Genomic DNA, 72,089 nt, shown 5'->3' with positions numbered 1-72,089 from the left:
CCAACTGAGCGCACATATTGTGCCTCTTCTCGAATTTTAAAGCCATCAGTTTTGCAAGATAAAAAAAATATGTCAGTACACAAAATTGCAGAACTAATAATCAAAGATGAGTAGATGATTTTAGTGTCTTCAATAACCTGTTCAGTAGTAATATGCGTACCTGCAAAAACAAGTAAACAGTTAGTCCGTAAATCAATTGAAAACCCTAATTCCGAAATCGGTGTGACGATTATCGAATAACGATGTCTTACCGAATTCGAAACAGAGCTAATGGCTGTATTCGAAGTAAAATCGAGCAAGTATTAGAGTAATCGAGCAAGTGGAAGATAACACGAGCAAGAGGGTTTTTGTGGTTAGATTTAAGAGAGGAAGAAATATGTGAAAAAGTTTCTAAGTCCCCCTTTTATACCTAATGTTTGGGTGGTACAGTACATCGATTTGTTGTCTAGCACACGAAAGTTGTCAATTAATTTCAAATTTAATGTACCTCCCTTGCTCGAGCATACAGCCAAGGCAACAGCTGTCTTCCACTGTACTCGAGTACATAGTACAACCCTTTCTTGTTGTACTTGGAATCTGATTCCTTGAGCACTAGTATATTTTAGGCAATGTGCTCGAATAGACTTATGCTCGATGCCTTAGAGATGGTTGATCATAACTCGCTCGAGTACTGAGTCATACTCGAGGGTTAGTGTGCTCGACCTTAACAAAATCTTAAATATATAAGCCTGAGTCACACCTGTAAGCTAACCCTACTCGAAGATGCATCATGCTCGAGATACTTAGAAATTTATCATGACAATATCCTTTGCTCGAGATGCATTCTTAAGTGTTAGAACCTTTGCTCGACTAACTTAGATTGCAAAATCTCAATGTGCTCGATGTACCCTTATTCTCAAAAGCCTTAGCATATTAAATCATTCCTATGCCTATACTCGAACGCGCAACCTAAGTGTTCAGCACACAAATTTGCTCGAACTACTTAACACAGTGATCCATTTCCTTAAGCTCGAACGGTAATTCTGAAACACCTAACATACTTCTATGCTCAAAAACTTATGTCTTACAATACATCATGCAATCATTCTCGAAACACATAATCATCCATTTTCACATAGTAGTGGGTGCTCGTAAGTAAGATGCATGCTCGAAACACTTGATAGCAAATTTTCATGTCATTAGCATGCTCGAAGGTAAGATGCATGCTCAAAACACTTGATAATTCATACAAGTCACATAAGATGCTTGACACAATATTATCATGCTTAGTAAGAAAAGTTCTTCTGCTCGAATTAAAAATTGATCATTTCAATTTGATGAGCTGACCTAAACAGATTGTTTAAGGTGAAATAAGAGATCAAAATCCAGTTCAAAATAAAAGTCATTTTAAGGCATTTGGAAAGATCTCAATCATGGGATCAGATTATCTAATTACTGTCACACCATTTCATTTTCAGCCTTATTATGACTTAAGTCAGGTTGACACTAGGTGGAAGCACTTAACATGATTCTTATAACTTTCGTGATATGCTTAAGATTCAATTAAGATCTTGAGTTGGAATGGTTACACTTTGGACTTCAGGTTGTTCCTTATCTCTTCTCAAAGCTTATTTAGCTTTCTCGAATCACCCCAATTTGACTTCAACCCCCTGATGCCTTGGTCAAAATATTTATTTATTTGAGCAGTCATATTTATATATAATTATATATATTCGACTTCAAGGTTGAAGGTTGGACTTACATGCCTTACATTCAGAGTGTTTAGGACTTATTTGAATGCCCCACTCCTGTAGTTCCCTTGGTGCCCCTTAAAGTCAGGATATTTTATTTATGCTTAATAAAATTTTGAAGCAGTATTCTAATTATATTAATATTATTTTTTTTTAATATTTTTTCTTTATGCTTCATTTAGCATTGATAGACTTTCAGCTGCATATAACTCTTTTGACGCTCATATATTTTATAAATTTTGATTTTGAGAGACCATGACAACAACGGGCTCGTGTATGATTGGGTAATCACCTTTCTGCCTATCATTCGGAGAGATGTGTAAGGAAACAAACCTTGGTCTTCGGATGAATCACCACATCAAACTTTGCAAAATTCATTAGGTTTGTATCACATCAGTCACTACACTCATGAGAAGATACCATACGAATTGTCAATTTGCTGAACAGAAATCGTTTAAGCTTTCAATCTATGGGTTAGGAGATTATACATTATACTATCATTTCCCATTTTAGGTTGGATTCATTTTCCACAGAAAACAATTTCTAGCTTCTTTTAAGCTGGGAACTTGGATAATATTATCATTTATCTTATTAAATATCACCGAAAACAGTGTTGCTTAGTCAAAAAATTTTACCATTTTAAAAACCATTTCCTTTTGAAAGTTCAACTGAAAAACATTGATTTTCAAAAACAGTGTTGTCATTTAAGCATGTTTAGCAAGCACACACTATCACAGTATCAAAACATATTCATCAGACAATAGAAATCATTCAGATAATCACATGAGTCTGTCGAGCATGCTCAGAAGTTCATTGAGCATACTCGAAAGTCAGTCAAGCAAACTTAACATTGATTATTTCAGTGCATGTGCTCGAAGGACCTAGCTGAGTGCTCGAGCAGTATACTTGTGCTTGAAATACTTCAAAAGTTTTCCACAGCACATGTCTATGCCCGACCCCAAGTAACACATCATTTGTGCTTGAGTTACTTGAGAAACCTCAAGTATGGTTTGTTTGTGCTCGAAGAGCATTAAACACACCATGAAACACAGAAGTATGCTCGAAATACTTGAAAAAGTTTTCAAGACAAAATTTTATGCTCGAGAAGCAGAGCTATGACATCTGTGCTCGAATGACTTAGAATAGTCTTACAGGAGCCTTTGCTTGTGCTCGAAGAGCAACAAGCACAATATCAAGCACAAATTCATGCTCGAAGTACTTAAAATCATAAAATTACATCATGCAAGCACAAATCAAAGTACTAAAAGCTGTAAATAGCAGTTTTAACAAAATTTCCACACAAAGACAGTCACACACATGATTCATGCAATTTGAGTAATCATTCAAGCATAGAAATTTATCATGCAAACATTCAAAGTGAGTAACATAAATAATCAATAAGCACCTCACTTAAGCACACATCCTAAATCAAACTTTATCAGCATTTATCATTCCTAGGCATTTTAATAGAAAATGAAACCTGGTTTTATCTAAAGGTCTGGTGAACAAATCAGCCAAATTATCATATGTGTCTACCCTTTTAATTTCTATTAAACCTTTTTCTTGACAGTCCCTAATGAAATGATGTCTAATTTCAATGTGCTTAGTCTTAGAATGTTGGACTGGATTCTTAACAATAAACATAGCAGCAGTATTATCAATTAAAATAGGTGGAAGTAAGAAATTCAGACCATAATCCAGCAGTTGATTTTGAATCCACAGAACCTGTGCACAGCAAGCAGAGGCAACAATATACTCAGCTTCAGCAGTAGAGATTGACACTGTAGTTTGCTTCTTGCATTGCCAAGATACCAGCCTGTTCCCTAGAAACTGGCATCCTCCAGAGGTTGATTTTCTACTCATGTTGCAACCATCATAGTCACTATCTGTGAAGGCCATCAAGTCAAAGGAAGGGTTCTTTGGATACCAAATCCCCAAATCTGGTTTTCCCTTTAGATATCTGAAGATCCTCTTAACCGCTAGCATATGTGAGACCTTGGGGTTAGCTTGGAATCTGGCACAGACACACACAGCAAACATAATATCTGACCTAGATGTTGTAAGATACATCAGTGATCCTATCTTGGCCCTATACTCATGCTGGTCCACCTGTAAGACCCCGAATCCCGGGAATCCTACAGTTGGTAATCACATCCACAATTTCACAAAAATTTAAAACCAAACGATTCGTTTTTATTTAAAAACAAGTTCAGAGTAAATAATAGCAGAAAAAGTGTAATTATTTAAAGAAAATCCCAAACATGGGTACAAGTGTCCAAAAATCAAATATAAATATAATATCCGTTTTATTGGAAATCCTCGACCAGAAATGCCTTCAACCTTCCGAGTAGTCCCCAGCACGTCCAAGCGATAACCTCCAATCCTTAACCTGAAAATCAATCTAACATATACACAAAGTCGGCTAGAGCTGAGTGAGTTTAAGTTTTCATAAACGACATTCATTAAAAATTTAAATTCCATGAGTATGGAATGTAGGGGAAAATCATGAGTTCATAAAATCATAAATAGCTTTTCTTAACCAAATCGTAAGTAAATAAAACATTAAACATCTTTTCACGCAGCACGGGCCTCCTCACCCCGGGTCTTCCCGAGTAATATATTTGACCCAGCCGCGGTTTAACAAAACTGTTAAAATCATGCAACATGAGCCTCCTCACCCTGGGTCATCCCCAAGTAATATATTTGACTCGGTCACAGTTTAATAAAACAAAATCACGCAACACGAGCCTCCTCACCCCGGGTCATCCCCAAGTAATATATTTGACTTGGTCGCGGTTTAACATACCAAACACGTGATACAGGCCTCCTCACCCCGGGTCTTCCCCAAGTAATATATTTGACCCGACCACGGTTTATAGAACGGCAGGCCTCCTCACCCGGGTCTTCCCCAAGTAATATATTTGACACAGCCACGTCATAAACATGCAACACGGGCCTCCTCACCCCGGGTCTTCCCCAAGTAATATATTTGACCCGGTCACAGTTTACCATCACATACACATTCACATACAAACATCTGATTCAAACATCCAACCAACAATATCACCACATACAATCCATAAATAATGGATAATCTAGGCATTCAATACTAAGCCTAATAGCAACCTCGAGGCTTAGAGCCCAAGTAATATGCATTAACCGTAAGGGATATATGACCCTATAACGAGTCTAAAATATCCTAAGGCATAATTATAATTTACACATGTCTTCTTAAGGCACAACCACAAACAAGATCATACAATACCAACCCGATAGTTTAAACGAATAAAATCGGTTAAAATCATAATAAGGTGTGTATGCTAGCCCAAAACGTAAAAAAGATTAAAAAGGGCATCATGAACTCACCTAACACAAGACGCAGATTCACCACGAGCTAGAGAATCTCTAAGAAATCCCAAAACTCAAACACCTGTCGGTTTACATTCAATCAATACTAATGACATCAAGATGACTCGTTTATCCTACGAGATGTTCTAACATGGTTCGAGTTACCTAAACCCTCTACCTCATCAAACTTACTCACAACAGTCCCCGAAGTCTCACATTCACCAATTCGGCCCTTAGGTACTCCCGGGAATAAAGAATTCCCAAATTACCCCCGGAAGCACTAGTTGATACTAATACGCGCGTTTAAGAGACGATTAGGCCATTAACATCCAACTCAGCCCCGTGTGGACCCAACATGATAAAATCATAGCCAACAAGTCCACACGACGCTACACGAGTCAAATGGGTCGGTAACTCGCAAGTACAACGCACCAACTACTCAATAAACGCAATTGCGCGTTGTACCGACCTGTTGGAGTAACCGACAACCAATTCAGCCCCATAACTTATAAAAATGAATTTTGAACAGCCCGTACATCAAACCAAGTGTCCCCGAGCTGAATTGGTCATTAATCACTTCAACCCTCGCGTTAAACGCACCAAACTACAATTCTAGTCAACCGAACACTAACAATCAAGCTACAACTAGTTGACCAATCTAACGAACACCAATGAACACAATACTTAAGTATGATATACGGGACATACCTAGGAAGATTGAGGTGCAAAAACTCACTTCAAACAGCCCTGACAAGAACACAATTGAACATCCACCGGTTAAGCCTAAAACGAACTTATCGATAAATAACGAGTAAAACGTGTAGATTTTAGCATGCGAAGATGCATTTAATTACACAAGATAACCTTTGAAATAAATAATTAACTTTTTACCAGACTTTAATAAATGTATTAGGTTTACAAAAATATTTTTATTATATTTTTCTATTGGACACAAAAATTATAAAAATTCCTCCAACACATTGAGCAAGGTACGTGCAGCTATTTCAATGCGCAACAAAATGGTTTTATTTTTATAAAATTTATTGCCAAACCAAATTAAACGATTCCAATTGGGTTTGATTCTTTACTCAAAATATTAAGTTCCAGAAGTGGAACCAACTTATTTGGACTTGTCGAAAAAGGGTTATGACGTCGGGAAGACAGACCAGAATCCGTCATCCCGCATCAGCTTTAACACTCGATCTTATAAAATCATAAAAACCATTCAAATCTCGTCCAAAAATTTCATATTATACCTTTCTGGAAACTAGACTCAAATTAGAACATCATGGAAACAAGAATCGATCAAAAACAATGGATTATCATCGCGTTACAGACCCTACAATAAACGTATACGAATCTGTCAGCAAACTGTTATCATCAAAACTCAACCTTAACGACCAATAAGCGCATTAATATGATCAATTAAGGTGTAAAAGACATGGGGAATCATAAAACCGACCTTGGATTAGACTCGGGATGGCTGGACATGGCCGGAGCTGCACGAAAATCGAGGTGGTGATGGCTGTAAGGCTGCGATCGGCTAGCTAAGGGAGGAAGAAACTAGTTAGGGTTTTGTTATAATAATGTTACGCTTAGGCCCTTTTAACTTGTAAAACGTGATGTCTTGCGCCAAAGGTTAGATAACACGGCTTTCGGGCATAGTTAGGAGGTCTCTTAAGGACGCCAACTCGGTCTCGGTTAAAAATACAAAATCTACAAGGCTTGATTCTTCTTTAACGAAAATTACAAAATTTAACGGGCGTTACACCACCAGATCCCCCTTTTCATCAGGTACCATTTTCTCATGTGTGTCCATTAGATTGGACACTGTCTTGAAGTCTTGACACTTGAATTTGTTAAGAATCTCTTGTACATATTTGGATTGATTAATGAAGATTCCATCAGCTTTCTATTGCACCTGAAGTCCAAGGAAGAAATTCATTTCCCCCATTGAGCTCATCTTGTACTTGGACTTCATTACTTGCTCAAACTCTTTGCACATTTGTTCATTTGTAGAACCAAAGATAATGTCATCCACGTACACTTGCAGCAGCAGCAACAGCAGCAGATCCTTATTTCTCCTTTTGTAGAATAAAGTCTTGTCAATGGCTCCTCTGCAGAAGCCATTTTCCAACAAATGGTTTGACATCTCATCATACCAGGCTCTTGGTGCTTGATGTAGTCCATAAAGTGCTTTGCTAAGCTTGTAAACCTTGTTTGGATGAATTGGGTCTTCAAATCCAGGAGGTTGATGATATAAACTTCTTCATCAATCTTTCCATTCAAAAATGCAGATTTTACGTCAAGTTGATAGACTTTAATGTTCATTGATGCTGCATATGCAAGAAAGATCCTGATAGCCTCTAGTCTTGCAACTGGAGCAAAGACTTCTTCAAAGTCCACTCCTTCTTCCTGTAAGCATCCTAGAGCCACCAATCTTGCTTTGTTCTTGATCACTATCCCTCTTTCATCTTTCTGTTTCTGAATACCCATTTTGTTCCAATAGCATACTTGCCTCTGGGCTTGTCCACCAAGTCCCATACATGTAAGTCTCTGAATTGGGCTAACTCTTCCTATATAGCTTCTACCCAGCTATTGTCCTTCAAAGCTTGACTAATGTTCTTTGGTTCAACTTGGGATAAGAAGCAGGCATACAGACAGATGTTTGCCTTTTCAAAAGAGCTTCTAGTCACTCTTTCATGCAAGTCTCCTATTATATTTTCTGTAGGGTGATTTCTTTCAACAGAGGTGGTCTACACAACTTGTTGTGCAGACTCTTCTGTCTCCAGATTGGTCATGTTTAACTGAGCAGATTCATTTTCAATTCTCACTTGAGTTTCATCATTTGCTTGAACTTGATTAATCTCTGATGATGATGCTTCATTTGACCCAAATTGTAGAGAGTCAAACAAAGACTAAAACCTATCTTCAAATTGATTTATCCCTTCAGACTGGACCGGTTGTTGACTTTGGATTGGTTCACTCTCTACTTCACTTGGTCCTTCATTAGAGACTTCAATTGCTGCATCTTCTTGTCCATTCATATCAACTTCAGCAGCTTGTTGGTTGCTTCTTTCAAAGTTAAATCCATTTGTTTTAGGAGCAACAGATGACCATAGCTTGTCCAGATCAACTTGTCTTTGTTTTCCCTTATCTTCAAAGCTGGTTGTGTACATGCTGTCATCCATATCTTCATTGTAGATTTTGAAAGATTTGATCATCTTTTCCAAGTCAAAAAGCCATTTGGGTCCTTCAACATTGTTAAAGTGGTTCTCATTGAAAATTATATCTGAAGACTCAATGACCACCATGTGCTCATTCACATAGACTCTGTAAGCCTTTGAATGAGATGAGTAGCCCACAAAAAACAGGCGTGTGAGTTGTGGGAATACTTAGGGGTTCTCTAGCTCGTGGTGATTTTGTGCCTCGTGTCAGATGAGTTCATGATGCCCTTTTTAACTCTTTTTACGTTTTGGGCTTGCATACACACCCTATTAGAATTTTACCCGATTTTACTCGTTTAAAATATCGGGATGTTATTATATAGCCTTATTCGTATTTGGGCATTTATGAAGCTATGTGTGAATTATATTCTATGCCTTAGGATATTTTAGACTCGTTTATGGTCATATAATCCTTAAGGTTATTCATATTACTTATGGTCTAGGCTCGAGGATGCTATTAGGCCCGATAGTAACTACTTGGTTATCCATTATTTATGGATTATACGTGATGATATTGCTTTGTTGGTTGATTGACTTAGATGTTTGTAAGTGTGTATGTGGATGTGTATGTGTTGGTAAACTGTGACCGGGTCAAATATATTACTTGGGGAAGACCAGGGGTGAGGAGGCCCGTGTTGCACGTTTATGTCCCGACGGGTCAAATATATTACTTGGGTCCTTGACTTCGGGTCTCGTGACTTGGGGTGAGGAGGCCCGCTGTTCTGCTAAACCATGGTCGGGTCAAATATATTACTCGGGAAAGACCCAAGGTGAGAAGGCCCGCATCACGTGTTTAGGTTTGTTAAACCGTGACCGAGTCAAATATATTACTTGGGGAAAACCCGAGGTGAGGAGGCTCGTGTTGCGTGAGTTTTGTTTTATTAAATTGTGACCGAGTCAAATATATTACTTGGGGATGACCCGGGGTGAGAAGGCTCGTGCTGCATGATTTTGTTGGTTTTGTCAAACAGCGGGCGGGTCAAATATATTACTCGGGGAAGACCCGGGGTGAGGAAGCCCGTGTTGCGTGTTGACCAAGAGAAAAGTATTTATCTAATTACTTATGATTTTCTCCAAATCTTTTTATATTTATTAAATAAATCCGATTTATGGATGTTACTTATAAAACTTGAACTCACTCAGCTCAAGCTAACTTTGTGTGTATGTTAGATCGATTTTCAGGTTGAGAAGTAGGGAGTTATCGCTTGGACATGCTCGAGACTACTCGAACGGTTGAAGGCATATCTAGTCGGAGAATTAATAATGCAAACTGTTTCTTTTTATTTATTACTATAACTATTTAAATTTTGGCTTTGGGCACTTTTCCCAGTTTTTGGGAATTTTGATATTTATTATTCCGCTGTTTATTACTCTGAACTGGTTTGAATAAAACAAATTGCTTTGGTTTTATATTTTTGAGAATTTTTGGATATGATGACCAACTGTAGGATTCCCGGGATTCGGGGTCTTACAATATGACAAGTTTAGCTTCGATTTCAAGGTGATTTTCTCACACCCCCTTTTAAACGGTTTCATATTTTAGGGGTAGTATATGTATCCTATCAAACCTCAATATTTACGAGTTTGCTTACAAATTAAAATTCATATCATGGACTTGTGTGCTTACTTGCTTATTTGTTATATACGTGGATTTCAAGTGGTTGCCTCAAATAAGTATGATCATACCCTCCCCCCCCCCCCTTTCACTCAGGTCCATTTGTATCGAGTGGAAAAGGAACCTCGTATCCGAGTATGTTGGTAGCCCCAACTGGAAAGGACTTTCATTTGTTCTTTACACTCAGGTCCATTGAATCGAGTGTAAAGAACCCTTATGTGCTCATTTCACAAGTTTCATGGAATTGAATGCTTTTATATATTTATTGTAACGCCCAGAAATTTCGTTAATTGACTTGAGCATTTATAAAGTTTGTTTAAAAGTCGGGGTTACATATTTCTAATTTCGGAGTCTTGTAATACGTTTTAAAAGTCCATTTATCCGCCTATTATGCTCGTTTATTGATCAAATCTTCGTTTAGGATTAAAATCTGGCAATTTATGGTTGACACCGTTAATAAATTCTCCGTTACCTCAAACACTCATTCGTGAATTTCACTTAATTAGGGTTAATTAAGTGTGTCGGTTATTACACAAACATTAGCGTAGCAGTAATTAGAGAATTACCGAATCACGTGTTTCTGACCCCGAACGTTGGTGAAAATATGAAAGAGCATATGTTTATAATATTATCTATGTGAAATTACATGCTATATGATTATGTGTTTAGTTCATAGCTTGTTTCATTAAATTGCGATCGATTACGCGTAACTTGTATGTTTCACCTTTTACAAAGTAATATTTATAATAGAACTATGAGACTTTAGTTTTATGAACTTGTGTTAGTATTTTATTCGTAGTGTTTGTTATAATCCGTTTAAGTATTATAAAATTCGTTTAAAGCCAAAACTGATTCTAGAAGAACTATTCTTGTAATTATGAATTATAATAATATTAAAACAAAAAAATCCCAATCCTAATACCCCCTCCCACCGTGACTTCCTCTTCCCTCTCCCTCCCTCACGACTGCACTCCACACACACACAATTCCATCAATTCAATATGTCCTCTTGCAATTGGTAGTGTTTTTGATTGATTCTCATCATTCCTAATGCTAATTGGTAAGTATTATGTATCAATTCCAAGTTTTGATAAGTTATTTATAAAGCCTAAATGCCAAAGTGCTGTAATGTTTATGATTATTATGTTCATTGGTGAATTAGAACCCTAGAGATGTCATAAACATGTTAGGGTTTGAGTTTTGTTGATAACAGTTTGCTGACAGATTCGTACTCGTTTATTGTTTAGTCTATAACTCGATGATAATTCATTGTTTTTGATCGATTCTTGATTTCATTATATTCTAATTTGAGTCTAGTTTCCAGAAAGGTATAATATATAATCTTTGGATGAGATTTGAATGGTTTTTATGATTTTATAAAAACATGTGTCAAAGCTGATGCGAGGTGACGGATTCTGGTCTGTCTTCTCGACATCATAATTCTTTTTTTGACAAGTCCAAATTGGTTAATTCCACTTCTAAAAGTTCACATTTTGAGTTAATATTACAACCCAATTGGAATCGTTTAATTTGGTTTGGTAATGATTTTTAAACAAATAAAACACTTTTGCTGCGCACTGAAATAGCTGCACGTACCTTTCTGTGTTGGAGAAATTTTTATGTTTTTTGTGTCCACTAGAAAAATATAATAAAAATATTTTTATAAACCTAAAACACTTATGCAAGTCTGGTAAAAATTTTATAATTTAATTCTATGGTTTTCCTATGTAATAAACTACATCTTTGCATGCTAAAATCTACATGTTATACTCATTATTGATCGATACGTTAGTTTTAGGCTTAACCGGTGGCTGTCCAATTGCGTTCTTGTCGGGGCTTTTTAAAGTGAGGTTTTGCTCCGTCGTCTTCCTATGTATGTCATATGTGTTATACTTTAGTATCGTGAGCTATGAAGCTCATTTAATTGATCAATTGTCGATAGATTGAAAACTAGGATTTCGGTTGTCTAGATTTTCAAATGTTGCGTATAGCGCGTTGTTTGAGGGAATTAACAACTAATCCGGATGTTGTAGCCTCGATATGATTTGTTGGTTGTGAAAAACTATTTTTTAAGTTAATGGGGCTGAATTGGTTGTCGGTTGCTCAAACGGGTCGGTACAACGCAAATTCGCGTTTAATTGGTATTTTGTGCATTGTACATGTGAATTACCGACCCATTCAACTTGTGAGGTGTCGTGTGGACTTGTTGGCTGTGATTTTATTAGATTTGGTCCACACGGGGCTGAGTTGGTTGCTAAGTGAACAAACAACTCGTTAACGCGCGTTTTCGATAAAATTAACAACTTTCGGGTGTAGTTTGGAAATCCTTTGTCCCCAGAATTAACGAAGGGTGATTTTGGTAAATACATGGCCTCGGGGGCTGGTGTAATTGAATTTGGTAAGGTTGGGGCTTTAGGTTAATCACATATTGTTATAACGCCTCGTGGGATAAACGAGACCGTATGGTTTAGTTAGTAATCCTTATGTGTAACCCGACAGGCTTGTGATTTGTGGATTTGATTAGAGACTCTCTTGCTCATTGGTATTCACGTGACTCGTGTCAGGTGAGTTCTTACGTTTTGGGCTGGCATACACATCCTATTACAATTTTACCCGATTTTGCTCGTTTAAACTATTTGGATTATATTGTATAGTTTTACTGGGATCGTATATTTCTAGAATTATGTATAAATTTTGTCATATGTCTTAGGATATTTTTAAACCCGTTTACGATCATATATTCCTGAAAATTATATATATTACCTATACTCTAGGCTTGAAGATATTATTAGGCCTTGTATTAATTCGTAGACTATTCATTATTTATAGTTTACATGTGATGATGTTGTTCAGTTGATCGATTTGGCTAAGATTTATATTATTGATAGTCCAAGTTTGAGGACATTATTAGACTCGTTTATAATTATATATATTTCAGAAAACTATATTTATTATTGGTAGTCTATGCTTCGGGACATTATTGGACTCGTATATAATTATATATTTTTGAGAACTATTTATTATTGATAGTCTATATTTGAGGCCATTATCAGACTCGTTTAAAATTACATATTTCTAGAAAACCATATATTATTGATAGCCTATGTTTGAGGATAATAATAGACTCATCTATAATTAAATGTTCCCGATGTTATATACTAAGGGCTATGCTTAATGACGTTATTTAGTTGATTGATTGTAGTCTTATTTGTATTTGTATATTTACGAGACCATGTGTGAATTATATTCTATGCCTTAGGATATTTTATACTCGTCTTAAATTCCTTAAGGTTATACATATTGTTTATGGACTAGGTTCGTGGATGTTATTTGGTCTGGTATTAATTGAATACGTGTAGACCTTCTTATATTAGTTCATATTTTGGACTGATATACATATATATATATATATATGATACTCTATGGCCTATGATTGGTGATATTAATTAGTTCCTAGTGACTAAGAAATAGTTGTGTATGCCTACTGTGTATGGGTATACGGTGCATGGTGATTTTGGCCGGGCCAAACTATACGACTCGGGTTCTTAAATCCCGTGGCGGGTTCTTAAATCCCGTGGGGGGAGGCTCGTGTGGCATAACCATCATTATAATTAGTTCTTTGTGTGCATGGTGATTTTGGCCGGGCCAAACTATACGACTTGGGTTCTTAAATCCCGTGGGGGGGAGGCTCGTATGGCATAATCATCATTATAATTAGTACTTTGTGTGCATGGTGATCTTGGCCGGGCCAAACTATACTACTCGGGTTCTTAAATCCCATGGTGGGTTCTTAAATCCCGTGGGGGGAGGCTCGTGTGGCATAATCATCATTATAATTAGTTCTTTGTGTACATGGTGATATTGGCCAGGCCAAACTATACGACTTGGGTTCTTAAATCCCGTAGCGGGTTCTTAAATCCCATGGGGGGAGGCTCGTGTGGCATTATCATTATTATAACGGGTTCTTAAAATCCCGTATCATGTGCTTAGCTCGTACCGTGTACGGGTCAACTATACTATAAATCCCGTGGCGGGTTCTTAAATCCCGTGGCGGGTTCTTAAATCCCGTGGGGGGAGACTCATACACGTGTTCGACCGTGATTATATTATTTGGCTGTTATACATATATTTACTTATCATTTATCCATTTGCCTATTATTCCACATACTATTTTATACTTATAATCTTGGAATGATTTACACATGTCATTTATTAAAACTTGAACTCACTCAGCTCAAGCTGACTTTGTGTGTATGTTAGTTTTATTTTCAGGTTAAGGACTAGAGATTATCCCTTGAACGTGCTGGACTCTACTAGGACGGTTGAAGGCGCTCCTAGTCGAGATCTTATAAATAAAAAGAATATTTTATTTTATATTTGGTTTTGGGGTTTTACTACTTAACCATTTTCCGCTGCTTATTGTTTGGAACCTTTTTCCCGGTTTTGGGAATTTTGATACTTAGTAAATTCCATTGTTTATTACTCTGAAATGGTTTTAACAAAATGAACTTGCTTTTAGGTTTAAATTTTTGTGAATTTTTGATATGATTACTAAATGTAGGATTCCCGGGATTTGGGGTCTTACATTTATACAAACTGTGAGAATCTCACTAGCTATTTTATACATATGCTACAGGTGTAGAGATACGAGGATGAAGGTTAGAAGACACATAGCATACTTATAGGGTATTCAAAGAACAACTTATCATTTCGTTTATTTATTTGTTCATAACTTGTATTATTTGATAAACTTGTGTTACATGAAGATTTAAATGAAATAATATTGTTATGATCACTTAATAGTGTCACGCGTGTTTGAGCAATCTGTACGTCACACTCAGGCGTTCCGCTTTAGCCGGGGTGTTACATTTACAAACAGTCAAACAGATTTATACTCTATAAGATGAACGGCTTGCTTGTCTTAAAGAGTCAGTCAAATGTTTACATGAGATTACGTGATCTCTAAAAACGCTATAATGCAAAGTAGAAAATAAAAGCAACTCAGGCATATTACACATGTGCCTGGATCTAAACATAACTGTACAGTCACAACCAGTTCTCCAACGGGGCTACGTGGCTCGGAGAACTCTTGAATTGTGTGTGTATGGCAATGGTACAAATCCCGGAAATAAAAGACGTTTGCGCTGAGCAATTATAGAAAACTCTTGTATTACAACAGTAGTTTAAATGCTTTTAGAGTTAAACGTTTCACCAGCATATAGCTGGCGTATTTTCCCCCACATTGCGGGTAATTAAGTTCGGTAAGCACTAGCAAGGACTAGAGTTATCATGAAGATAGAAGCTCGCATTATAAGATGGTTCAGTTTTGATAATGAAATCCATGTATTATGATAAAACAATATTTTGTAAACTAATACTTGAGTATTTAATTCCCGAGTAAATTTTCAATGTAAATTAATATTTTATAACTTAAAGTCTTCCGCTAAAATCAACCCGTAACTCTGATATATTTACAAAGCATATACCAACTGTTGGTCACACTTCTAGGCATTAAGTCGGGTGTGACATGTCCTCACTCCTCACCCACCTTCACCTTCGCCAACTCAACCTATCAAGGGCTAGCGCTGTCCTCGCTTAATCGTTCGCACTTACATACTAATCATCGTTGAGATCATTCTCATCGACGCTAGAAACTGCACCATCATCATCTCAATTAAGTAAATTTTGAAATTTCAATCACAATAAATTCTACAAACTTAAATACTAAAAAAGAACAAAACTTAAATTCCAATTTCATTAAATTTCTATTTATTCTATGAATTTAACACACTTAATTTTTCATCAAAGGCAACATTTTTTAATGTAAAGTAGTCAAAAAGTTGAATTTGATAGGTAAAAAGTAAAAAACCATTGTCTAAAACCGTTGCTAAAGGATTTAGTGTACACTACATATCATTATATCAATATGTATATTTAGTTAAAGTGGAAAATTATGTGCATATATGAAGGGCTTTCATTATTCCATCTTTCCTAATAGGCGGCGGGTGTTGTGGGTCCAACCCCGTGCGTGCGTTTGACCCCGTTATTGCCACACTTGCCCAATATCTTCTTCTCTTTTTTTTTTCTTTTCCATTTTACTTAAAGAAAAAACATATTCATGGAATTAGTCTCACCATAAAAAATATATATATTTTTTTTAACTGTCAACGAGTTCTTCAAATGGTCAAATTCATCACTTTGAAATACGCTGGTCTTTTAATCTGGAGAAAACCTTCACTTAATACCAACACCCGTTAACACTCGTCTAAATGCACAACAGTGCTGCAAGATAAAAATCCATTCAGTTTAAGAATTCAAATAGTGAATGTCACATACTCACTTAGTCTCTCATTATCATTTAGTGTCGCCGAAATTAAATGAGGGGTAGATATCGAACATGAGTCACATAAAAACCAAGTCTCTCTTTTACCATTCCACCACCAGAAATTATAATTTTAATATTAATGAAGCAACCACAATACCCCACTAGCAGGAAAATAAATAAAATAAACTTGTTTTTTATTTTATTATACTAAAAGAAAGTAATTGACATAGAAAGAAGTTGAATCCCCAACTAATCTCTCTCTTATTACTTTCTCTCTCTATATTCTTTTACAACCAGTTGTCTACTCTTGATGAGAGAGAGAAACAAAGCACAGAAAAAGAGAACCTTTGACTAAATTTACGACGACTTCCTCATCCCCAATCTCTCTCTCTCTCTCTAATTACCCCCAAAACCCTCAAAGTTCACCTTCATTTTCCATCAATTCTAACTGGGTTTTCTTTATTTTGCCTAATTGATTGGTGGGTCTGTAAAAATTTCATCTTTTTAGCTGTTTCTTGAAGTGGGTTTTCCGTTTAGGCTTCTGGGTGTTTCAAATTTCTTGATCTGAGTGGCTGGTTGATGACAAATCTGGGTTTCTAGCTCCACCGACCCGGACCCGGTTTTGAGAAATGGATCGGGTGGTTTCAGCTGCTGTTGTTGTGTGGTTCATATTGGTGTTAAAAGTCTCTGGGAATGCTGAAGGTATTTACTTTATTGTTCTTGAATCTTGTTTTGTTGACTTTGATTGACTTGATGATGATATTATTCTTGTTTAACCAGATTTAGTAAATAATGAAATGGATTTGAATGATTGTTGGTTGTTGGTTGTTGGTTATTGATTTCTAGTTCTAATAATAGTAGTGGACCTAATGAGCATATAGTAAAAGTTGTTGGTTATTTGTAAATGGATGATTTTTTTATCTTGTTTTGGAATTAAAGTTTGATGTTTTTAAGATGGGTTTATGATTAGATTTGGTTTATTAAACAGGTGATGCATTGAATGCTTTAAAGACTCAATTAAGTGACCCGAATAATGTTATTCAAAGTTGGGATGCGACGTTGGTGAATCCGTGTACATGGTTTCATGTTACATGCAACAACGAGAACAGTGTTACACGAGTGTAAACTTATATTTCTTGTTTTGGTAAATATTTGTTTTGTTTGAGATGTATATTCAATTATGGTTCTTGTTTTTGGGCTGGTTGTTATACACAGTGATCTTGGAAACGCAAACTTGTCGGGCCAACTCGTTCCACAGCTTGGTCAACTCACTAACTTACAGTATTTGTAAGTTATCATAGTTACTTTGGAATTATGTTACATCCTAATTTGAGGCTTTTATTTCTATTTCAAAATCCTTTATATTGTTCACAAAAAGGTTAAATTTTTACCATTTAATCTACTAAATCTTGAGTAATCAAGAGTGTCCAAGCATTCAAACGTCTTATTGTCCGATGATTACAACTATTTTTGGTGAGCGTGTGATTCCGTACACGTGACGCCACCAATATCCTACTAACCAATGGGATCATGTAAACGCATCCTGTTTTCTGATTATTAAATTTAGCGTCTTCTTTTTTCTATTATGAAATCAAGATTCAGTTTTTCTAAAAACTCATTGTGCAAGATAAAAGCTTGCGATGTCAAGCTTGATAAACGTAAATATATGTTAAATGTGAACTCTGAAAACTTGGAATTATGATGTTTCTTTTTTGTTTTTGTATCATTATTACTCATAAGGTATTTTTGAATTATTTTACAGGGAACTTTACAGTAATAATATTACTGGACATATTCCAAACGAGCTCGGGAACTTAACAAACTTAGTGAGTTTGGATCTTTATCTCAATCGGTTAGACGGTGTGATTCCAGAAACATTGGGCAAGCTTCAAAAGCTTCGTTTTCTGTACGAATTCTTTTAATTTAGTTTTTGTTTTTAAAATTTGTGATCTAACGATTATACTTCGTATTCGTTCTGACCCTTATATGGATAAACGGGCCGATTTGGGATATAGTTTGTCTCAAAATGCTTTCTAAATCAATTTACTTCAAATAGTCTTGTAAATAAACCAAACAAACACGAACATGACATGTTTGTTTTTGTTCCTTTTAACTTTACTAAACAAATGATCTAAACATGGGCAATTAAATGAATATGTTTTCTTGTTCTTGTTCGTTTGGTAAGAACACAAGTGTGTTTATGTTCGTTTGTTCATACTATAAATGTACAGTTCACTAATGTATATGAACGCAAACGAGCAAATGTAACTGAACATAGATGAACAAAATAATTGAGCGAAAACAAATTAAAAGTAAATGAGAACATCAATCTATTTGGCCTAGAAAAATCATAAAACTGGACTAAATTGTAATTGGTAATATTTTAATTTTATAAAACCAGACTTGAATTTATAAGTGAAAACGAGCTAACTTAAACAAACATAAAGTAACGGAAATAAACGCACATAAATGAATGAACGAGACTTTTTTCGTGTTCATTCCTTTATTAAATAAACGAACTTCCCGCCGAACGCCTCACTGATGTTCGGTTCAATTTCAGGCCTAATTTTACAAAGTAGCTAGTATTATATTATGGTTGACTTTTGTTGACCATGTTGGTTATTTGCGAATAGCATGTCATTTTCTGCTGTTTTTGCAAGGACAGTCGTCTCAACAACAACACATTGACGGGAACTATTCCATTTTCGTTAACTACTATAACTTCATTACAAGTTCTGTGAGTATTTCTTTTTTCTTAGCTTTGCACATATATAATATTATTAGAACACTAATATAATTATATTATATTATTAATATATATCATAGTGATCTTTCAAACAACAATTTGAGTGGAGATGTCCCAGTTAATGGTTCCTTCTCTCTTTTCACACCTATCAGGTATGTTTAAACTTCAAATCCATTTTTGTTTTTAGATTCTTTGCGAAATGTGACACCTTATGTTAATTATTAACCTTTTATTTTTATGTCATTCTATTTGTTTTACAGTTTTGTTGGTAATCTGAACCTGCGACCGCCTCCAAATCCTCCTCAACCTCCAACTCCACCAAACTCCCCGTCTCCTTCCGGTATTATTAATTTTCACTTTTTATTTTTTATTTCCAAAGAAAATATAATATTTTCTAAATGCTTTTGTTATTTCAGTCGGCAACAGTGCCACCGGGGCCATTGCCGGAGGAGTCGCTGCTGGTGCCGCACTTCTGTTTGCGGGTCCCGCAATTGCACTTGCTTGGTGGCGACGCCGGAAACCGCAGGATCACTTCTTTGATGTACCGGGTTAGTACAAGACCACTTGGTTACTCCTTTTACAGTTAAATGGGTCAAATCAGTTTAACGGGTTAAACGGATCAAAACGATTTAGATTATTATTGTAATGCTATTCTTTTAGTAATTACTAATAGTTACTATGTTGTTCAATATAAAAAGGACAAAAAAGTGTTTGTGGGTTCAGAATGCGACCCGACCAGGTTTGTTTTGACCCGTTACCAAACTCACCAAAGTCCGGACCTGTCACATTTATATAAAATTGGTTTATTTTGGCAAAAATAATATGTATATGGGTTATTTGGGTCACCTCAAGTTAGTCAACAGGTCAATTTGGGTTTATGAAAATTAGATATTCTCAGCCCTGCTTGCGGTGCACACATATGATGTATATATGTGTGAACCCTCGGGTGGGCAAAAGTGAAATTGTACTAATTTTGACGTTATTTTACTAATCTCGTGAAAATAACGTTAAAAGTGACGGACGGTTAATCAGGCATCATGTAGTGGCGTTGATAGCTGAAAGATAAGGGTACATGCACCGATCAGCCGGTGTCCCGATGATTGAGTGCTATGTGCCTTATGTCCAAGGCTTGATGCAAAACTACTATCGAGCCGGGGGTCTCACCGGAAGCAGCCTCTCTATCCCTATGGGGTAGAGGTAAGGCTGCCTACATCTTACCCTCCTCAGACCCTACCATAGCTTTGCTATTGGTGGGATATACTGAGTACGATGATGATGATGATGATGATGAAAATTAGATATTCTTTTTAAATGGCCCATTGCACGAACAAAAATTAGTCAACGGGTCAAAATGGTTCTTAGCAAAATGAGTTGAGGTGAAAATAGGCCATTTAAAAAAAAAAGAAAAAGGTATCAATTTGGTTGATGACAACCTGCTTTGGCCCAAGCCCTAATGATTTTTTTTAAACGGTCCGTTGCACCAACAAAAATTAATCAATGGGTTAAAGTTTCTTATCAAAATGAGTTGGTTCAAAATGGGCCATTTGAAATTAAAAATATTAGTTTGGTTGATGTCAATCTGTTTTGAGTTTTGACCCAAACTAAATTGATGCTTCCTTTTAAATGGCCTGTTACATGAACAAAAGTTAGCCAACGACTCAATGGGTTGAAACGATGTTTAGCAAAATAAGTTCTGGTCAAAACGAGCCATTATTAAAAGGTGTTAGTTTGGTTGATGGCAACCCGTTTTGTCCCGAACCAGATTGATACTATTTTCAAATGGGCTTTTTTGACCCAAACCTGTTTTTACCCGTTACACAAACCCGCCCTGTTTGCCAAGTTTGCTCATAATTATTTATATATATATTTGCAGCTGAAGAAGATCCGGAAGTCCACTTAGGGCAATTGAAGAGATTTTCTCTTCGGGAACTACAAGTTGCAACCGACAATTTCGGTAATCGACACATTCTTGGACGAGGTGGATTCGGTAAAGTTTATAAAGGGCGTTTGGCGGATGGAACGTTAGTGGCTGTGAAAAGGTTAAAGGAGGAAAGAACTCAAGGTGGAGAATTGCAGTTTCAAACGGAAGTCGAAATGATTAGTATGGCTGTGCACCGAAACCTGCTTCGTTTGAAGGGATTTTGCATGACACCCACCGAGCGGTTGCTTGTTTATCCATATATGGCGAATGGGAGTGTTGCATCATGCTTAAGAGGTGATTTTCAGCTACCATCTTTAAAAACATTAAAATAAAAACTGTTAAAAAGTTGACTGACATTCCTGGAATGTGCCGGCTCCTAAAAAAGACGGTTTACCTTAGATGGTCAAACCTCTGACTTTCTTGAAATGTGTGCCATCTCTTAAAGAAGAGACAGAGACACATAGTTTGACTTAACGTGTCAAACCTTTACTTTCTGATTTCAAAATATGCATAAATCAAAGCCTATAATATCTTACCTGTTTAAATAATTACTGTAGAGAGACCTGAAAACCAGGAGCCACTTGATTGGCCAATACGGAAGCGAATTGCACTCGGGTCTGCACGAGGCCTTGCTTATTTACACGATCATTGTGACCCGAAAATCATTCATCGCGATGTGAAAGCTGCAAATATATTATTAGATGAAGAATTTGAAGCAGTTGTAGGAGATTTTGGGTTGGCTAAACTTATGGATTACAAGGATACTCATGTTACAACTGCTGTTCGCGGTACAATTGGACACATAGCACCCGAATATCTGTCAACTGGGAAATCTTCAGAAAAAACAGACGTTTTTGGATATGGAGTTATGCTTCTGGAGCTCATTACTGGACAACGAGCTTTTGATCTTGCTCGTCTTGCTAATGATGATGATGTCATGTTGCTCGATTGGGTAACAAATTTTATACTTTTTTTGTTAATATTTGCTGCTTTGTTTGTCTATAGCTAAATATTAAGTTTATACAAAAATCACCTTAAAGATTGTGAATCTTAAAACCTCATATGCAAAATCACCTTATAGATTGTGAATTTTTGAGATTTATTTATATGAAAAAAACCCAAGAATTGTGAGTCTTGGAACTTCATAAAAAGGGATTTTTACATATTTCCCCTTCCTAAACTATGTAAATTACATATTTCCTCAAAATACAAGCTTTTAATGCAAAATGTACAATGCTCTTTAAGCATAGTTTGGGGAAATATGTAATTTCAAAGTTTAGGAAGGGGAAATACGTAAATGCCCCTTATAAAAAAAAAAATCTTAAAGATTGTGAGTTTGCAACTTTATACAAAAAAGAACCTCAAAAGATTGTAACTCTTGAAACTTTATACAGGTGAAAGGGCTTTTGAGGGAAAAGAAGCTGGAGACACTGGTGGATGCTGATTTGAAAGGCAATTATATAGAAGCTGAGGTGGAACAACTGATCCAGGTGGCACTTTTGTGCACGCAAGGAACGCCATTGGAGCGACCCAAAATGTCAGAAGTTGTGAGGATGCTTGAAGGTGACGGATTGGCTGAAAGATGGGAAGAATGGCAGAAAGAGGAGATGTTTAGGCAAGAGTTCAACACCACTCATAATCCAAATACTGATTGGATTATTCAAGATTCCACGTATAATCTTCGTCCTGATGAATTGTCGGGGCCCAGATGATCACGTCTTGTTTTTCGCTTTTTCGTGTATTTTTATGGAAATCGGTATTTATGATCATTGTGCATATGAAAATACTTTCGGTTCGTTGTTTTCACCCAAGACTGTGGGGGTGAGTTGTGTAGAGTTTTGGTCTTTGTTGGTTAATTTGTGCTTATAGATTGGCAGGTGGGAGTAAGAGGAGTCGGGTCTGTCAGAACTTTGAATGTTGTTGAAACAGCTATGTATTTTGGTTCGTTATGTAGTAAACCTGATGGACTGAATAATTACACTTTGTTGCTATTTAGGTCTTGTTTGGTCCTTATTTTCGATTAATTCATAACAGGAGATGATTTATATGGTGGATTTTTATGCTGATAAAACACATGAACACTATAAGCTAAAGAACATTTAAACTAAAAACCGATGTAAAGTGCATTAGGCATGCCCCCTTGAATGCAACACGGCACAAAAGTCAGATAGTCTCAAGTGGCCTAAAAGCATATGAACAAGTCGAAAACAGCTAAAAAATTGCAGCATACGTCTTGCTTGTTTCGGGCGTGCGCCTGCTTGTGCGCCGCTAGACGACATGCCCACCCTTTGTTTAGTGTGCTGAGTCTTTAAATGTCATCTTAAAAACAATTTGTGTCCTAACGAGTTTTGATAATAGTATTTGGTATTAAAACATCTCCATGGGTTTTGATAATAGCATTTAGCATTAAAACATCTCCATCGCTGGTGCCCATGGGCTTCCATGGGCCAGCGTGGAAGATCCACAGAAGGATTTGCGTTGGAGGTAGAGATGATCAACAAAACCGGTTCCTGGAACCGAACCGGTGGACCCGAACCGGACCCGAACCGGTTCCTACCCGTTTTTTGTAGGAACCGGACCCTATCTGATTCAACCCGATGATCCCGGTTCTTGCATTTCTGAGTGGGGGCGGGTAGGAACCGGAACCGGTTCCTAACCGTTTTTTTTGGCCGTTTTTTGACCGTTGGGGTCAAAAATAGCCGTTTTTTGACCGGTTACGGTACAGGAACCGGTAAGAACCGGTTAGATAGGTTAGGGGTCCGAGGGTGGGAGAACCGGTTCGGTTCCCTAACCGGTTCGAGCCTGGAACCGGTTTAAAAGGTGGTTTTGAATATAGGAACCGGTTAGGAACCGGTTCCGGTTCCTAGTCCCAAACCGTTTTGAACATCTCTAGTTGGAGGATTATGCCCGTGAGGCAGGGAGGGTCAAATGAGTTGTGGGCGGAGTGAGAGGAGACAGGTTCACGTATACATGCGTCATCATGGAAGATGAGGGATCAATCACAATGGACACATGCCATCCTGAAAGGAAAGTGGGGCGTTCATGAGTCCCGTTGGAGTTCGCCTTACATGAGATAGTAAAAAAAAAACAGTACAGTGATCTCATTCGCCTAGGTGCAATACAAGAAAAGTTGGATGACATCAAAAGAGCAAATCTTTTTCTAAAAAAGTTAAGGTCATAAATGAAGCCGAGTTTATGGTCCAACCCAAATTTAAGCCAGCCCAACCCTCAACATTGACCGGTATAAGATCACTGGTTTTAACTTCTTGTTCAGCCCGTTTAACGAGTTCATTTCACCACCTTTACTCGAACAGCAAACAACCCAGAACATTAGCTAACTCCACACATTTTCACATTAACCATAGACAGACTCCCAATCTTTCAACAGAAAAAAGTCAAACGTCTCTATCAAAGAAAAGTCAAACATCATTATCAAGCATATTGTCTCTACTAGATCACTGAAAAAGAGCAAAAGGACAGCACAAAATAATCTCTTTTCATTTACAACGAATACGCACGTGACACCAAGTCTTCACTTCCTTCCACTGGTTCCAATTCGAGGCTTGCCTTTAACCTCAGATTCCTGTCATGTTAACAAATTTCCATTACCAGATGCAATATATAAAATAATATTCTCTATAAATAAAAAAAAAAACCTTAATTACCTGAGGCAAGTGCAAGTAAATGTAAGTCTTCGCTGTTGTTGGATTGTGATTTTCTGCACCCTTGCTCCAGTCATAGCACGTCTTAACATAACAAATGTCGTTTGTATAATTAAATAATAATTAAACCATTTATCATAACTTAAACTCAAGAGTACAGATGTTATTACATACCGCATAAGCATATATGGAACCATCATTGTTGAAGCTGCTGCAAGGTATCGGTTGATTGCATCTTGACATTGCCTGTACAACCACATTAATAATTAGCATATCTCAAAAAGGTTACAAGATAACGTTTAGCTTTAGAGTACATTATTTAGGTATGTTGGCATTTATAAAATAGTCAAACCTTCAGTCTTTGCTTGCTATCTTTGTCCCAGAAGTTAAAAGCACCATCAGATCCAGCAGTTGCAAATGTGTGGTGAATCTGAAACAGAAACAAAATGTAAGAGTTCATCTAAACCAGCAGATTAGTAGAAAACGAGCTTTTCAAAATGGTATAATATCATATATTCCCACTTCTTAAATTATATGACATTTATGCCCTCCCCTTAACACAAGAGTTTGAAGGAGAAAGATAAGGGTATAATGGTCATATTACAAACTACAAACTGTATTTAATGAAACAAGTAAATATGAAAATGAGTATTATGATATTAGCTTTTTGGTTAGGTAAAGTATAGACTATCCAAGTTTTCAAAAGTATATACGTTGATCCCCTTTCAAATTTTCCAATAGAAAAACGAGATTTTCAATATGATATAATATCATATTACCCAACAAAAAATCAAAATATCAAATATTTCGGTTTACAAGCTTATGACTTATGACATTTATGCCCTTCCCTTATAACGTGCATTAGGATACGAGAGCTTAGAGTATACAAAGATAAGGGTATAAAAATGATATTACAAACTGCATTCAATGAAACAGGTAAATATGAAAATGGTATTTTGATATTAATTATTTTGGTCGGGTAAATATGATATTATGCAAGTTTTCAAAGTTATAAATAAAATCGCTTGTTCAAATTTACCAATAGCAATGAAAATGAAATATCTTACAGGATGAAAGTTAGAATTGACTGAGTATATATCATTTCCTTCTCTGTGACATTTAAAAGTAAAGTTTTTACTTTGTTGTTGCTCATCAAGATGATGCACACCAACTCTCCCTTCAATCGATCCAACCTAGCAACCAAAACTATTCCTCATTAACAAAAAGTATTAATTTCAAAATAACATAATAAGACAATTTGAAAGTAACAACATACCAGAAAACCTTGCTGATCTGGAAATGCAGCAACACACCTAGTTTGATACTTGAGTGGCGAAGTGATTCTCTTAAACTCAGTCTGTTGTCCAATTTCATACAAGTTTAATATCAATTCGATTCACGTTTAATATTAGCTAACAGTACCCGAGGGTTTTGCAGATTGAATACAATAAGGTGGATGAGAGGATTAGGCATGATTTGATAGACCTAAACCTCTCCGAGGACATGGTTGAGGATAGGAATTCGTGGAGAAGTAGAATTAAAGTTAAGGATTTTTAGAGAGAATTGAATACCTTAGGGCTTAGACTTAACTTATTTAGGTCACATACCATAATGGTATTTCCCTTACATATTTTATTATTATTATTATTATTAGCTTTTATATTGCGGTTAAACTGTGACCTTATTATTAATATTATTATAATTAGTAGTAGTTTTTTATATAACTGTTAAACTTTGATTTCCTTTTTTTTGCTTCATACACATGTTCTTAGAGCCGAGGGTCTCTCTGGAAGCCACCTCTTTATTCCTTTGGATAGAGGTACGGTGTGCCTACATCCCACCCTCCCCAGACCCTACCTATAGCTGTGCTGTCGGTGGGATTTTACTGGGTATGATTGATTGATTGATTGATTGATCTGCAGTGCCAACAACCATCAATGGATGTCTAACGGTAAGCGCATAGCATCATTCAGGAAGTTGTTGAGTGTGAACTGGAGTTGATTGCCTCAAATCCCAGTATCTGAAAAACAGGGCATGTTTTATTTACAAAATTAAGTTAAAAAAGTTCCAAATATAATAAGAATTACCAAATTAGAAGTTAATTGCATACCTTAGAGTCTTATCCCAGCTTCCCGAAACCAAAAGATTCATCTCTGGAATCCAAGCAACTTCTTTAACGGGAGCATCATGCATTGCAACAGTTACAGGTTGACCGCCAGACAGTAACGGCCACATCTTCACTTGTTTGTCACAACCGCCTGAGAAAACGGTTGTTCCATCATCCTTCCAAGCTGCACATAAAACCTGCAAGTAATCAACCAAATTGGGAATTTAGAAAACAACAATCATCAGAATGCAATACAAACATGGAAGTTAATGATCCAAATAGTGCACAATTGCGTATCGTTAACGTTATTACCGGCTGATCATGTGGAATTGAAGCCTTTGCCACAGAGCCAACAGTGGTTCCAGTTTTTGTTATCTCCCAACATCTCACCTGCAATTGTTCACTTAGAATCATTATAATCTCGATTAAAGTCGTGTTCAAGAAAACAAATATAACTCGCTTAGTTATCGGGTTGTGTTATGTAACCTAATGCTAAACAGGTTTAGTTATTGTGCTGTGTTTGTGTCTATGACAGCCCAAATCCACACACTTAAATTGAATTATAATTATAGCATCACACAAACCTGACAATCCCAAGAAGTAGCCACAAGGTAATTGGCCTTGGGGCTGAACGACAGGCTCGACACACTATCCGAAGGAGGCGACACGACCTATACACACAATATAACCACTTCAATTCCAAAATTGGTAAAAACACAAGTAACCACATCATTAACAACCGTAATGCGCAATTAATAACGAGCAATAAGCAATTAAATAATATTATTTAATAATAACAATGAATCAATCAATAAAGGAAAGAAACAATGAATGAATAATGTTTGTTTAACCTCGGTTGACTTGTTGGGATTGGTATTGTTAGCCATGCCAAATGCAGACATTGATGACGATGATGATGAAACTGAAGCTCTGTGAAACGAATTGATGAAGAAGAATTGTGTTGTGTTTGTTTGAAAATCAGAAAGAAAGATCGAATTGTTATTATATATAATATGTATATAAAGGGTGTGGAGTTGAGATTCAAAAAGCGTTCTACTCACGCTATACCTTTAAACAGGTCAGGTCGGGTCGGGTCGGGTCCAGATACAGCAGCATGAGGTAGGTTCCAGATACATCAGTCACCGGGTATAATAATAATAATAACTTAAATTTAATTGTTAAATTTTCAGACAACGAGTATGCTGCATAAATATATTTTACACATTTATAATAAAATAACAAATTTAATATGTCCATCTAGAGTTTTAAAACGAATTAGTGAAAACTGAAAACTATACACAAATTATATATTTAAGTCTATAAAAACAAGTCGAAGATTCTCACTTTGCGACCGGTTAAACCTAACGTCTTCGTCGGTTACCTCGTGTGAAACCCTAAAGAATCTAAACTCTCTATCGTGAGCTTCTTTAAACCAGCATGTTGCGGCAAGGACACGACAACTCGGTCGGTATTGGCTCGGTTTGACGGATTTGTTACGGTATCATCAAAGAAAAAAATTGTGGTAAAGGCTGAAAATTCTGTGATCAAAGCATAAAGATAAGTTTTGAAGTTGGTCTTTATAATTTTGATGACAATAGTCTAAAACGCAAAAAGTTGGGTCGCCAAAATATAAAGATAAAAGTAAGTTTGGATGATCAAAGTATAATAGACAAAAAAAAATAAAGTTAGTGACAAACTATAAATGAAAAAAGTTGATGACAAAAGTATAAAAGATAAAGGTAGTAAGGTTAAGGACCTGGCAGCCCTATTTTGGTGTTAAATTTACTTATAAATGTAGTTCTAAATACCAGAGTGAATTAAAACTTTTCGCGGAATATAAAAGCATCAACCATTCATTATAAAACATTCAAATCTGTCTTAAGCATTCAAATTATGTGTGGCGTCGTATTTAACTTGCTTCTCTGGTGGTTTGTATATGCTTCGCTGATTAGTTCGCGTATTGCTTGTTTTTTTGCAAACATACATCATTTGAGTGAACCTAAGACGTATAGAGAGGTTGTGTTTGATCCTCTTTGGCAGAATGCTATGGCTGAAGAGCTTATTACTCTTCATCAGACACACACAAGGGATTTGGTTCTACTCCCATATGGAAAACATACGATTGGTTGTCAATGGGTATACAGGATAAAAAAATCTGATGGGTTTGTTGAGCGATACAAGGCTAGATTTGTTGCAAAAGGATACTCACAAAAGTATGGTATGGATTATAAGGAGACTTTTGCCCATGTGGCAAAGATGAAAACAATTCGTACTATTATTGAAGTTGCATCAATTAGTTCGTGGAATATTTTTCAAATGGATGTCAAAAATGCTTTTCTGAATGGTGATCTTCAAGAGGAGGTTTATACGACTCCGCCTCTGGGTATTACTCACCAGCCAAATGAAGTTTGTTGGCTTCGAAAAGCCTTATATGGTCTCAAACAAGCCTCCCGTGCTTGGTTTGAGAAATTCTCCACCGTGCTCACTTCACTTGGTTTTGTTCTAAGTAATCATGATCCAGTTTTATTTGTTAGATCTACTAGTGCAGGGCGGATTCTTTTGTCCTTATATATTGATGATATGGTTATTACTGGTGATGATCATGATAGTATTGAGTCAATGAAGCGTGATTTGGCTCATCGGTTTGCCATGAAGGATTTGGGCTTGCTACGCTATTTTTTAGGTATTTATGTAGCTCAGTCTATGAAAGGTTATCTCCTTTCCCAGACTAAATATATATCTAATTTTTTTCACCGTGCACGACTCTCTGACAATAGAACTGTAGATACTCCTCTTGAAAACAATACAAGATATTCTGCCAGTGATGGTGTTCCTCTACCAGATCCGAGTATATATCATACCGTTGTGGGAAGTTTGGTTTATCTTACAATTACTCGCCCGGACATAGCTCATGCCGTTCATGTGGTTAGCCAGTTTGTAACCGCTCCAACTTCTATTCACTGGGCATTGTACTGCATATTATGAGATATCTCCGTGGCACTCAATTTCAGAGCCTCTTGTTTCCCTTGACATCCTCTCTCGAGTTGAAAGCCTATAGTGATGCTGCTTGGCAGTGACGAAGCTTGGACTTAGTCACGGGAGTGACCAAAATCATGGACCCAAAATTTTCCAGTTGACGATTCGGTTCGTGTCAGTTATTCGGTTCAGTTTGGTTCGAGTCGGATCAAATAGCCTCCTTCAATTTTGAGTTTTATAAAAACAAACTTTTGCTATTCGACTACTATTTTGTAACTTTTGTTTATAAAAACTGCGAGGTTTTATAAAAAAAAAATCAAACAATGGGGTATTATATATAAAAAGAAATCAGTGATGACCGTTAACCGTTTGGAAAAATACATTGGGGGTGACCGAGCTTAATACCTATAAAAATTTTCAAGAAAAATCGCAAAACTTACACCATTAACCGAAAAAACGGCAGTGACCGGGGCCACCCCCGATCCCCAGAAGCTGCGCCCCAGCTGATTGGGAAGGTGACCGTAATTATCATAAATCCACAATCGGTTTCTTTATTGTTCTTGGTGATTCATAATCTCCGAGAAAAGTAAGAAAAAAGATGTCGTTTCTAGGTCTTCCACTGAAGCTGAGTATCATGTTATGGCTGTGACTACATGTGAGATAAAGTTAAAGAATAATAAAGCAATAAATTTGATTGTTTATTGGATTACATCGAAACAGAAGGCAAGCGGGCAACAAGCTGCGCCGCTACCCCTTTTTAAATCGATATGGGGGTTAGCATTTCTCAGCCTACTCCCCTACATTATGATAATAAAAGTGTTATGCAAATTACAAATAATTCTGTTTTCCATGAGTGGACGAAACACATTGAGATAATTGTCATTTCACTCGTCATCATCTATAGCGTGGGACCATCTCGCTTCCATTTATCCCATCGCCCTTGCAGATTTTTACGAAGGCTCGGTCGACACCTCATTGTTGTTTATTGTGTGACAAACTCTCAATGCATATTATTGTTGCATTGTGAGTTTGAGGGGGGATGTTAGCCTAATAAGTTTGGGCTATTTTATGTTAGGTTTTTATTGGGCTTTTCTATGTTTAGTTGGGTTTATGTGTTGGCTATATATAATCTTTATGTTCTCTTTATAATACTACTTTTGACAATAATAAAACCCTAGCCATCTGTAAATGTGTTTACCGTTCTACAAAATTATTTTTATGACATTCAGTACCCACTAATACATGCTGTTTTAACGTGTGATGGTTTTTTTTGAAGTAGATATATACGTGTTTGAGTAGTGTTTTTAAAAAGTTTCTAGTTGGTTTAACTCATGAGGCAATCTTTAGGCATGTATTTTAAAAGCAACCATACTATGTATAACTCAACTAAAGAAATGGTATTAAATAATTACGGGTGATAACTAAAAGAATATCGGTAAATCGGAAATCTCATTCTCATATTTAGTTGTTCACTCGCGTACCATAGTTGGGTAACGGGTATACTCACGTTTTTGTTTTCTTAAAGGAAAATTGGAAATAAATAATCCCAACTTTTGTGTGTTGGCCGATAATAATTCCAACTTTTAAAATCACTACCAGCGGTCCCAACTTTCAACTATTTTTGTCTCAATGGACCTCCATTAAAAAACACTTAACGCTGTTAAGTTTTTTTTTCGAGTTTTAAACCGATGTTTTAGGGCTTTTGATCGGAAGAACGATACGATTCAACTTATGTAAAAATTATCACGAAACGGTGTGAGAAAAGGAGGTACTGTTTGCTGAGCATGTTCGAAGTTGGAGGACAGCTATTGAAGAAGATTTTAGCATCATATTTCATGCGCATATTATCAGCTAAATCTTTTCAATTATCTAGCTTATTTACTTTTTATTTTATTTTTGTTTTTATTTTTAGGTTTTTAGTTTTTGTAGTCCGACTTTATTTTATTTTATTTTTATGTTCGTTTTAAGTCGTCCTTATCCTTGCATGGAGAACAATGCAAAATTTAAGTGTGGGGATATGATATTTGAGTCATAGTTAATTTTATAAAAAAATTATATATATATGTATATATATATATATATAGGGTTTGGATCAAATACAAATGAAATTAACGTGCTAAACGTGAAAATCAAGTAGAGTAATTATATATACAAGTAGAGTAATTATGTAATTACTCTATGGTATAATTACATAATTACTCTACTTGTATATATAATTACTCTACTTAATTCTTATGTTTAACAAGCTAATTTTATTTGTACGTTAACCCTCCTATATATATATATATATATATATATATAAAGAAAAAAAATTGAAAAAAAAGTGTTGAAAAATGTCCCTTGAATATAGTCTTTTGCACTAAAAATGGAAGATGATGATAAATATCGGAAATTGGTTTTTCAAACTATTAATAATAAGAGATAATATAAAAGGAAACACACTTAACTTGTGATGTGTCGGTAGACTCAGCCTTGAGAATTAAATGGCAGTTTGATAGTTGGTTTTAAATGAAGAAATATGATTTTTAGTGGGAAACATGTTAGTCCGTGGAAAACATGAGATGAAAGGTCGAGCCATACTTAAGCCTTATTTTTAGTTTGATTGTAGAAAAATTATAAAATTTAAAGAAATTTGAATATGTTATTCTGCAGTGCTTGGGTAGGTTTAACGTTAGAGTATGCCAAGTAGCCGGTGATATATCCTAAATCATGCACTTCTAGCTTTAGTAGTTAACACTTCATAGGCATATGGTTTTATATACTAAATTCTTGTATTGATGGGATGCCTCGGGTTCGGAGACCACGGGTCGTTTTACGATTTATCATCTGGGTATCTTCGGATATTTAAAAAAAATTAATTAAAAAGCTTTTAAGCATGAAACCCGCAGTTTACTGCCATCAAACTCACTTACATCAAATACAGTGAAGGAAAATCTATATGATCCAGTGATCATCCCGCTGTTAGTCATACGTGGTCCTCTTACTTGCGTCCCATACCATTAAGAACAGGATCAACTAGAGACACGGCGTATGTAAACAGACAGATGAAAACTTGTAAAATCACTGGTGGTAATGAGCCTGAGGTGTTGTTTGATAACAGGGGTATGCCATGTAGTTGAGAACACTAGCTAGTTAGTTGAGTTAATATACCTTAATCGTATCTAATGGCTGCTTTGGTAGACTTTGATTCTTAAATTTAGGTGGATATGCAATACCCTTGATCGTATTAACTATTCATATAAAAAGTGCAACAAAGTTTTGATCTGCTAATTATGAGGTTTAAGTCAAGTTAGGGTGGCTTGGTCCAGTAAGAACTAAAATAAAACAGGTATTGACTGTGGGTTCCACTAGATTATCAAAGAATAAAATTGTTGGATCTTACTTGTTCCGGTAAAGACCAAGACATGGGTTTCAGTGGACAACAATATCGGTGTTCGCGTTTGTTGCGTTTTTCTAAGCTTTAAGATAATTCATATGTTTTTAAAGCCGTATCTTCCAATTTTAATTCCATTGTATAAGACTTTTTCAGGGACGAAAAAAGAGTAAGTGTGGAGATATTTGATATAATAATAAATATATATGCATCCAGTGTATTTTTTATGTAGTATTTTATTAGTTTTTATTTAGAATTTATATACTACTAACTTTTTAATATTTGGTAGGTCTCGGTCGTTAAAAATGGTTAAAAAGAAGAAGAAAAGAGAAGGAAACAAGCTAAAACGAAGAACCGATAGAACCAGGAAGAGAACCGGTCCAACTGGCAAACGAATCGGGACCAAAATAACTCCCCACGCTGCACGACCAAATAAGGGAAGCTTGGTAGAGCAGCGCGACCAAATTCCTCACGCCGCACAACCAAATAAGAGGAGCTTGGTAGCGCGACGCCACGAGCCTAATTTCTAGATTATTCCTCATTTTGAGCCTTAATCAATATATAAACGTCATTAACATAAACCTGAAGGAGATCAGACATTAACCAGCCGTTGTGGACGAAAATTAAGCTTAGGATTGAAGGTTTTTGAAGCATTGGAAGGCTCGGAATCATACGATGAAGCTCCTATCATCCAAGACCAAAGACTACGAGTTTTATCGCCTTTAATCTTTCATTCTTTAGATTTGCACCTCTCCGAGGATTAAGCATTTGCACCTCTCTGAGGACATGGTTGAGGATATAAATTCTTGGAGACGCTGGATTAAGACTAAGGACTTTTAGGAGAAACGTAGAGTTTTGATTATATTTTTTTCATAGGGGGCGTTTCTTCACCTTATTTCGAGTGAAAATGATATATTACTATAATACCCTATCCTCAAATTAGTATTTATAACACATATTTAATATTAAGTGCTAATATCACTACTATTAATTTTCCATATTTAGTATCACTATTATTACTATAACACATATTTAGTATTGATCTATTCATTACTAATATCACTATTATTAGTATAACACATATTTAGTATTCATTACTAATATCACTATTATTATTGATCACATGCATATTGTTTTCGAGCCAGGGATCTCTCTAGAAGCAACCTCTCTATCCCTTGGGATGGAGGTACGGTTTGCCTACATCCCACCCTCCCCAGACCCTGCTAACAGTTTTGCTGTTGGTGGATTTATACTGGGTATGGTTATTGTTGTTGTAATCTTTCGTTCTTTATTATTTTCACCATGAATTCCAACGTTCTTGTTTTATTTGATTTTAAGATTCTTGGCTAAAACTTTTAAGATTGCCTAAGCTTTGTGATGAACCATTTTGATATTTGATTTTATTTGGATTGTTGCTTTTCGTTATGGTTTTATGAATCATAAAAATTTGATTTCGCTTATTCAATGCATATGTGTGCTTGGTTTTATTTGGTGAATTATATTGTTTCACAGAGTCTTTGGCGATTGTCTGTCATATAATAGGATTATGTTAGGTCATTTACTGTGTGTTCTTGACTAGTTTGTGATCGATTTATAATAGATTATAGAAACAATGTCGTTAATCAAATAAATAAAAATGTATTGCTAACCTAAAAAGTTGTAAGATGATAGATTATTTGATAGGTCTTGGTTGATTAAGATTGCTAGATTTAGTTATTCGTAAGGAGTCCGTGTCGGTTTGATTGTTCAACTTTGTATGCTGAGTCAATTAAATTTATTAAACTGCATTTGATTTCCGCGTTGTAAGGTAGGATTTCACATAAAGGAACTTGTTCATAATTAATTAGGTGACCGTAAGGAAACTTAATATTTAAAACCGGTTTGCGTTAAAACTTATTAGAAACCCATATGTGTCCTCTTGAGAAGGGTCAGGGTCCTGTTTGGGTTTTCTTTAAAGCGTTTATTTTACGATCCCAGTTCCATAACAAATATTTCCCGGTTAATTGATAATTGCAACTTAGAGAATTCTAGCCTAGGTAGTTTCTCATCATCATCTGATTAAAATCAACTTAATTGTCTTTTGTTTAAATTACTAGTATTTTCTTATTTAGTTTTTTTTTTAATAATAGTTTAAATTTTAGTATTTTAGTAAAACCCCCTAAAATAATATAAACAAATAGTCGTGTCAGTTAGTCGAGTTTAATTAGCTAGTTAACGTAATTTAAAGAGTCTCGTGAGTTTGATATCCGGACTTACTTAGTTTTACTAGAGTCGATCGGTACACTTGCCGGTTAGTAATTTTAGTTGAGTTTAAGAGTCTAGAATTATTACTTAGTGTCTAGATTAGTGTATTTTAGTTAATACATTATATAACTACTTTTAAAACATCAACTAGTATGATGGGTGAGGGAATCTATTTGGCTTATAAACCTCACATCAGTTACCCATACAATCCATGTGGGACAAATCTCATACCTTGCAATGGTTTCAGTCTGTAACAAGATAGGTCCGCCCCTAATAACAAGTACAAGGTGAAGCTAGGCGTAATTTGACAAAAGTCAAATGTTGGTCAACTGAAGTTTCATAGATAAGTGAGTTAAAGTCTAAGGGGGTGTTTGTGATTCCTTATTTTACCTCCTTATAACTTTTCATTAAGTTAATAAGTTATAACATTTTCACATATGAAATTTTTCCTCTCACAATATAAGTAATCCCAAACACCTTTTACTTTTCAAAAAGTTAATAAGTTATAAATTGATGAAAATAAGTAATCCCAAACACCCCCCTAAGACTAAGTTTAGCTTACTGGTGGGTGACGCTGATGTGCTGAAAGCGGTCTATAAAATATTAACCTAACATAGACACTCTAGTTTTAAATTTACAAATCTAGACTATCCTAATGCTAGACCACTAGACAGGCAAGTGTACCTATCGACTGTAGTAAAGCCTAATGAAGTCCGGATATCGAACCCAAATGACACTAACGACACCTAAACTAGACTCTGACTAAAAACTTATATAAATATATTTAATTGATTTTTGTGTTTTTTATTTATTAACTATTAACTAAAGAATACTTAAAGTAAAACTGATACCGAAGCTAATTATTTTTGAATTTTTATTTATTTTATTTTAAAACTAATAATTAATTAAACTAAACTAATTTAGGAAAAATAAATTAAAGCTCTAAGACTTAGACAAAGACAATAATTAGAAGGGTGTTACCTAGGCTTGAAATCCTATTTGTGAATCTTGGACACTTATCGGCTATGGAAACCGTGATGGAACCGGGATCTAAAGATACGACGCACTAGATATCCTAGTGGATCCCTGATCATTCTCTGGGTGCCAGCTAAAAGGAAAACCTAAGGGACGTATGACGCAAACCGGTTGGTTAGATTACCTCTTAGTCTCTCCAACAATATTAAAGTACTCTAATGACTAGATCACCTCTCAGTCTCACTAATCACAATACATCCGGGAGTGTAAGGGACGTAAGGAGTAACCTAAAGATGCTCAAAAAGACTTATGATAACAAAAATCAAAAGACAATAAGGGAGAAATCCACTCTCGTGTAATCTATACCCAAACCACCTAATGACTAAGACAACCCCAACTATCTAGTACCTTTCAGTCTCAAGATAGATAGAACACTTAAAATTTCTAAACCCTCAAACAATAGTTCCTATGGAATATGTCGACTATAAACCATAAACTAGTTACGAACACACAGTAGGTAACCTAATATACGTTTACACATGAAAGACTTTCACAAAGACACATATGAAACAATTGAATAAAAGTAAATTAACAATAAGTATGCATATTCATCTTTTCAAATACCAATAAGTTGGTTACAATAATATTAGTCCAACACCAATAGCCAATAAAACCAATAAGCAAACCAAAACTTAACAAATATTTATTCAAAACCTAGGCAAGTAAAAGAGTTTAGCCAATAATCATGCTCAAGAAACTACAATAAATAAGTTCAACACCAAGTTCAGAAAAAAATAATAAAGTTAAACCAATAGAATCGTGTTTAAATGAGTAGATATGAACTCGAAACACAAAGCTCCTATTTTCTTCTTGTGATGCCTTTTGATGCTGGCTGTCACCTAGCTGCCGCCTTCTGTCTCCTATCTTCCACGGCCTCTCTCTAATTTAATATTTGTTTAATATTTGGAAGTTGCCTTGTGTTCCAAAACAATAATAATTGTTCCGTTGATTTTCCTTCCTTTAATAATAATAATAATATGCGGCTCCCTCTCCAAAGATAATAATAGCAATAATAATTTCGAGAGGTCTGTAGGGATTTTATTCCGATCAATATATATTCCACTTTTAGGGTGCTCGGTGTCTTTGGTTGTGTGGGATTTTGTTAGATCGTGGTATAAAGTTTCACCTATCTTTGCCTTCTCGATTAAAGATTTATTGAAGATTTACGTTCATTTGGGCTTGGGGAGTCTTCCAAGGTATTGTTATATTACTTGTTGGAGCATATGGAAAGCTAGGAATGAAAGAATTTTTCAAGGAAAAGAGATTAAGATTGAAGACATCATAGGAGATATAAAATCTTTTGGTTTTTTGTGGTTTAAGTATAGGTCCAATTTCAAGTCTATTGATTGGACTAAGTGGTGTAATTTTACCTTTATGTAAGTTTGAGTTTTGAGTCTCCTTCCCGGGTTGTGGGGAGGGGCGAGGCCGTTGTTGTCGGTTTGTTACCGGCTTGTTTATAAAAATTTACTTTAAAAAAAAATATATATATTCCACTTTTAATTCCTTGCGTCTTCACCGCCTCTTCTTTCTATCTTTCTAAACCCAAGACTCATATGGGTCCAACCTAAATCAAAAAGAAAAACAACTTATTAGACTACCAAAATCTTATTATTATTATTATTAGATGCGTTTATCTTTATATATATATATATATATATATATATTCTCATATTAGTAAAATACCATATATAGCTATAATAATAATAATTAGTATAATATATTTCGACTCTTCATTCGTCGGTCTCAAGCTTAGTAAAAGTGTTCAATTTTAGCTTATTGTCTTTTGAAACCATTAAACTCACACATGAACCAAAAAATAATAATATTCAATAAAAACTTAGCTCAAAAACACTTAAAAGTATAAGGAATATTTATATAACAATATGTATAAATGAGACCATATCAGACACACGCACTCTCCGCTATCTCATCCATTTTAATGGCATTACTCAAAGAAAAAAAAAAGGGTGCCTGCCCTCTATAGTGCCAGCACAACAATATCAAGGGAAAGATATTCTTTTTCAACCAATCAAATTGTCAACTCATCTTTTTATAAGAAAAATATTTAATTATAAATGGTTTTTTACTAAATCTTTACGAGTTGTTGAGTGAATGTCCAACGCACGCGTGACGGTGAGTCGGTGACGTGATGGTACTTTTTGTTAACTAACCCATTGGGGTAAGGTTTTTTTTCCAAATGATTAAATCCATTCACCTACCATTCACTTACCTTTTTATAAAAACCAAAGATTCAATGATAAACGTTTTTTTTTATTAAACCATTACGTGTTTTTGAGTGAAATGTTAGTGAATCCCAATACAATTGGTCTAACTTCTATCTTTTGTCTACTTTTTTACTTTACAATTTACTTGATCTATGAAATTCGTTTTTAATGTTTGTCATCTTTTAAACGGACAAATATAAACGAATTTTCATGTAAGGCCCCCGAACCGGGATCCCTACTTTCTCGCTGGTTGATTTACTCATTCACATAATTCGTAAAATCAGAGTTAATTAAAAACATTTCGCGGAAATAAAAGTCAATCATTCATAAACAACATAAAACATCTTGTCTTAGAAATAACATAACATAAGTTTTAAACATAAAACATAAATGACACGAGTGTCTTCTTCATAGCGATGTTAGTCTTCTTCTTATTGCCACGTGTCCTCATCAAGCAACTTGTCTCATTCTACTTGACTGCATGCATACTAAAAGTCAGCTACGCTGAGTGAGTTATAGTTAATTAACACACATTACATTCACCTTCTTACCATTACGCGTCCGAAGATACATATTAATACTTACATGTCCGTCTATCATTCAATCATATATACATACATTCATACATTCATACTTCTTACTGAACACATACCTCGGATACTATAAAGATCCGGTCCTCACTTACCTTGGATATTATAAGGGTCCAGACCCTACATACCTTGGAATCAATAAGGATCCGGTGTCCTACATACCTTGGATCTCCTTAGAGTCTAGTCCCTTTTTACCTTGGATATTATAAGGGTCCAGTGCCCTACATACCTTGGTTATTATTAGAACCCGGTGCCCTCTAACATAACATACCATTTTACCTTCATTACATTTCCTTTCTATTTCTTTCAATCATAACTAATATAACATCACATGCATACTAGTTAAACAATGCATATCATTCACATTCATACACAAACATATATCTAATATACACTTATCATTTAAGTTAAGTGTATAAATCTAAACATATCGCATCTCCTTCTTCCTTTCTCACTAACCACTGTTGCCTCCATCATCGGCCTCCATGGCCTCCGGCCACCAAGCTAACGGGAAGAAGAAGGAAGAAGTTGGAGTTAGTGGTTTCGCTTGGAGCATTTCGCATAACCGAATTCGCATGGCCGGTGTCGCATGACTCGTTTCGCGTGACCGGGTTTCGCTTCGCTTAAGGGTTTCTCGCATGGGTAATTTCGCATCGGTTTCTCGCGTGGGTGGTTTCGCATAGGTTTCTCGCGTGATTTGTTTCTCTCTTTTTTTTCCTCGTACCAGCTCTCATCGGGTTTCGTCAGTTCACATATGGGCTCGGTTTGGGGTGTGGATCTGGGTTGTTTTTGGTTTGATTACCCATCCTCGGGTTGCGTGCAGATCTTCCGTTCACCGGAGGTGGACAGGGGTAATGTTTTGGGTTCGGATCTATGCTCGAGTCTGCTGTTTCAAGTTTCGGGTTTCGGAGCTCCGGGTTTTGATGAACCCGTTCACACCAAAATGTTTTAGTTTGCATTTTCGTCACTTTCACAAACTTATGTACTATTATTATTATTGTTTGAACTCGTTTATTAAGTTCGTTTATACCGGTTTGGGTTCGGCTCGTGTATTCATTTTTCACTAAATCTAAGATGGAAACGAAATGAGAAAGGAAACGAATATTATTTATAAACATACCTTAAAGGTTAGATCTTGATTAGATGGAGTTGGATTTGGATTGTTTGTATTCAGGAGGTTTATGTTGTGTATAAGTGTGTGTGTACAATGATTGAAATGATGATGGTGGAATGATAAGGATGGAAATCTAGGGTTTAGAGGTTTAAATAGGCAAAGCCCAAAGGCTTTGGCCCATATTCCCTCTTAGGTCCAATAACCTCCTATTAATATCATCCATGCTCCACATATTATTCAATTAATTATAACGACATAACGTGACACACGACTAAAACGAGATTATATTACTTATAATTGAAACGAGGACGTTACATTTCAGCCACCAAACATGTTTAAAATGAATGTTTGGTTCATTTACGATTATAGGGGGTGTTTGGCCTAGCTTATTTAATCATGTTTATAGCTTTTTTTTTTTTTTTTTAAATAAGCTTAGTTTGATGTTTGTTTTAGCTTTTTAAGCTTATGCTTATAAGCTTATATAAGCTAATTTGAAGAAGCTTATTTGAAGATGGTTTTTTAGCTTATTTGAAGAAATTTATTTGTGTTAGGGTGTAAGTTACTCATTTGCTCTCAAATGATGGTGGATTAAAAATTATTGAAGCAACTTATTAATATAACAAATTAAAGAATGGTGGATTTAACAACTTATTATCAACTTGTAGAATATAAGCTAATCCAAACAGTTAAAAAGAAGCTTACTAAATAATAAAAATAAACTATAGGGCACTTTAAAATATACAGCCCATCAAATAAGTGGAAGATTCATTAAACTGTGAAACATTGTCCTACCATAATGTAATGTGCTTCCAATGCCAATAAAAAGTAACTCATCCAATGGTATTTAACATCTAAAAAACTGCTAAATAAAATACGTCCCAAGCCGAAATATCACAAGTACCATCTCATCGTGGGCCATCGCACATGAAACTATAACCAAAATCCTTCCAAAAAATGAAAGCTAGGCCAAACACCCCTTACCGGTCAAGTATCAAATATGAATTTTTATTTTTTGTGTTAAAAAAAATCCGCAAAGTTAAATCCATTCCCATTCATATTCGTCTTCCATTGAGCTTTTACAAAAAATCTGCAAATGACAAGGTCAAACCGTCGGTCAAAGAAGCGATCAAAAACCCTCAAACCAAAATGTAAGCAAATTCCTCTTCACAAAATCAAATCAATCTTTAAAAATCTTGTCATTTTGCTTACAGCAAAAATTAGGGCAAAATGTGAATCACAACCCATCATCATCAGCCCAAAGGTTAAGAAGTACTGGCTGCAAAGGTACAGCTTATTTTCCAGGTACGATGAAGGCATCAAAATGGACGAAGAAGGATGGTTCTCCGTCACACCGGAGGAAATTGCCGTCCGCCACGCCCAGCGGACCGTCCGCGGTGGAGTTGTCGTCGATTGCTTTGCCGGTGTGGGCGGTAATTCCATTCAATTTGCTGCACTGTAAGTTTGACTTTTTTTAGTCAAAGATTGATAATTTGCTACATTGGGTCGAACCTGTTTAGCTAAACGGGTCGGGGTTGGGTCTACCCGGCAGGTTCACGGGTTGACCCGTTTATTATTTATTTTATTTTTAAAAAAATCTGTTTTATGCAACAAATTAAATTTAATTGGTTTGTTCGGGTTTACATGTCTGGCACGATTATAGGGTTTGGGTCGTTTTCAGGTTCATGCCAAAAATTTTTGGGTTCATGTCGGGTTTCACACACCAACCTGTTAAAACTGCTTAACGCCCTAGGTTGATGTATTTTAAATGTTTGTACTTTGTATCGTGCCAAATTTTCGCGTTTGTGTTAGGTTGGGACCCCTCAACCTGCGAAAACGATCCGTTTAACACCCAAGGTTGAATTATAATAGTTTTTGTTACTGGTTATAATATTATTTTAAATGTTTGTACTTTGTATCGTCTCAAATTTTTACGTTTGTGTCTGGTTGGACTCGTTAACCTACGAACACGACCCGTTTAACACCCCCCAAGTTGAATAATAATAATTTTTGCTCCCCGGTTACAATATGTTTCGAATGTTTGTAATTTGCAGGGGATATCATGTTATTGCTGTAGATATTGATCCGAAAAAAGTTGAAATGGCATCAAACAATTCAAAGATTTATGGTGTGGATAGCTATATTGATTTCATAGTTGGAGACTTTTTGCAACTAGCACCATCTCTAAAGGTATTATTATTTGTCACTTATTAGTAGTTATGCCATATCATTGTATGAAACTTCATCGTTTAGCATTTTTAATGTTAGGGAAATGTAGCATTTCTTTCGCCACCATGGGGAGGTCCATCATATAAGACGACAGAGAATTTTACTCTCGACTTACTTAAGCCAGTTGACGGGTATACGTTTATTTCTTTTATTTTTTTTTCTAATTAAATGTTCTCTATTTCATTTAATTGCGGTCTTTATACAGGTACACATTGTTTCAAGTGGCTCAAACAATAACTCCAAACATCATAATGTTTTTGCCACGTAATGTCGACATTTGTCAAGTTGAACAACTCTCTTGGCTGTCTTCTCCGCCTTTAAATGTGGAGGTTATATATTTATTTGTAACTTGGTGGTTACTATATTTGTGATGTGAATAACTTATAACTGGTTTGATAATTTCAGATCGAAGAAAATTATGTACGGGGATCGTTAAAGGGTGTAACGGCTTATTTTGGTAAAACTGCATATTGGGGTGTAGCTCAGGAAACAAGTTCAGTTCATATCTGCGAGGTTTAACTTCTATGGTTAACTGATGTATTCTGCAGCAGTGACTTGAGTGCCTTATTTCTGGATGAGTTATGTATATGATGATATTAGGATTATAGGATCCTTATTAATCAGATTGCAAAAATAGTGTTGTATTTTTTTTTTTAGGAATAGGCTTTTGGTAATTGTTTAGAATGGTTAAACGGGTTTATATAGTGTTAATAGTGTGGCCATGTTTGTCACAGATTAAGATTATGGTTGTTCATAAACCATTAAAACCGGTTCAATCGGATTTAACCTCCCACTATTTAACCTTTATTATTATTATTACTTTGTGTACATAAAGAAGAGCAAAGAAGAAGCTTGGGTAATAATGAAAGATGGAGCTCCAAGTAAAACACAAGTTTCCAACTGGAATCAACATTGGTCAAAATGGGTCAATCGTAACACATTTTAGTACCAACAGGTTTTGACCCGAAGCAGAGTGATACTTTAATAAGGTAGTTTGATTTGATCCGAGCTTATTTTCAGTTGACTTCCAAAGACTGCAACCAATTCTGAAATCTGACCTGCCTTGTCCATTTTAACAGGATTACTTTTGACCCATTAAGTGGATTGGTAGTTCATAGTTTTGTTGTATCCGATTATTAGCCTTACATGTAGTGTTATTTATGATTACGGTGGCGTCTGATTTGAAAATTACATACATGGATTTTTTCAACTAATTTGGAAGTAATATTTGGTAATGGGGATAAATGTGTTGGAGCTTAAGGATAAAAAGTAACGTAAAAGAAGTTAGTTTGTTTATTAACTTCCATGCTCTTCATCTTCCCCAATTAACCCTTATATTAGTCGCTATGGTGTAAAATTGATGCAATTCCACGACCTTAATCCTGAAACAAACAACCATTCATTAGGTGGAGGCGATTGTGAGTCTAGATGATATATTCTCTCTCTGATTACTTCTCATTGTAATTTCGTTGCTTTATTTTTATTTATTCCCGTTTTTTGATAAACAACCACTTGAAAATGCCCATTGATCATCTATTGATGATGGTTCAGGGGTTAGGAACTGGCAAACTTTGTGACCATAAATAAAAATTATCCCGATAATGCGTAGGTGATTACTAAGGAATTTTTAACTATTTTAATTAATTTGCATTTTATTATTTATTTTTATCGGTTTAGCTAGGGCCCATCAGAGTTCAATAGGTAGTTGTCCGTCGATAGCATCATTATTTGGTAATGTATCCAACTGTATTCCAAAGAAGGAGATGACAAGATGTGTGGTTTCTATTATGCATATTGTTTTGGTTGCCTAGCTTTATTGGAGGAGATCAACTATGCACATTTAATAAGCCTTGTGTCTTCATGACACAACCTTTTTTTTTTTTTTTTTTTAAAGTTCAACCTTATTAACACCACGATCAAGAAGTCAATAAGTGCCCTTGTCCTTCATCCTCACCAGATTGATCCTTGTGTACGTCACCATTGACACATTCTTTTCATATTTATAGGGAAGACTGGTCCACTGGTCCTATGGCAATAGCTCTTTGTATTATACTCCAATCTGTTCTGGTTATCATTCTTCCATTAAGAGATATTAGCTCAAACTTAAATCTGACTAGCAAGGCAAATTTTATGGTTTAAACATTGCTGACCCTTGCATGAATACTCTTATTACTACATAACAATGAAAATTTCGATAGGTACGTATTATATTAATCAATATTCTTAGGAGTATGATAAATATAATCAAATCATATCTTCTAACTATAATAAATAAAGATATAATAATAAACCAAACTAATGTATTCTCTCTGATGATTATGCCACGGGTCTTTCAATATCAAAATTTCAATATATATGTGTGTGTGTGTTTTTCTCCTAAATTTATGATAAAAATCAATTCTCTGCATGTCAAGGCAGTTAATAAAGTGAAACATGGTAGGTAAGAGCAGTAGATGGTTCATATGATATTGGTAGTGGATGACATTGTCATAATGAAAAGCATGCTAGTAAACAGCAAAGGTTGTCTGGTCCCCTTAATCCATCAAACTCACAATATGTATTTAAGGAGTGGTAATGTTTTTAGGTCTACATATTTGTTTTCTTCTAAAATGAACATAAAGACATGGACCCCTTTTTACTCCAATACAAGATGCTCCTCATACTAGAATCACTAACACAACAACCCACACTAGTGATAGGTACTAAATGTTTAATGATCTCATCTTCTCATTTTGTTCTTGTTAAATACATATGTATTAGATTATTAGTATTATGGTTCAATTTTGTCTAGTCCACAAGCCTGGGTTAGTTTTCTCTAGAATTAGTTTATGGTTTGTTTCCCATAGTTTAAAATTCTCACCCCATTGAAATTACACGATTTAATTAAAGATGTAGTACGCCTATCACTATTACGCTGCTCACACGTTTAAGTTTATTGACTACTCCTAATCTCAATAAAAGTATTCCTATCCTGGTGTCGGGGCCACTCACGTTGCACGAGTAATGTATAGCTGGACGAAACCAGTAAACCCATAATAATAAACGAGACGAAAAAGTAACAACTTGTGGGCCCAATTCTGTTGTATGATAGGTCAAATATCAAATGTACAATGATAGGTGAAAAGCCTGAGGGTATCAGAAACCCTAGTACTTGTGTCAGGAATCTTAAGTCTTAACTATGTGATACTCCCTTTTGACCATCCAAATCGGTCTGTTGTTCAATGATTTTGATCTTTTACCCACCAAAGATCTTGAATCTTGAATTTCCCACCCACTGAATTGAACACATGCTTTCTACGTACTGCTTTTAAACTCCTTAATTTTTACAGGTTTAGGGTTTTGAGTTGTTTCGTTTTCCATGTGGGTATACTGTCCTACTCATATGCTCCATCTTGCTTAATGCTTCTTCAACTTACATGCAATTAATATTCCAACACTTTCGGTAGATAAACATTTGATCCATTTAATTATATTCCATTCTATTAAACCTTATATATATAGGAGCTAGCTAGTATATTAATATCAAATCACCATATATGTGTGTGTGTGTGTGTGTGTGTGTGTGTTTGAGCTATGAACATGAAGGAAATGAAGAACATGAGAAAGTTTAACATGTGCCGGTCACTTGATGTGACAACATCTTGCATGATACCCGATTGTCGATCGGTTATTCGACCACGGAGGCCAGGTAGTGATCAAACGTTGGTTGAACATACGAGGTTGTTGAGTAACACTAAGTACATTCGACTTGCGGAGCGTCGTGGTTATGTTGTGCCGGCAAGTAGGAGATCGTCGTTGGCGGCTAGTAACAATGTGAAGTTGGACCAGAATGCCCTCCCGTTATCTTCTAACATTACCAACCAAGTCTTTCAGGTTGGTTTTCTATTTATTTGTTGAATCCCATAATGCTGCTTGTTTGTTGGTCCATTTTCATGTTTGATTAATATTATATCATGATATTAGAGAGTATATCATATATGTACAGTTATGGTATTTGGTCTTTCAGATATGTTTACTTCCGTACAGTTTAAGGTAGACGATGTTTTATTTTGAAGGGATGAAATGATTGAAATTCCTTATTATTTGAAAATATTATGCTAGTATCACTTTTGCTATTTGTTTATTTCCTTTCCATATTTTCCCCATGCAATTGCTTCTTTGTATATATAGGATCGTAAATACAAATATATTATTCACTGAATATAAATAGTTTTGAGGAAATATGGAAAGGAAATATATAGATAATAAGAATAATACAACAGAATCTTTTCATATAATAAGGGGATTCCATCCCTTATTTCAATTAACAGTTTTCATAGTTTTATCATTTATGATCAGGTGAAGTACCGGACTCATTACGGCCAGTCTAGACAATAATTTGTATAATCACATTTTGGTGAAACTAAATTAAGTAATAACTAATAAGTTTGTTAGATTATGAAGAAGAATTGAAGGATGACGAATAATGTGTTATTTAAGAAAATTAAAAAAGTTTCTTGCATATAGATAACAGGGAAAAATAACAAAACGTCCATTTAACTTCTAAAAGGTAGCACTGTCTATTTGAATGTGTTTTCCCAAACTATATCTACACCCAAACCAGACAATCAAACTGAAATATAATCATCATCCGACTGGATTTTTATCCAACCAGAAAATGCCACGTGTTGAAAAAATCCCGTCAAACCGACTGGAGTTTCAACTTGATTTTTTGACACCTGGCATTTTCTAGTTGAATTAAAATTCAGTCAGGTATAATGATTATAATCCGGATGAATAGACTAATGTCTTTAAACTTTTTTGAAAGGTGGTCAATCAAATAGACAAAATGTGACTTTATTAAAGTCAAATGGACATTTTAATAATTTTTCCTAATGTATTATTAAAGTCATAATAGAACCATAATATTCTCAATTGATTTTGTTCTTTCTGTTCATTCTTTTTTGTTATGGTTCTATTTTACATTTTTGTTCTCACCCTTGCTCCAAATATACACATCTTTTAAGTCTTTTATATCCTTTTTATGAGTGCATTATATTTGTAAAAGAAAAGGTTTGTGGGTGAGCTGATAAATACAAAAATAACCACCTGTTTGTTGTACTAAGGAATAATAATGTTTGAATACATAGGTGGTTGTGATGAGGGTATCCATTCATTGTCAAGGATGTGCTGGAAAGGTCAAGAAACATTTATCTAAAATGGAAGGTGCAAATTACTCTTCTACCCTTCACAAATAAATTAACGTTCTATTATTAATATTATGATATTTAGATTCGAGAATTAAAATTCATATCTGAATTACAGGAGTTACGTCGTTTAGCATAGATCTGGAGACCAAGAGAGTAACAGTGATGGGACACGTGTCACCAATGGCTGTGTTGGAAAGCATGTCGAAGGTGAAGAAAGCTGAGTTTTGGCCTCCCAATTTAATTCCTATTTAACACAAAAGCAATTGGATATCCTCTTTCTAAAAACATGGATTGTATTTTTTTTTTCATAAAAAAAAGAGATTTATTTCGCAATTTTATTTTTAGATATTATAATAGTTTCAGTTATGTTATTATTATTTTTTTAATGAAAGGCCAAAATTTTATTAAAAAACAAAAGGATTAAGCAAGAAGCCCGAAACAAAAAGGAAGAAAACAACATAAATTACAACGAGCTACACACTTTTATTTTATGTTATTTTAAGTTTATTATTATTAGTTTTTATAGATTTATACAAATGCATTTTAGATTTAATCATTATAAAAATATATATCTAGTCTCGGTTTAATATTATATGCATCGAACTCGATGTGGTTTTGGGCGGTGGTGGTGATGTGCTAAAAGTAGTTATTAATTTATTAACTAAATAAATGCTAATCTAGAGACTAAGTAATAATTCTAGACTCCTAACTTAACTAAAACTACTAACCGGCAAGTGAACCGGTCGACTCTAGTACAGCTAAGTAAGTCCGGATATCGAATCCACGAAACTCTTCTAATTACGTAAATTAACTAATTAGACTCGACTGACTGACACGACTATTTAATTATTATTATTATTATTATTATTATTATAATTATAGGGGGGGGGGTTGGTAAAAACTAATTTTAGGCTAATTAAGAAAAACAAATAAAATAAATAAAAGACAATTAAAGTGATTTGAAAACAGATGACGATGAAAAACCACCTAGGCTAGAATCCCCAAAGTTTCAGTTATCAATTAATTGGAAAAAAAATGCTTTGTTATGGAGCCGGGATCATAAAATAATTATTTAAAAGAAAACCCGAACATGACCCCCGACTCTCCTCAAGAAGACACCTATGGGTTTCTAGTAAATTCTTAAGAACACCGATTTTAATATTAAACTTCCTTACGGTTATCTAATTAATTATGAACGAGTACCTTTATACGAAATCCTACCTTACAGCGCGGAAATCAAAGGCAATTTAATAAATTCTTTCGATATTAACAGACAAAGCTGAAAAATCAAACCTAGACGGACTCTTTACGAAGAACTAAATCTAACAATCTTAATCAACAAAGACCTATCAAATAACCTATCACCTCATAGCTTTTTAGGTTAACCGCACACTTTTATTTATTTGGTTAATAATATTGTTTTATTATCTTATTATAAATCAATCACGAACTAGTCAAGAACACACAGTGAATGACCTAACAGAATCCTATTATATGAATCAATCATCAAAGACTCTATGAAACAATAAAATTCACCAAATAAACCAAGCACACATATGTATCAAATAAATAATATTAAACTCTTTACTGATTCATAAACCCATAACGAAAAGCAAATCCCAAATAAAATAAAACGTCAATCAAAGGTTCATCATAAGCCTAGACCGTCTAAGGGTTTAACCAACAATCATATTCAAGACCAAAAGATAATAAATAGGTTCAAATAATAAATTCACGACGAAAATAATAAATTCAAACCGACTAATAAGGATATTTGAATGAGACAGTGTTGAACCTGGACACTATTTGGTTGAACCAAGTACTTTCTTTCTCTTTTTCTTGTGGTTGCCTTCTGCCTCTCTTTCGTCTCCCCTGATCACGGCTCCAAAGAAAATTAATTATAATGATTCCTTGTCCACCTTTCTTAAGTTCCAAGATTCCCTTTTAAACTTGTTATTGACCGACATGGAATATCTTTCACTTGGGCCGATTTATTCAATATTATCCATCCCAATTAAATCAAAGCTGGCCCACTTTTTTTTTTTTTGCTTTAACCTATTCGGCCTCTTCAAAGCTTCCAAGACACCAAAATAAATTAAATAAACTTCACATAATAAACTGATTCTTTGATTAAATAATAATGTTATAAAAACAGAATTCACATGCCAATATTTTAAATATATATACTACACGTGCATTTGCCATTTAGTATGAAATGTTCATATAATTTAATAATCAAAATTCAAAATTAATATTTAAAGAAAATTGATAATCAAAATAAACTTAAATTGTTTTTTCGGTCTCACGCTTTATAAAAGGTACTCCATTTTAGCTCCTTCTCTCCTAAAACTCTTAAAATCTAAATATGAGCCACTAAGAATAATATTCAATAAAAACCCGACTCAAAATTACTTAAAAATGTAGGAAATATTTATATAATAATATGTATATTTTAGACCACATCAGTGGCGTTGTTGTACGATTCAGGTCGGTATTTATATTATTTGTGATTCTGCTTAACACTCTTCTAGTATTAATTATTTTTATCACCGGCGTTCATTATCGTCAGATAATTTCGAAAGTTCTAGTAATTTCTAAGAGTTACATTCATATATTTAATGTAACAACCCGGCCCGTATTGGCTGACATGTCACAATAAACATGGTTTCTGAACAAAAGAAAAAAAATTATTTATTTACTTGCCAAAAGTATAATACATTAAACAAAGTAAACTTAAGGCTAGTTTACAAACTCGTACAGCTAAAAGATATTTTATTATAATTCTGATGTTTTATTCTGCTCTCTTAATCCCGCCCAAAGTAACCTGCGGTCCTGTATACGAAAATATAAATAACGGAATGAGCCGCATGCTCAGTACGGAATCATAGGCTCAAACAATTAATGATTTAATGAAACATAATTAAGATTGAGCTTACGGTAAACGATACTATACAAGGTAACCATATTATTATATAAATTAAATCGTATCATACGGATGTACCCATGAGTGAAACATAAAACGTGACAACACACAGGTAGCTACTCCTGCATATTTATCACATGAGATGGCGAGTTAGCATACCCGCTATCCATCTCCTTAATCATATTCTAAGATCAATCCATACGCCTCCTAATAGCCATATGTACCACATGTGTACTTAAGAGACGCCGTGAACTGATCTCACCGTCATGGGTGGTGCACATGTTGTCGATGCCGCAACAACATACTCGTGGGACACTCCACGAGAAGCGACACTCAGGGTATCAGAATACAGATGATCTTATTCACATAACTCATAGCAATTATATTATCGTAACATATATCAGAACATGCAATAATGATATACTTAGACATAATACTATCGCATGGCATGAAAGCTAAATCCAATGTTATAATCAGAATTGGAATTCAACGGACAGTCAAGTGAATTGATAATCCAAAGACGTGAGGAGTTTTAAAATATATGTGAACTATGGGTTTATATAAATTGAATATGAAGTAACAAGGAGTGAGGATAAGGATCCGTACATTTAATATTCCAAAGTGATGTATACTTGTTCACAAGCGTTTGTAATAATCTACATATATTATATTTTTGTTTAGAATATGAGTTTTTAGTATTGTAAATTAATATTTTATATGAGTTATGTGTTATTTGTAACATCCGTTAGAAGGTTTCTAAAGTGGGATTTGTCTCCAACACTTTATGGGTGTTCATAAATATGTTAAATGGCCCGATGCACGATCCTTTATTATATATATATATATATAAAATAGTAAACTGTTATGTTGGGTCGGATTTCTTAATAAGAAAGATTGGAATCTTCTCAACCTCCTGAGAAACGGCTAAGTATGGAATACGAGCAAGCCCACACGATCGACCATGGTTTTTTACTACTTCGAGCAAGGTTCTGAATCTTAAATGGTTGATTCTTCTAAGTGTTGAAGGCTTCGAGCAAGCTACACTTCAACGAGCAAGGGTATTCTTCTATCGAGCATGGATTGCCAATCGAGCAAACAGCTTGATCATACAAGTTCCAGCCAAGTGTTACGAGCACAGGATGATCGAGCACATGGGGACGAGCATGGATGCAATAAGAGGATGTCACGTGAATCAAAGCAAAGACTTCGAGCACAGTTCAGTTACTGAGCAAGATTTACATCCGAGCATGATAAAGATTGCTAAATAAGAAAAGCTGAAGACATCAAGAAGAATGAGCTTGCTCGATGGACTTATTCGAGCAAAGTTTGAACAAGTCAAGAGGAATAAAGCTTACTCGAAGAGAATATGTATTCTCCGAAAGAGAATATATTCTAAGTAAAGTATACTCGAGGACACTCTCCGAGCACACCCTTGTATAGGAAGCTTGCTCGAGCAAGGTACATACCTTGCTCGAGGTCTGAAACACTTGTATTAGATTTATCTTTCATTATGTAATGTCTAGGACGTATACATGGAATGTTGGGGTCTATACATAGACATCCTAGGGTACGACTAGGCGACGGTTTTTTTGGCACGCACAATGACAATATTTGCAGACGAATATCAAAAGCCGCCGTCACACAAAACCCCAGACATTCCATTCACTGTATCATTGACGTATCATTTAATATAGTAAATCTTTGTCGTTGAAATAGTCTTTACCGATTATCATTTATTGTTTTGTGTTTGATAATTCTCCACAAGCTTTCATTCTCAATCATTGAATATCCTGATTCCGTCGGGATACTCAATCGGTCTTTGAGTAATTAAGTCGGTGTGCTCTTGTCAAACCTTTGCTAAGGTTGCACCCGATAGACGGTCCTGACAAGTGGTATCAGAGCTTGAGTAAGCTCACTGAAGACCACGAGACTGAATAAGTGAAGATTAACTGTGCATTACTATTGATAACATCAGATCTGATAAAATGGAAGATCAAGAAGTTTCAACCAATAAGATTCCAAGGTTACTTGGACAAGAGAACTTCATAAAGTGGAAGGTGTTGTTTGAGGCTGCTGTGAACTACAACGATCCAGAACTTTGGATGGCTATTACAGAAGGGAATTACACTCCTTCAGCCGCTCCAAATAACAGTTCTGCGGTAGATCTAAGAATGAAAAAGAGGGATGACAAAGCACTGTCCATGCTGAAGTTGGGACTTTCATGGGAGATTCTAACCACTATAAATCATCATAAGAATGCTAAGGATATGTATGATGCAGTGATTGAAATGTTTGAAGGTCATACTGAGTTAAGAGACATAAAGAAAGATCGGCTGAAGCAGCAGTTGGATAGGTTCAAGTTTAAGGAAGGAAAAAGTCTAAAGTCGTTACAAAGGTTCATGACCATTGTAAATGAAATAAGGACCACTGATTTGCAGATTTCCGACTTTGAGCTTAATAAGAAGCTTTTACATCTCTATCTGGGGAATGGTATACTTCAAGCAATTTCATAAAGGAAAAGGCAAGTTTTCCTACCTTCAAACTAGATGATGTGATTGCCTTCCTCAAGGCTGCTGAACATGAAATGATAGAGAATCACATAATTCGAGAGGACAAGCCAAGCTTCCAAATGAACAACGCACTTGTGGCACCCATGGGCAACCTCTCTGTCAAGAATCAACAGCCTATTGTTGAGGAACCATCAGATGCACACTCCTCATGTAACAATCAGTCAAGATTCAATGTGCAACTGATTGAAGATGACCATCCATCTACTGGAAATGGGCAATCAAATTTTGCATATCACAACTAGACTCAAGGAACAGACTATCAGGCCTTGTTCTCAATGTTCACTGAGTCTTATCGTGCCTTTGTGGCCAAGAATCTAATAAACACAAGCATCGTGCAAGAAGACTTAGAACAAATAGATGCTGATGATTTAGAAGATATGGACATCAAATGGCAAGCGGCCATGTTGGCAGTAAGAAGTAAAAGGTTGTATAACAGAACTGGCAGAAGTAGTTTCAATGGACCAAATGAAAGAATTGGATTTGACAAATCCAAGGCCATCTGTTATAACTGTCAACAACCTGGACACTTTGCAAGAGAGTGCAACATGCCAAGACAGTTTGGAAATCAACTAAATCAAAGTCAGTTATATCAGAATCAGAATCAGAACTTTCAACAGCAAAGGACTCAAATGCCCAATCAAAATCCCTATCAAAATCAGAATAGAACCCAACAATGAACATTTCAACCTCAGAGAACTAATCAAATGCAGGTTCATACAAATCAAAGCAGACCATCTCAAAATGGTGTGAACCAGCAAAGAGATCAAGGGAATGTGGCCGTTGCAAGGGTGGCTCAGGATGGAGAGTTTGACTGGAGTAATCATGCTGCTGAGATGGAAAGAGCAAATGTTGCATTCATGGCTAAAATTAATGAGAAGGCTGAATCTTCAAACACTCAGGTACATTCTGATACTTCTATTTCTGATCTTCTTGCTAAAATTGAAGAATTAAATCAGGAGGTTGGAAAATGGAAAACTGAATGTGGTAGGAAGGATGTCTTTCTAAATGTGTATGCTGAAAGTGAGGCTACATATGAAAGTCAAATCAAAGGTTTGGAGGTTGATTGCATGGTAGCATATCAAGCTCAATCCAGAATGAGAATTGAGATAGAAGGACTGAAGAAGATGTTTGCTGAAGAGAAACTCAAGAATGCTGATTTGTTGATTGAAATTGAGTTTTTAAAAAACCTAGTCTCTACTGGAAACATTGTTGGGCATGTTGAAAAGATGACTGAAGAAGAGAAGTACAAGAAGGTTCCACCCCCGTTCTGTGATAGTTACCCATTGAAAGTTGATAAAGAGAGCAGAAATGAGTATCTCAAACAGTTCAAAAATGTGTTTGATGATAAGCCAGAATTTATCAAGCAATATGATGATGTGATGGTAGATCAGAATGGAGAATTTGTAATGAAAAAGGCTGACAAGCAAGAAACTGTGGTGGATGAACAGCTTCAAGGAGAGAAAAAGAAGTGGAGTGAATACTCCAGTGAAGAAAGCAATTGTAGCTGTGGAAGCTCTCAGTCATCAAAGAGGAAGAAGAAGAAAGGAGCAAAGAAGAAGAAAGGTGACAAAATTACTCTTCTGCCACCTATGACATCAAAGGTGAGAGAGCATCATGAGAAAATGAGAAGAGAGCATATTCCATTTGATATATGTGCTAGATCACCACCAGCCATCAAGAAGAGAACAGAAACACAAAGCAAATTCTCTTATGATCAAAGTCGTCCACCTATCTACCCAGTTTTCTCTAATCATGAATTATTTGATGTGGGTGATGTGGACTACGCTCCAAGAAGAAGATGTTCAAAAGAACAAGAGGAAAGTTCTTCACAATTGCCATCTAAGCTGAAGAAGAATGTTTTTGTTAAAGAAAAATGTTCCCAACCAATTGATCTCAGCAAGCCAATCAAGATGGACTTTTCCAACACTTTGTACTCAAAAACATCTTTAGGGTTTGATTTCCCTAAACCAAGTGACAAGATCAAGGACAAGAAACTTCTTGAGGATTTGGGAAACTTTGCTAAAGTGTTCTGCACAAAATGTGATGCATATGGGCATCACACTGACTCTTGCTGGATTCTTGAGGATAGTTTTGAAATTCCAGATGTGGTTAGTGGCTATGATATGAAAAGCTACAAAGAAATATATGAGAGATACTTGAAGGGAATAAAAAATCCATCTGAAGAGAAGAACTATCAGTCTGTGTTGGACCAAAGACTCAAAGAAAATTTGAAGCTTAAAGAAGATGATAGAATCCTGAAAACAACAGACAAGAACAAAATATCTCCAAATGAAGAAAAGGCTAAGAAGAGATCAGGTGTTCTTAATGGTGATGAGAAGTTTATGTTAAAACAAGGATTTGAACCAAGAGGATTTCAGTGGAAAGTAAAGAAGGAAGTAGAAGGTGGGAAGGATAAGGTGATGGAGGAAGTTGATGGAAGCTTTACAGTGTCTGCAGTGCACATTGGATCAGAATTAGACACTGATGATGAGTGTGAAGTTGTGTATGAAGATCCACCACCAGTTCCAATTCCAACTTCTGATACATCCTTCACTTTCTCTGAATTACAAACTGATGGAGTTTGTAACTCAGAATCAAACTGATTTCTTTTGTGTGTGTGCAGGATCAGTACATGAGCAAAAATGATTTATGGTATATGGACAGTGGATGTTCAAGGCATATGACATGTGACAAGTCTGCAGTAATAGATTATGTGAAGAAGTATGAGGGACCGGTTGCATTTAGGAGTGATGAAAATGGAGGAAAAATTGTTGGCAAGGGAACACTCACGAATGGCAAAGTATCCTTTGAGAATGTTCTACATGTTGAAGGACTACAGTACAATATGCTGAGCATTTCTCAAGTTTGTGACAAAGGATATAAGGTTGCCTTTAATGATGAACATTTCCTGATTTTGAAGCCTGAGTTTGTGATACCAACAGAAATGATTATGATGATGGCTCTAAGAAATGGCAATCTCTCTGAACTCAGAATGAATACTGCAACTTCAAGAGGTGGTTCATGCTTTGTATCAAAGGCAACTGAGAATGAATCTGTTTTATGGAATAGGAAGACGTGTCATGTAAATTTGAAGAACATGAACAAGCTAGTGAAAGGTGAACATGTTGTTGGTCTTCCTTCAAGAGAGTTCAAGCTGGAAGACAAATGCACATCTTGCCATAAAGGAAAACAACACAAATCCTCACACAAAAGCAAACTGCTGAACACAATTGATGAGGTTTTGGAACTACTTCACATGGACTTGTTTGGTCCAGTGAGTGTTCCAAGTGTTGGAAGGAAGAGATATTGCCTAGTAATAACTGATGATTTTTCAAGGTTTACCTGGGTCTTTTTCATGGGAAGCAAGGATGAGACTCCAGAGTTACTCAAGGCTTATGTTTTGAAAATGGAAAATCAACTTGAGAAGAGAGTGAAAGTGATTAGAAGTGATAATGGGTTAGAATTCAAGAATGAGACTATGAGTGAATTCTACACTTCTAAGGGTATTTTCCAGCAGTATAGTGCTCCTAGAACCCCTGAACAAAATGGTGTTGCAGAAAGGAGAAATAGAACTTTAATTGAAGCTGCAAGGACCATGATTACTGATGCCAACCTGCCTGTTACTTTCTGGGTAGAAGCAATAAACACTGCATGTTATGTGCAGAACAGGGTTCTACTCAACAAGGCTCGAAACAAGACACCATATGAAATTCTCTACAAGAGAAAACCTTATGTGAAGTTCTTGAAGCCTTTTGGATGCAAATGCTCACTCTTGAACACAAAGGATTACTTGAATAAATTCCAGTCCAAATCACTGGAATGTTTCTTTGTGGGCTACTCATCTCACTCAAAAGCTTATAGAGTCTATGTGAAAGAGCACATGATGGTGATTGAATCGTCTGACATTATCTTCAATGAAAACCAGTTGAACAATACTGATGGTCCTAAATGGTTATTTGATCTTGAGAAAATGATCAAATCATTTAAAATCTATAGTGAAGACATGGATGATAGTATGTACAGACCAAACTTTGAAGAAAAAGGAAAAGCAAAGCAAGTTGATCTGGACAAACTATGGACCTCAGTTGCGTCTGAAGCAAATGGATTTACCTTTGGAGGTACTATCCAAGGAGAAGATGATCTAGAGAGAGTTGGACAAGAGGCTGAAGTTGAAATCTCAAATGAAGGTCCAAGTGTTATTGAAAGTGAACCCATCCAAAGTCAACAACCTTCTCAAACTGAAGAAATGTGTCAGTTACAATCCCTGTTTGACTCATTGCAGCTAGGAGGAAATGAGGCATCTACATCAGAACACAATCTTGTTCAAACTTCTACTGAGACTCAAGTCACATCTGAAGATGAATCTGTTGAGTTAAATTTGTCAAATCTAGAAGCAGAAGTGTGTGTACCTCCAGTTGTACAAAGTACCTCAAATCAAAGATATCATCCTGCAGAGAACATTATCGGAGATCTACATGAAAGAGTTACCAGAAGTGCATCTGAAAAAGCAAATATCTGCCTGTATGTCTGTTTCCTATCCCAAGTTGAACCAAAGAACATCAATCAAGCTTTGAAGGACAATAGCTGGGTGGAAGCTATGCAGGAGGAATTAGCTCAGTTCAGAGACTTACATGTGTGGGACTTGGTGGACAAGCCTAGAGGAAGGTATGCAATTGGTACAAAATGGGTCTTCAGAAACACGAAGGATGAAAGGGGGATAGTGATAAAGAAAAAAGCTAGATTGGTAGCTCTAGGATGTTTACAAGAAGAAGGAGTAGATTTGGAAGAGGTATTTGCTCCTGTTGTAAGACTAGAGGCTATTAGGATTTTTCTGGCATATGCAGCATCAATGAACATTAAAGTCTATCAGCTTGATGTAAAATCTGCATTTCTGAATGGAAAGATAGATGAAGAAGTGTATGTCACTCAACCTCCTGGATTTGAAGATCCAATTCATCCAAACAAAGTCTACAAGCTCAGTAAGGCATTGTATGGATTACATCAGGCACCAAGAGCCTGGTATGATGAGCTGTCTAATCATCTGTTAGAACATGGTTTCTGTAGAGGAGCCATAGACAAGACTTTGTTTTACAAAAGGAAAGGAAAGGATCTGCTGCTGCTGCAAGTATATGTGGATGATATCATTTTTGGGTCAACAAATGAACAAATGTGCAAAGGATTTGAGCAAGTGATGAAGTCCAAATACCAAATGAGTTCAATGGGAGAAATGAATTTCTTCCTTGGATTGCAAGTGCAACAGAAGCCAGATGGAATTTTCATTAATCAATTAAAATATGTTCAAGAGATTCTCACCAAGTTCAAGTGTCAAGACTTTAAGACAGTGTCAACACCAATGGACACACATGAGAAAATGGTACCTGATGAAAAGGGGGAGCCATTTGATCAGCATGAATATAGGGCCAAGATAGGATCATTGATGTATCTTACAGCATCTAGGCCAGATATTATGTTTGCTGTGTGTGTTTGTGCAAGGTTTCAAGCTAATCCAAAGGTGTCACATATGCTAGCAGTGAAAAGAATATTCAGATACTTGAGAGGAAAACCAGACCTGGGAATTTGGTATCCAAAGAACTCTTCCTTTGATTTGATGGCTTACACTGACAGTGATTATGATGGATGCAACATGAGTCGAAAATCAACCTTAGGAGGATGTCAGTTTCTTGGAAACAGATTGGTGTCATGGCAATGCAAGAAGCAAACCACAGTGTCAATATCTACTGCTGAAGCGGAGTACATTGCTGCATCTGCCTGCTGTGCACAGGTTCTGTGGATTCAAAACCAACTGCTGGATTATAGTATGAATTTCTTACTCACACCTATTTTAATTGATAATACGGCTGCTATGTTCATTGTTAAGAATCCAGTTCAACATTCTAAAACTAAGCACATTGAAATTAGACATCATTTCATTAGGGATTGTCAGGAAAAAGGGCTTATAGAAATGAAGAGGCTAGATACATCTGATAATTTGGCTGATTTGTTCACCAAACCTTTAGATAAGACCAGATTTCATTTTTTGTTATGATTAATGCTGATGAAGTATGATTTAGGATGTGTGCTTAAGTGAGGTGCTTACTGATGATCCATGTTTCTCACTGTGAATGTTTGCATGATTGATAGTTGTGCTAATATGAATTTTCTGTTTGCCTTCATCATGTGTGTGACTGTTCTGGGTGTCATAATCATGTTTGTGAATGTGTGTATGTCGAATTTCTGTTAAATCTGATATTTACAGCTGTTAGTACTTTGATCTGTGCTTGCATGATAAATTTTTATGATTCTAAGTACTTCGAGCATGAATCTGTGCTCGATGTTGTGCTTATTGCTCTTCGAGCACAAGCATAGGCTTCTCAAAGACAATTCTAACTCATTCGAGTACAGATGTCAGTTGCTCGAGCACAGACTTGCTTTGGAAAACTTTTCTAAGTATTCCGAGCATGGTTCTGTACTTATGGTGTGTCTGTTGTTCTTCGAGCACAAACAAACCATATTTCGAGCACAAAAGATATGTTTTGATGTTCGAGCATGGACATGTACTATGGAAAACTTTCTAAGTATTCCTAGCACAAGTTTCTTGCTCGAGCACAATGTACAACTCTGTCGAGCACAAACTCTGTAATGATACATCTTAAGGTTGCTACAGACTTCCGAGTATGCTCGATGGATTTCTAAGCATGCTCCACTGTATTGTGTGCTTTGCTGATTGAAATGTGTGATGTGAGCATCATGTGTGTGACACTTGTGAAGTGTCTGCTTGTCAAATGTGACTACAAGACTATACTATTTTCAGAATCTAACCTTAAAAATGACCTATCAAATAAATGATTTTGAAAATGTAACATGTTTTATGATAAGCAACACTGTTTTGGTGATCAAACAAGAGAGATGATAATATTATCCAAGTTCATATTCAGAAATGAATATTGTTATTCAGGTGGAGATTGAATCCAACTAATATGTGAAATGATAGCATATTGTCTGATCACCTAACTCATGGATTATAGGCTTAAAAGATTTCAGTTCGGTAAACTGACAATTTGTGTAGCTTTTTCCCATGAGTGCAGTGATTTATGTGATACAAATACGATAATCATGCTAAGTTTGATGTGGTGATTCATTTGACAACTAAGGTATGTTTTCTTACACATCTCTCCGAATGATAGGCAGAAAGGCAATTATCCAATCATACACGAGCCTGTTGATGCTTTGGTCTGCCAAAAACTGTTTATTAAATTATGAGAAGCAACTAAATATCTATATATAAATATTAAAAGGAAATGAAGCAAATAAAAAAAAATTGATGAAAATCAAAATGAAATATGCTTCAAACTAATTTATGCTAAACAAATATATCATGACCTAAAGGGGCACTAAACGAACTACAAGAGTAGGGCATCCAAATAAGTCCTAAACACTCTGAATGAAAGGCATGTAAGTCCGGATGGCTTGTAAGTCCAAGGTTCAACCTTATGGTCTGATAACTAAGTATCTTATTATTCAATAAACTGCTCGAAAAATTAAAATTTTTGACCAACGCATCAGGGGGTCGAAGTCAATTCGGGGTGATTAGGAGAAAGCTAAATAAGCTTTGAGAAGAGATAAGGAACAACTAAAGTCTAAAATGTGACCATTCTAACTCAAGCAACTAATTGAACCTTAAATATATCACAAACGTCATGAGAATCATGCTAAGAATTTACACATACTGTCAGCCTGACTTAAATCATAATAAGGCTGAAAATGAAGTGGTGTAACAGTTATTGGACAATCTGATCCCATGTTGAAATCTTTCCAATGAAACGACAAACTTTTAAATTGGATTTTGATCTCTTGTTCACCTCAAACCCAAACTTGAGCAAACGGAATTGTAATCTTAATTATTGCGAAGTTTGAGTGTGATTTTTGTCTTAACTTCTAGGCAAATGATTTTGAATTCACCATTGTTATCTGTGTTTATTCTTAGTATTTTCGAGTATGGTCTAGGAATTAGACTGTACTTCGAGCTTACTTTTGATGTGTTTTGTTCTCTTTGATCTTCCACCACGAAGAAATACTTTGTTATTTTACTAAGTATCTTCGAGCATGAGTGCATGAGTAAGTATGATTTCAAGTTTACGAGCACAACTGAATGATAGGAACCATCTAAGTGTTTCGAGCAAGGTCTGTGCTAGGTGTCTTAGTGAGCATGTGGAGAAGATTGTGTTAGAATTTCGAGATAGGGAAAGATGATTCTATTGCTAAGAAATTTTCGAGCACATTAGGGTACCAGATTACTGTGCTCGAGTATGGGAAATGTAATGACTTAGTTTTATTTAAGGTATTCGAGCACAATGTTCTTCGAGCATACAGGAATGCATCTCGAGCATAGGGAATTTACATGATATACTTCTAAGTATACTCGAGCAAGCATTGCATCATATCTCGAGCATAGGGAATTCACATGATATATTTCTAAGTATACTCGAGCAAGCATTGTACCATGTCTTTGTGTCCAGGGGGAGTAAGTTTTTATTTTGGCTGTATACTCGAGCAAGGGTGGTACATGTAAATTTGAATTTAAATGACAACTGTCGTGTGCTAGACGACAAACCAAGGTACTGTACCACCAAATCGTTAGGTATAAAAAGGAGACTTAGAAAGTTTTTCACACATCTTTCTCTAATTAACCCTAGACGAAAACCCTCTTGCTCGTGCTATCTTCCCCTTGCTCGTTGTTCTATTATTCGTTAATTTCTCTTTGATTAGCGCCATTAGCTCTGTTTCGACTTCGGTAAGACATCGCTGTTAGATAATCGTCGTACCGATTTTGAAATTAGGGTTTCCAATTAAATAACTTGACTAACTGTTTACTTGTTTTGCAGGTACGCGTATTACTACGGAACAGGTTAATTGAAGACGCCATTCATCATCTATCTTTTCTCATATATTAGTTCTGCAACTTTGTGTACTGACAACTCTTCTTGTTCTTGCAGAACTGATGGCCTTCAAATTTGAAAAACGGCATAATATGTGTGCTCGGTTGGAGATATATGATAACAACCGTGAGTTGGAGCCAATTATTAACTTTTTGAGAAACTCCAATCTAAGGGTGGCTTTAACTACCGACCCCACAATATACAGAAATCATATTTCAGATTTTTGGGGTTCCGCAACACATGTCAATGACGTCAATGGGGAAAGAATTGAGGCATTGATACTAAATCATGACATTGGGATAACAGAAGCCTCAATCAGAGCTGCACTGGAACTTAATGACAATTTTGAGGATCAGCCGTCCTACTCAGCCCCAAGGCTACTAAGAGTTTTTCAAGAGACTATGGGCTATCAGGGAGGCGTTAAGGAAGGACAGTTCCAAAAGGGAAGTTTTCCATTAATCTACAGATTTTTGATTCATCACGTAATCCAGTCCTTATCTCCTCGGAGAGGGACTTGGACCTTGTTGAGCAGAGAGCTTGGGACTCTCACAGTCTCCATTCTTTACCAGCAACCTTTTAATATTTCAAGACTTATTTTTCAAGGGATGATCTCCAATGCAGAGAAGAATGTACTCAACGTTTTCTGATGTATCCAAGGTTTCTTCAAATCTTAATAAACAAAGCCTTACCAGACATTCAAAGGACAGGGCAGATTTGAAGTTGCAGTACTCAAACATATGCAAACGTATGAAGGATGCTCAGAGTAACTTCATTGAGAATGATGATTGGGATGTACTCCCATGGTTACTCGTACCTGCACTGGGTGCCATTGCTGTACCAAGGACTCCTGGCAACAGTGATGGGGAAGTTGATGATGGTGATGACAATGATAATGAGGATGATGATGGTGCCGATGGAGGAGATGCGATGGTTATTGACAATGCTGCTGATGCACAGGTTGTAATTGGAGAGTTTGTGTATGAAATTGGACAAGAAGCTCATGAGCCAACTGATAATGCTGAGATTCGTTCTTCACCTGTCACAATTGAGCCAACTGAACAAGACATACCTATCCATCAACAAACTGAACCTACTCTCCCAACCCAAATCCCAGAACAATACAAACTTCCATCCCCTGAAACCGCAGAATCTGAACCATTCTCTGAACCAGCTCCAAAACCTACTGCTGAAACCCCACAATCAAGTCCAAACCTTTATGATGTTGTGTGTGAAAATGCCAAATTGGAGTTTGAGAACATACTGCTAAGAGAGAAGAATGCCATTTTGGCTGCAAAGAACTCAGCTCTGGAAGCTGCACTGGAGGAGGCTTTATTGAAAATTCAAACACTTAAGGGGCAGTCTGAGGTTGAGAAGACCTCAGATGCAACAAAACAGGGGGAGAATCTTGATGTTGAAAAGGAGGTTGGACCATCTGATGCACTGAACATGATCAATCAGATCTATAATGATGAGTCAGAAGTTGAGGGGGAGAAAACTAGAGAAGATGAATCTGAAAAGGAAAAGTTGAAGAGGAAAGAAAAGGGAAAAGGGATTGCCCACATAGATGATGACTTACATCCTTTACCCAAGCATGCAGTTCAGTCTGATGATTTATTGTTTAAGGAAGATTTTATTGATAAAGACATGGCTGAAGCTGAATCTGTGAAAACTGCAATTAATCTAATGAATGAAGAGTTAGAGGCCCTTGAAATGGAAGAAAGAGTGGAAGAAGAGGAGGAAATCCCTCAAGAAGTAATAGAAGCTCTGATTGATATGAAAGAGAGGGAGGATGAAGAACAGAGGAGATTAAGAAAAGCTGATGAAGCAATCAAGGCTACAATTGATGCACTGAAAGTAAATTTGAATGTTGATCAACAAGAACCTGAACAAGAAAAGGCTGTAAAGCCTTTGATCACTGAGCCTGAAGAGCTTGAAGTGAATGAAGATGAACTGGGACTGGGTCCTGTAACAAATGAAGAAGATGAAACAGTTGAGGTTTCAGCATTTACAATGGTCAAACTGGTGATAATGAAAGATATAACGCTCATACTGAACAACCCAGAAAAACATCACTCAAACATTGTAAAGGCAGCAAAGAAAGCACAACAGGATTACATCAATATGGGCAGAGAAAGGGAACATAAAATGAAAGAACAAAATGACTTAAATGAGCACATTATTGAAGAAGTTACTGAAAGACCTGTTGACACACACACAGTTGAAACTGAAAATGATGAATCTGAGTCTGTTGATGAAGAAATAATCCTAGAAGAACCAGAGGAAATACAACTCAAAAGAAAACCTTCATCTGAAATTGAGACACCAGAGTCCAAGAGACAAAAGTCAGTAAAGAAGATGGTATACAGGTTGAGGAGAGACAAGCTAGAAGAAAGAAGAAGAGCTCAATCCAAACAAAACGATGAACCAATGATTGAGGCTCTTCATAATCTTGAAGAAGTGGTGGACTTGGATGGTGAAAGTGAAGATGAAGAAGAACTGAAGGAAGATGAAAAGACAAATGAAGATGTTGAATATTTGATCAGTTTCGGTTATGATCCTCTGTATGTTCAAAGACTATCAAAAGAGGATGTGGCAAAAGAAGGTGATGGTTGGAGAGTTAGGAAAGGTAAAAGGGAAGTTTTGATAAAGGCTGGTCACAAGCCTGTTTTCCTGAACTTACAACCATTTGACAAGATTGATAGTTTGTACAAAAGGGCTCTCATGGAGAATCTATCTGACTATGTGAGAAAGGTGTCTGAAAGGAAGAAAGAGAAAGAAAAAGAATTCAAAGAATCAGACAGTAGCAGGAAAAGGACTGAAAGGAAACAAAAAGATGAAGAAGAATATGAGTCCTTAAAGTCAAAACACAAAGATATCAAATTCCTTCAGCTGTATGGTTACAGCTACAACTTCTTGATAAATCTCTCTCCTGAAGAACTGAAAAGAAGAATTCAACAAATTAAAGACTCTCACAAAGATCAAGAAAGTCGAGAAAAGTTTGAAAAAGAGCAGGAGTTAAAAATGAGATTACAGAAGGAAAGGGAGGAAAAAGAAAAGAAAGATTAAGAAGCAAAGAGGTGGTTTGAGGACCCTCAAAGGATGGAAATGTTAAAGAAAATTGTGATGGAGAAAGGGATATCAGAAGAACAGTTTCAGAACATGCCTCTTGCTGAGCTAATGGAAATATACCACAAAGAGCAGAGGATGTATCTTGAAACACAGAGGAAACTGCAGGAAGACAGAAGGAAGGCAGAACAATAAGTTCATGCAGAAATGATGAATGCCCTCCACAAAAAGGGAGTAAAAATGTCAAGACTGTTAATGCAAACAGAAGATACAATAAAGAGATGGTATGTTGAAGAGGGTCTTGATAAGATTAAGAAAGTTGAAATAGGGAGCTCAAGCAGAACCCAGAGGTCAGAGAGTGTGAGGCCTGTGCAGCCAAGAAACTTGAATTTGCCCAAACATCTCTATTTTGACAGAAGATCGAAGACCTTAAGGGTTGTGACTGAAGATGAAGCAGGACATCTCATCATCTTCAGAGATGATTTGAGAAACTTTACAACAGAACAACTAACCAAGATGGCCGAGCTGACTTTATATGACAATCAAGTAAGGAGTCAACCATCTGGTCAACTGAGGAATGATCTCTCAAAGTTTTTGAAGGAACAAGCAGAAAAGGGATTCCCATTTCTGCAGCAGAAGAAGAGAGAGATCAGGAGTCAAGCAGAAAAGGAGAAGAGGAGGAAGAGAATCAGTGAAGTTCACATATCTGAGCTTTCCCTCTCTGAATCAAAGAAACAAAGAACTCTAGCAAGCAGCTCTCATCAGAAAAGGAAAACCTTAAAAGAGTGCTTGGCTACGAGAGAAGTGATGAAGGAACCCAACTCAAGAGTGCAACAATTTGGAAGAATCACATACATTACGTACAATCAAAATGATGATTCGACCACTTTGAGAAATGAGTCAGGGATACCAATTGCAGTCATAAGGAAGGATGGAGATCTGCATTATATGCATCCACAAGACTTACAAGATTTAATTAGTGCAAGATTTCCAAGTGATGCCTCTGACTCCTCAGAACTTGACATGCTGAAACAAAGATCTGCATATGTGAAGAAACTAAAAGAAAGGGCTGAAGCCAAGAACAGAGGAAGAAGATAACAGAATGGAGCTAATGGATGATTGATTTTTATTTCTGTTTATCATTGTATTTTGTTTGAGTTGTAAAAATTTAGTTTTTTTTATGCCCATGTGGCAGAATTCCAATTATGTAATGAAATGACATGTTATTAAATGATTTATCTAGAAATCTGATACATGTGTTACTCAATGCAGGTATGTTTTGGTGCATCTGAGCTTGTTCCAATCTAGGGGGAGATTGTTGGGTCGGATTTCTTAATAAGGAAGATTGGAATCTTCTCAACCTCCTGAGAAACGGCTAAGAATGGAATACGAGCAAGCCCACACGATCGACCATGGTTTTTTACTACTTCGAGCAAGGTTCTGAATCTTAAATGGTTGATTCTTCTAAGTGTTGAAGGCTTCGAGCAAGCTACACTTCAACGAGCAAGGGTATTCTTCTATCGAGCATGGATTGCCAATCGAGCAAACAGCTTGATCATACAAGTTCCAGCCAAGTGTTACGAGCACAGGATGATCGAGCACATGGGGACGAGCATGGATGCAATAAGAGGATGTCACGTGAATCAAAGCAAAGACTTCGAGCACAGTTCAGTTACCGAGCAAGATTTACATCCGAGCATGATAAAGATTGCTGAATAAGAAAAGCTAAAGACATCAAGAAGAATGAGCTTGAATTGGTCAATTCTTGCCTAAAAACATCTTGGATTTTCGAGTATAATGCGAGAACTAGTGTAACATCTTGGATTTTTCGTATTCGTATTCGTTTACATTTAACCCGATTCGGGAACGTTATTCGGATCTTTATTATTAATCAAATCAAACATTTATAAGTATTCATTGATGTATTTTCATTTCCTACCCTTTATATTATTCAAATTGGTCAATTCTTGCCTAAAAACTCTTATAATCAAAATTAACACTTCAAACAAGTTCAAGGACCAAAACTACAAACCACGCAACCCCCCCCCCCAAGCATGCCGTACCACGCGGACAAGGAGGTGAGTTGGTCGCGTGGTGCGGCCAATAACCTGCATAGATTCTTTCGATTATTTTGTTTCCAAGTTCGTTTTTGGTGCTAAATCGGTTATTTTTGGACAGAATCTCATGATTTAAGCCCCAACAAAACTAATGTAGACTAAGTACATATCCACATTCCATAACCTCTTCATCAAGAACGAATTTTGATGATTCTGTAATTGATTTAGTCATTAAAACAATATTCGGTTTTTTAAACGAGCTTATTAGCTAAAATTAACTTATGCTTGCATATCCTATATAAACAAGACATAAATCATCTGCAAAATGCTTTTTTAAACCCTAAGAATTTCTTCCCCAGCTGTCACCCTTATTAAAATTTCTGTTTCTCTTATGTTTTTGCCATATTATTCGAAGATACAAGCTTTGATGTTTGACTTTGCCATAATATCAACCTTTGACTTCATATTTCGAGTGATCGTGAGGACTTTCGTGTGTTAGCACTTAGATAATTCACATCATTACATGTTACAGATAAGTATATGTAATCAAACATGCTTTTCACCCCAAAAGTTCGCAAAACAGTTTAAAAGTGGGGTCATGAAACTCACGGTTTAGTAGATAATCAGTACTGTATCAGCTCGTGGTTTGTTCGGTCCGTTATCAGTAGTTCCTATAATCAATATTATAATAGTATTAATATTTTAATATTATTATAATCTCAATACTAAAATGGGAAGTATAACTAATCTGGGTGTAGCTGGAACACCCAGAAAGTGACAATAGGCTTAGGTTGTGATGTTGTTCAATGTCTAATACTTAAAACCGAACTTGGCTCAGACTCCCGATTTCCCAGCTGGGCCAAGTTGCTCGTTTACGCGTTCAGAAAACACTTATGGGAAAATAAGCTTGATTAAATGTATTGGTTAATAAAATGATTAAGTTATAAAGAAGGATCACCTATTAGGGTCCCGGATTAGCCACGGGGCCCGTTTCCGTTTATTCAGTTTGATTTGAGAAGAAACGCGCACAATCCACCCAGATTGTCCAGGTTTCTCATAGAAAAGTTCATTTTTACTTAATTAGTCCAAAAATATGATTTTCGATCACTCTTGGTGTTTTGATATTCCCGCAGATTCACTAGTCGCGAACTTGCCGGTTTTTATAAAAACTGAATTTGTTTAATATTCATATTAGCATAATTAATTAACCGTTAATCATTAAATTATGAAAATTTAACCACTTATCAATTAAAATATGTAGATTTTTATTAAAATATTTCTGGAATTTATTTACTGATTTATTAATTTATAAAAATTTATTTTATCAGCTATATTTCGTCTGAAAATCGTCCGTTTACCCCAAAAAATTTCCAAAAAATCCAAAAAAATTCCTGAATACTCAAATCATGTCCCAAAACAACCTGTATCAATTCCAGAATGTAAAAAGCCCGTGCAATATTCTTTTCGGCCCAAATTCGGCTGTAAAAATTCACATGAACGCAAATAAACAAAACACCTTTAAACTTCTCCAAATGATCCCAAAATTCGTATGTGATCAAAATACATCATATATGAGTTCCCAGAAAAATTTCATAATTTTTGAAGTATTTTAGATATTTTTCCCAAATAAACGTCCCAATTCGGTAATAAATTCGCCAAATATTCTCGGATGGTTGAAAAATTACCAAATTTGAACAGGGACTCATTGACATGGTCCCTGATGTCCTTGAATAATTTAATTCCTAAAAATATGCACATCACAACCTTAACCTAAATAGCCCGTAAGCGAGTGTTTCGGCATTACCTTAGCGGGTTTGGCTCGTTTCCGACCTTTTAATCAAGTTTTCAGGTTCTTGTGCTTCTAAGAAAGCTAGGTACAAGTCCTATATCACAAACCAAGCAATATTTCATCAACATAACAGCTCTTAACTTAGGGTTTCGGCTAGTGCACAAAAACGAACTTTTGAACCGTAAAAACGTCGTTTCAACCCTTTAATCCGTGTTTATGGCCAAAAAAACTATCAAAACAGGTTCCTTACCATGTGTATGATCAAAAAATGTTTATGGACCATTTTTAGGATTTTTACATGGTAAGGAATGTTTTTTAGTAACCAAGACATGTTTTTATGGTATTAAACAAGTTTAAACAAGCATAAAAGCTACTTATTTAAGCCCCTTACCTTAGGTTTTGAAGGTTTTTGGCTGGAACAGAGCTTATGTCCAGAGTTTTCAAGAAAATGAGGCTAAAAATATCTTGGATCTAGTTTAAATATAAAAGAACCAAAAGTGACTAACTTAGTTCACCTATGCTCTAAAGAGGTAAAGGTAGAAGAAATTTATGGTAGTATAAAATCCTTGGGTTTTTTGTTGCTTAAAAATATGTCTAAATTTAAATGGATAAAATGGTCAGATTTATGCAAATTTAAATGATGTCGTTTGTTGGGCGGTCCCTCATCATGTTGTTGAGAGGGCTGCTGTTAGGCTTTTATTTATAAAATTATATAATTTGACCATTTAAATTAAATGCGCCTTATCATCATCATTATTAAAGATATACTTAAAGCTTTAATGATCTCAAATCCGTTATAAATCCATTATATCATGTCTTATGTAACACAACGACCTTGGTCGGATTATGCACGGGCAGTATATATAAATTGCTCATAAGCTAGTAATACTATTAAAGTGACAATAATATATTTATTTCATTTAAGCAAGTCGCAAGTACATCATAGTTTTGAAAGCAAATCTTACATCGGATATCAAATAATGTTCAATTTATTATCTACAAAAGTAAACTAATTGTCTTCATCGTTAGCACTTCATCGAATCAACCTGTAGCATGTTGAAAATAATATATTTTTGTCAAAACATATGTTGGTGAGTTTTCATTAGTTTAATATGCATATTATAAAAAAATGTTAAATGATTCACATGCCAACGATAAATAATCCCAAACATAAAGTAAATGGAAACAAATAACTCGCCTCGTTCTCTCGACAGAAGTCGGAGTAATAGGAGTAATAGGGGAATGAGAACCACCATCCATTCCGACCGAAGATGAAGAATAGGCGGCGCAGGTACGTCCCATTGGACTCTCCTACTTCGAGCTTGCGTTTGTGTACCTATCACCATAAAACAGTAAACACATTGTATATATTTCACGTATGATCATCATAAACAATATATAAGTAAGTCATTAACAAGTATGACATAAGCGCGAATCGGGTTGTGAACGAGAGCATGAACTAAGGGATAAAAACATGTAATGCTTTGCACCAAAAAATAATTGAAAAACATAAATAAAATAGGGGTTATGAAACTCACTTGTTGAGTTAAGCGAGTATAATTCGAGAACTAGTGTAACATCTTGGATTTTTCGTATTCGTATTCGTTTACATTTAACCCGATTCGGGAACGTTATTCGGATCTTTATTATTAATAAAATCAAACATTTATAAGTATTCATTGATGTATTTTCATTTCCTACCCTTTATATTATTCAAATTGGTCAATTCTTTCCTAAAAACTCTTAAATAATCAAAATTAACACTTCAAACAAGTTCAAGGACCAAAACTACAAACCACGCAACCCCCCCCCCAAGCATGCCGTATCACGCGGACAAGGAGGTGAGTTGGTCGCGTGGTGCGGCCAATAACCTGCATAGATTCTTTCGATTATTTTGTTTCCAAGTTCTTTTTTGGTGCTAAATCGGTTATTTTTGGACAGAATCTCATGATTTAAGCCCCAACAAAACTAATGTAAACTAAGTACATATCCACATTCCATAACCTCTTCATCAAGAACGAATTTTGATGATTCTATAATTGATTTAGTCATTAAAACAATATTCGGTTTTTTAAACGAGCTTATTAGCTAAAATTAACTTATGCTTGCATATCCTATATAAACAAGACATAAATCATCTGCAAAATGCTTTCCTAAACCCTAAGAATTTCTTCCCTAGCTGTCACCCTCATTAAAATCTCTGTTTCTCTTCTGTTTTTGCCATATTATTCGAAGATACAAGCTTTGGTGTTTGACTTTGCCATAATATCAACCTTTGACTTCATATTTCGAGCGATTCATAAACATTTCGGGTAAGTTGTTTGCGGTAAATAATCTATTATTATTCCTTAGTCAATAACCCTCAATCAATTTCTAAGATTGAAGGTTATTAACAGGTAAATTTAACTCAAACCTGTTTAAGGGCAAAATAGTCAACAACTTTGACTAATCAATTTCTCATGCTTCTGGGCGGAACCGGCTTTCGGTCCAGAAGACTTTTATTTTTGTTTCGAGATTTTAAGGCTACTGACCAAAACCCAACTTTCGACTCGCTGTTCGGATTCTGGTCAAACCCAGAAAACTTTTAAAACTGGTGTGACCAAATAATGAAATCAAAGATTGAACCTATATATCCAACATCTTGAGCTTGGCTTATGATTTGGTTGAATCTTCAATAAACTTCATCGGTCGTTTAAAATTAGTCATCATCTTGAGCTATGGTTGAATCATGTGAAAATGAAAGAGCACTTTCATGTTAATTTAAGATGATGTCTAAGGAATTTAGATAACATGAAAGGCACATGATTCAACCAAATCATGATTCAACCATATCTAAATTCAACCTCTGTTGATGTACCTACGTCCCATTTACTTCATTTTCACATTTTCATGTTATCTAAACTTAGTTGCCTTGATGATTTGAGTAGCATCATTGTTGCCGCCTCAGGCACTGTGTTGTCATCTCTAACAATGCCTTGTCATCATGCCATCACCACGACCTACACCATCTTGATGCCACCTCCACTCGCACCACTAGCCGCCATTAAATCGTTGGTGTGTTTATTTTGATATTTTTTTCTAGTATTGAATCAAAA

The 72,089-nt window shown here is 35.7% G+C and overlaps 2 protein-coding genes, 1 long non-coding RNA gene and 1 pseudogene across 4 annotated transcripts; 3 read left to right on the top strand and 1 right to left on the bottom strand.

Moving 5' to 3' along the window:
• The first annotated feature begins 16,722 nt into the window (after positions 1-16,722).
• On the top strand, positions 16,723-22,907 carry LOC143566495 (BRASSINOSTEROID INSENSITIVE 1-associated receptor kinase 1-like). The gene is made up of 11 exons (XM_077053181.1): positions 16,723-16,947; positions 17,234-17,366; positions 17,461-17,532; positions 18,008-18,151; positions 18,911-18,982; positions 19,072-19,143; positions 19,252-19,331; positions 19,408-19,539; positions 20,865-21,206; positions 21,470-21,864; positions 22,307-22,907. The coding sequence occupies exons 1-11, from the start codon at positions 16,875-16,877 to the stop codon at positions 22,622-22,624; spliced, it is 1,833 nt and encodes a 610-aa protein (XP_076909296.1). The 5' UTR covers positions 16,723-16,874; the 3' UTR covers positions 22,625-22,907.
• Positions 22,908-24,235: 1,328 nt separating this feature from the next.
• Positions 24,236-27,620, bottom strand: LOC143566490 (protein RAE1-like; annotated as a pseudogene). The gene is made up of 12 exons (XR_013141241.1): positions 27,533-27,620; positions 27,266-27,352; positions 26,994-27,071; positions 26,685-26,878; positions 26,483-26,594; positions 25,997-26,026; positions 25,851-25,931; positions 25,642-25,767; positions 24,927-25,004; positions 24,749-24,820; positions 24,578-24,658; positions 24,236-24,495 (listed from the first exon to the last, which is right to left on the bottom strand). The product of XR_013141241.1 is annotated as a protein RAE1-like (transcript).
• A 13,880-nt stretch (positions 27,621-41,500) lies between these two features.
• On the top strand, positions 41,501-42,983 carry LOC143566494 (uncharacterized). Its single transcript, XM_077053180.1, has 5 exons — positions 41,501-41,693; positions 42,290-42,425; positions 42,504-42,595; positions 42,670-42,793; positions 42,870-42,983. The coding sequence occupies exons 1-5, from the start codon at positions 41,560-41,562 to the stop codon at positions 42,981-42,983; spliced, it is 600 nt and encodes a 199-aa protein (XP_076909295.1). The 5' UTR covers positions 41,501-41,559.
• Positions 42,984-46,254: 3,271 nt separating this feature from the next.
• Positions 46,255-47,938, top strand: LOC143566489 (uncharacterized). The gene is made up of 3 exons (XR_013141240.1): positions 46,255-46,337; positions 47,594-47,669; positions 47,769-47,938. It is a non-coding gene; the product is annotated as an uncharacterized LOC143566489 (long non-coding RNA).
• Positions 47,939-72,089: the final 24,151 nt, after the last annotated feature.

This window comes from Bidens hawaiensis, unplaced genomic scaffold, assembly GCF_021521415.1.
Source record: "Bidens hawaiensis isolate Kalapana, Puna unplaced genomic scaffold, B.hawaiensis_p1.1 tig00022895_1, whole genome shotgun sequence".
In the NCBI taxonomy this organism is placed as follows: domain Eukaryota; kingdom Viridiplantae; phylum Streptophyta; class Magnoliopsida; order Asterales; family Asteraceae; genus Bidens; species Bidens hawaiensis.
This window is presented reverse-complemented; position numbering and strand designations above follow the sequence as displayed.

Bases quoted from the DNA above. Each gene is read 5' to 3' on its own strand.
- LOC143566494 (XM_077053180.1), top strand. From the start codon at position 41,560: ATGGACGAAGAAGGATGGTTCTCCGTCACACCGGAGGAAATTGCCGTC. The intron at 41,694-42,289 runs GTAAGTTTGACT...TGTAATTTGCAG, and splicing joins TCCATTCAATTTGCTGCACT to GGGATATCATGTTATTGCTG. The intron at 42,794-42,869 runs GTTATATATTTA...TGATAATTTCAG, and splicing joins CTCCGCCTTTAAATGTGGAG to ATCGAAGAAAATTATGTACG.
- LOC143566495 (XM_077053181.1), top strand. From the start codon at position 16,875: ATGGATCGGGTGGTTTCAGCTGCTGTTGTTGTGTGGTTCATATTGGTG. The intron at 17,533-18,007 runs GTAAGTTATCAT...ATTATTTTACAG, and splicing joins CTCACTAACTTACAGTATTT to GGAACTTTACAGTAATAATA. The intron at 18,983-19,071 runs GTGAGTATTTCT...TATATATCATAG, and splicing joins ATAACTTCATTACAAGTTCT to TGATCTTTCAAACAACAATT.